The sequence below is a fragment of the Dermacentor andersoni genome, chromosome 11 (assembly GCF_023375885.2).
Source record: "Dermacentor andersoni chromosome 11, qqDerAnde1_hic_scaffold, whole genome shotgun sequence".
In the NCBI taxonomy this organism is placed as follows: domain Eukaryota; kingdom Metazoa; phylum Arthropoda; class Arachnida; order Ixodida; family Ixodidae; genus Dermacentor; species Dermacentor andersoni.
The window spans coordinates 102,518,640-102,590,728 of NC_092824.1; the positions used below are offsets into that span (position 1 = coordinate 102,518,640).

Genomic DNA, 72,089 nt, shown 5'->3' on the forward strand with positions numbered 1-72,089 from the left:
CTCCGCGATCTCCATGGTCGTGTTGTGTATTCCTAACTTGAGCAATTTTTCAGTGCTGGTTTGAATTGGGAGCCCTAACGTGCTTTTAACATCCATTTTGATCGCTGCGTCAAGATTCTTGGGTTGAATCTGCGTCCAGTTGTACATTGCAGCGGCGTATGAAATATGACCGAGTACAACAGAGTTGATTAACCTGATGAGGTTATCTTCTTTCATGCCCCTGTGTCTTCCTGCCAGGCGTCTGATCATCCTGTATGCGTTATCCGTGTTAAGGGTGATTTTCTTGAGCTCCATATGGTTTACCCCGTTTGCATCAGTGAAAATGCCTAGTACCCTGATCACCTGGACTCTGTGTATATTGACAGCATTTTCTGTAAGTAGGTGTATATCGCTTTCCATAGAGGTTTCAAGCCCTTAGGCCGGCCCCCTTTTTCACGTCTGTAAAGTAGCAACTCCGGTTTATGTGGGGAGCACCTGAGTCCAGTAGGTCTCAGGTATTCCTCCACCATCCTGATCACTTCAGTCAGCGCGTCCTGTATGTGCCCTTCACTGCCACCAGCACACCATACAGTGAGATCATCAGCATATATGGTTCACCAGCATATATCTGATTTAACAGAGCCGGTATTTTGAAACATTATATACCTATTACATTGCTTTTCGCCTTTCGTGCGTGGACAGAGCTGCGCTTCGGCCGCGTTATCAAGGGTTTTTTGTTAGTAATGTGATCGGTCGGCCTTGAGAGACGAATAATAAGTGTGACGTAGAAATGAGAAGAAGGAATAGCTGTGAAGCCGCGAAACCTGCTGCTGGTGCTCCTTCGGTACCATTATCAAGGTGATGAGCTGTCTCTTCGGGTTTGCGACAGGCAAATCAGTTGCCTTCAATCACCTTATTTGAGGGCACTGCTTTGTGATGCGGGTAGAAGCGCAGTCACGTGTTATTTGATATTGTGGGGGGTTTCTTTACCAGCACGAAAAAAATTTGTACGCCATTAGTGCGTTGCTGAAAATGCCCCAGTTAGATGTCATTAAGAGGTGCCTACAAATGCCTCATTGACACTTTGATAACTAGGACAGTATAACTCGAATCAGATAATTAATCCCAATTAGCTGAATAAATAGCAGTAACGAAAGAATTACTGGCAGCTACTCCACTGTACTGGAAACAATATGCACTAGGTTTTTTTCGAGTAACGCAATAGCTCTTTTTTAAAGGCTTCGTGCGGTGGGACACCCTGCGTGATTCACTCAACAAGCAAAATGAGGCCAAGCCGGACTCACTTTAAATCAAAATCAATAGCAGTCAGGCGCAGCAGCGCTTGCAGTTAGACTCACAGAAAAAAAAAGAAAAATTTGGAGGACGTTTAAGTTTCGCCTTTAAGGGTGCAACACGATAGCGTTCAATGACCCTTACTGCTTTTCATGGTTCCCGGCAACTGCAGCTTATGTAACCGTAACGTTTACTGGGAAACGCTGGTTACGAATGCTATGCACGAAGGCAAGCTTTCTGGTAGGAACGTGGGCTCTTGCGTGGTCGATCTCCTATTATTGTTTCGCGCTTTTAATATTTCACTCTTAGAAGAGCTAAGAAAATGCGCTGTCGGTGTTTTTATTTTCATTACATATTTGTGGGCTGCCGTTCTCAAAATTCCGGGGAATAACTTTGTAAAGAATGAAAGACAAGATATGAGCAACATTGGTGGTAGAGAAATGCTTGGGCATGAGTGGTTCAGAATTTCAGTCCAAATTTTTTTTCCCGGGGTCACGTTCCGCGCTGGACGCAGGACGCCGGATTTTCTGTGACACGGGCTCCTTAACACTATCGCTTTAAAAAGAGAGAGAGAGGCTGTAGTTTCCCCGGAATGGCGACGCAGTATAAGTGATGGCGAAGTATACGACAATTACACGAAGTAGCATTACAATACCGAGAGACGCCAGATTCTTGGTGGTGCGAGCGGACTCGGGCTGTGAAATTGAACTACCTCCTATTATGAGGTCTTGTGAATATTCATTCATAGTCGTCACTTCAGTGAACAATTCTTCAAACAAAACTTCGAGGTAAATATATATATACATGGTTTACAAAGCTGGTCGGGCCCCAGCCGGGAAGAGAGAGAGACGAAAAGGGAAGGAAAAACAAGGAGGTTAGCCAGTGTAAATACCTGATGGCTATCCTCTGCTGGGGAAAGGTGTACAAGGAATAAAAGCAGAAAGAAGAGAGAAAGAAAACGAGAAAAATTCACACAGTGACGCGATGCTACGCGCAACAGTCGTGAATGCCACGCCGAGCCATAGGCGGCACAGAAGTGTTGCTTCCGCTCGTGGTAACCCTGGTGGAAGACGTAGTTGCAGACGTGGATCCAATCTGTGAAGACGTGCGTTCGTGAATTCACTGGTGTTCCACAGAGTTTGCGTAAGCTCGCGTACGAGGGAGCGAAGACTTGTAGCTGCATCTGTTCTTGACAGTGGTATGGGTATAATATGAGTATCATCGTGGGCCGACTGGACAGCGTCATCCGCACTTTCACTTCCCTAAATTCCGCAGTGACCCGGTATCCACTGGTAGATGATGTTGTGCCCTTGTCGATTGCGTGATGGTGGAGTAGTCGGATGCGTGCGACTAATCGCACATTAGGTCCGTGGTTGAAAGGCAACAGCAGACACTGGAGAGCTGCCTTTGAATCCCATACCATGGACCATGAATGGGGTGATTTGGGACCAATAAACTCCAGAGCAGCACGGATAGCTGCGAGTTCTGCAGCCATCGATGATGTAACATGAGACGTCTTGAATTTGATGGTGACAGATTGAGAGGGAATCACCACTGCTCCAGCTGAACCTTTAGAGGACACAGAACCGTCCGTGTAAACGTGGGTGCGTTCGTTGTGCTTTTCGTGTAGGAACGAAAGCACAGTTTGTTTGAAGGCTAAAGATGACATCGTTTTCTTTTTGATGCCGAAGATGACAAGGGCCTGGAGTAAATGCAGGCATCACCGCGGTAGTGATGGTCGTGCTGCAGGTGTGAAGATTGAGGGTAAGGTTCCATGGTTGGCGGCAATAGTTCTGCTAAACGCTGAACGAGGTCGAGCGGCAGAAAGGGAGGCGAGATGATGCGATGGAAGTCGGGCGAAGTGCCTGATGTGCATCCTTAAAGAGTCGACTTGAAGATACGTATTGATGGGGTGGTCATGAGCGATGGCTATTGTTACTGCCGTGGATGCACACCTGGGAAGGCCAGACTGGGAAAATGAAAACTTTACGTCTATGCCTCGAGTGTCTGGGAGCCCCAAAGTAACATTTCATGATAGGGAAAGGTGTGATCCAGCTGAAAATAGCACAAAGCTTGAAAAAACACCTATGGTGGTTTCTTAGAAAGAAAGCGTCGCCGTTAAAGAAAAAGCCACCTTGGTCAGCGGATAGAAGCCGGAATAAATGCCTTACAGAAGAAGTCACTTTACAATCTGAGGTAACATCGGACACCGCCAGTTTATATTTAAAGGATATAGGATCCATGTTACGGGCCGCCATACGTACACAGGGGTTTAAAGTGTGTGTTTTAATTACAAGCCATTAAAATTTTAAATTTTTTGCTTGATATCTTTGATGAAAAGTGGTATAGCGTTCTGCAAAGTCGAAAAAGCGAACCGCGCTTTCTTATGTTCGCGCTTTGTGGGCATTCTTTCAAACGCGCAAGAAATTAACTACATATAGATAGAAAATTCAAAACGTTCGCATAGGTCGTTTTGTAGGACACCACTACAACTTACGAACAGGAGCTCCCTCCTACAAATGTAAACATTTTTGATGATCAGTCAATTATTCGTTGCTTCTATTATCCTAAGTGACAAAATTGTGGATCCACGTAAGCCAGTGTCTTAGTTACACCAACAAATTTTCGGGCCGAATTTACAAACACTTATGCTGACACATGCCAAAGCTTACACTGGCGATTTACAAATGGAAAGCAGGCGTCTTTCTCCTGCCAAATAAGAAATGCCGCGTAGAAATATGACCTTTTATTAAAATGTGCACTCGTGCACACCACTTGCAGATAGCGCTCTGCAACAACATCCTGGTGCATTTGTTAATACTAGAGTGGTAGGCACTAGGCAGTGATTGGCCATATTTTCTTCTTCAACGTGCTTCCATTGCAGTTATCCTGAAGCGCAGACAACTACACCGCAGCAGTCGGGATAAGGAACTTTGGAGTTAGCATAAATCGACGTGCACAGTGGGTCACCGTGATGTCGACAGCTGAAGAGATTTGAAAAAGAAAATAGAGTACGACAACTAAGTATCACACCTGCGACATTGGGCCTGTTCGACTATCCGTTCCTGGCAGTGCTGGGCTATTCGAGGCACCACTTTGAGCCAATGAACGTTGTGTATGCAGAAACTCGAAGAGTCCAGGTCAGTCAGGGCCGGCTAATCGAAGAGGCCAAACGTGTACAAGCAAGAAGAACAACGAGATATGCAACTGCTTCAACGGTTCACATGAGCACGTTGTTCGCCTGGGTGGTGGCAAGCTCACCAACATAAAGCTGTTCTTAGAGAGCAACGCTTAGCTTTCAATACCACCTACTTTTAAAGATTACAAGTAAAGATACATCCGTAGTATTGAGAATTCTAGAAAATGCTGGACTAAATGGTACCAGTGATATTTCATTTATAATTTCTAGCACTGTATAAATTCCTAAAACTAATTCCAGCAAAATTCAGAGAATTAATAGTGCTTTATTCTTCTATCAGCCCGAGGTGAAATTTAGATGTTTCTTATGGTTCGGCACACAAGTTGTATTCCATTTTTAACACGCATTGAGCTTGAAGGCTCGCGGTTTTTCTCGCGCGTACTCAAGGCGGCAACTGCAGTAACTCATCCTGTCTGTGGTCCTAACCACAGGCTTTCACAGCTCCATACATCTTCACCCGGGGACTTCGAGAATAGAGCAAAACGTCTTCTCAGAATAGAATAAAGGAGCACACTAGAGCAGACGGTACGCTCACAGTGGCTGCCAGGAATAACTAATTCCTAGTCACTATATATAAATAAGCGACATACACTGGCATTTTTAAGGAGGAGTTATATTAACGCACAAGAACGTTTTCCTACAGCCGCAACAAATTTATAGGCTAATTTTGTACATTGGTGCCTACGTACAAACGAACCAATTATCTAGCAACCTCAATGTCTCAGTGGTTAGACACTTTTATCTTTTTTTTGTCATTGACCCCCATACCCCTGCCTAGGATAGCAATACAAACATGCGCCTGTTGTCGTTCATTTACGTGACTTTCTATTTTTAACAAAACTTAACAGGTTCGGTTAACCATAGCCTCTTTCCGATGAAACAAGTTCGCGAAAACACTCGTGTACCACCCTTAGAGTGTTCATTAAAGAACCCAATTTTATGTAAATTAATTCAGACTCAGTCACCTCCACATCCCGCGCTGCCAAGTAGTGACTATGAGGCCACAATTTTGTTCCATCTGGTCACAATTGTAGCCAGATTGTGAACAGGTGGGAGACCAGTGTGCAGAAGTGCACACTAGTCTCCCTTAAATGGAAGAAATTCTACTCTTAATGCGAACTACTGTTTGCTTCATTACTGGCACGATATGGTAGGTAGATGGATTCCTGCCTCGCCTCGCTTTATATGAAGAAAATAATGTGTGAACGAGGGTGTAATCGAACTACTAATTTTTGTTTAGTGACTGTTTCTCACATGCCATAAACACAAGATCAAACAATATTTAGACCATTGTCGTCGACCGCGTTTACAAAAGAACTCGCAGTTTTTTCCGAAAGACGAAGCGTCGGTTGCGCTATCAAACTAGTGGACCGCTATATGAAGTAAGGATAGTACTTTTATCGGCCGTATACACTTGCAAACATAGGCATACTGACTAAATTGACAAGCGCGGTGTCACGCGCACACAAGCAAACATGAACACATATAACTCGAGGACCGCGGAAGCTCGCTGTCAGAACGCCGGAGGGAGGTAGCACGGCAGCAGAAGCGAGCGAATCGACCTTCGTGCTGCCTATCGCATCACCACTAAGTAACCCACCAAAACACTGCGAGCAGCGGCCTCAGTCTATGTCGAAGATGGCTTCCAAGTTACAGCGGTCCAGAGGGCCGCACCCACCTGCCCTGGCCGCCCGGAGTAGAACCAGACCATCTTCCTTCCCTCTCCCCGGAATTTAGCGCTGGACTGAAGATGGCGCGCTTCCTCCTCTGCTTTCTTCCCTTGCGTGCGTGAGATTGAGCCGTGATCGCCGACTCACCCTCGCATCATTTCACACGTACAGCATACGACGCGCGGCGACGGTTTTATCACCCTGGGATTTTAACGAAATCTCACGGTGACCGCTACGGCAGAAATGCATCTGGGATGTCCATATAATTGCTGTAGCAATAAAAAAAAAATTGGTCTCCACTCGACGCTCTGAAGTTCGTTGGATAACGAAGTTGTAAACGACACCTATAACGATGACTCGTTGTGACGTAGCTTAAAATTATTCACATGACGACTTGGCTTGCGCTGCTATTTGGTGTACCTACAAAAGTGGACCACACTTTCGCCGCGCCTTGTAAACACGCTGCTCTTCAGGAGTCCTCACTATACGTGGTCATTTAGTAGCACTGTCACAACACAAATCAGTTGGTAGGCGGGTTTTTCTTGTGCATACGAAAGTGTAGTTGCGTCAGTCCCTGCTTCGAATGCTACAGTTGCCGCTTCCCGACAAATGCAGCTTATGCAGCCGTAATCTTTACCGAGAAACGCTGGCGGCGAACGCTAAGCCTGAAGGCGAGCATTGTGGTTTTTCTTTCTTTTAATATCCCCCGCACAGCCGGCGCCGCGCTGCCGAGGATGGATGGATAGATGGATGGATGGTATGGGTGTCCCCTTTGGAACGGGAGGGTGGGTTGCGCCACCAAGCTCTTGCTATTATACTGCCTAATCTCCTACTTACGTTAAACCATAAAAAAAGAAAAAAAAACACTATACACTCCCACAACCACATTTTCTGATCCCCTATTGCGAACTGTGCTTTTGTACGTCTCCATTTTTTGTCGTTTCCCTACTTCCACCAATCCTTCAATCGCCTCTTACTAATCCCTATTGCGGACGTATTTACTTTTCCACTGCTCTCGCTGAACCAAAGGACTTCAAGGAGGCCAGTGGTGGCTAAATCGACCACTAGGCAGACGTCTTCACATTCTAATAAAACATGCTCTAGCGTTTCCCTAGCTTTTCCGCCGCAAGCATATGCTTCTTCCTCCTTCCTATATCTCGCTTTATAGGTGCGTGTTCTAAGGCATCCTGATCTCGCGTCGAAAAGCAATGAGATTCCCTTTGAGTTATAAATTCTTTCTTTCCTGATTTCGTTTTTTCCTCTTAAGTAGTTACACATGACAGGTTTATTTTCCATTGCCACCACCCATGAGATCATATCAGCCTCTCTGACTTTCCGCTTGGCGTTCTTTGTTGCTATGTTGCCCACCCTACAGGCCGCATACTTGCTGGTAAGCTTCCTAGTTCTTTACCTCCACTGTGAATCAATCTTTTTCCTGTACAGATACATAAACACTCTCCCAGCCCGTTTACTTTCTTCCATATTCCTCAGTCATCCTTCATAATCAATTTTACTGCATGCGAGCTTCTCTCACTTCCCTCACAAAACTAGTCCAACCTATATCACCCTGCACAGTTTCATTTGTAGTCTTCCCCTGAGCGCCCAATGCTAGGCGTCCCACTGACCTTTGATTCCCAACGAATCCTGATTGTACCCCTGATTTAAAGCAAACAACCGCATTTCCAAATGTAAGTCCTGGAACCATTAAACCTTTCCACATACCTCGGAGCACCTCGTACCTATTGTATCCCCATAGCGCTCTGCGCTTCATTATGGCTGCATTTCTTTTCCCCTTCACTCTTATTGCGTTTTCCTGCGTTTTCAATAGCTATTGCCTTCGTTTATCCATATACCAAGATATTTATATTCTGTTACACGAGGTATTTCCTGGCCTTGTATCTCCACTGTCTGTTCACTGTTTTCATTGAATACCATAACACCTGATTTTCTAACACTAAATTTCAAACCTAAATTGTTGCCTTCCTGTCCACAGATATTAGCCAGACGTTGCAAATCACTTTACTTTGCTTGATAACTTGCAACACAATGTCGTCCGCATAAAATAAACCCGGATGCTGCTGTTCTACTGCTCTACCCGCCTGTTTGTATGAAAGATTAAACCCGGTATTGCTTCCTTCTAGCGCCCTCTTCATCCTCACCATGTGCATCAAAAACAGCAGTAGGGATAAAAGGCACCCCTGCCTCAGTCACTTGTTGATATCAACTTTCTCCTCACTCTTCATCTCTTCCCATTCAATGCAAACGGTATTTTCTAGGTAAATCTCTCTCAAAAGCTGCAGACAATCGTCACCTAGGCCTTCCTCTTCCAAAATACCCTACAAAATGTTGCGGTCTACGTTCTTATACGCTCCTGTAATGTCTAAAAAGGTCCAATATAACGGTCTGCTTTCTACTCTTGATATTTCAATACACTGCGTAAGAAAAAATAAATTATCATCCATACGCCTACCTATTCTGAAACCATTCTGAAGTTCTCCCAAAATGCCATTATTCTCTGCCCATGGTTGAAGCTTTAATTTGATTGGCTGCATTTCTAGCCTGTAGATTACCGATGTAATGGTCAGCGGTCTATACGAGTGAATTCTATCTTTCTCCCCTTACGTCTATAAACTGAATTCATTCTTTTTTGTCGCCAACTGTCTGGTATTCGTCTATCTTTTAAAGTTTTTTCCACTGTTTTCACCAGAGCGTCCTTACTTTTTGGTCCTCGTACATTAATCAGCCTAACGGGAACCTCGTCTAGCCCTGTGGCTATGCGCTTAGGAATTCTGTCTTCGGCTTTCTTCCAGTTGAAATTTGTTAGCACCAGCTCCTTTTCCATTTGGTTCTCTTTCGTGCTCTTTTTTTCTTCGAATACAACCTCATCATTGCCTTGCAAAGATTCGGCTGTTATTTTTCGGATGTAATTTAAAGCCGCTTCCCCTTCCACTTTGTTTCCATCTTCCTCTACGATATGTTGTTGTATTGTTGTTGATGTCCTGCCTAACGATTTTATGTGGTTCCAAAATATTCTAGGTGCAGTTTTCTTTTTCTCGCGTATTTCTGACAGCCAACGTTCACTTTCACCTTTTATGTTGGCTTGCACCAGTATTAGAACCAGAGACTTTCTCTCCCGGTATATTTCCCCTTTACTGGTTACTTCATCCTGCGGAAACTGCGCCTTCTTTGCCTGCCTGTGCTCTCGGGATTCTCTTTGTCGTTCGGCGATCACTCCTCGTATCTCCCTGTTCCTCAAGCCTTTCGGGTTCTTTTTTCCTTTCCAACGAACATGTTGTTTCTCTTTCCGTATATCTGCCGTTATTACACTTTGAATCTCACTGTATTCCCACTCTATACTTGGCCATTTGCCAAGGTCTTCCTCGACTCTAATGACTATATTTGTTATTTGTTTAGCGTTCAAATTTGCACTCCTTGCTCTCTTTCTCAAGTACATATCCCATTTTCAAAATGATGCGTTTATGGTCATTCTCTATGCTGCTATACCCTTCCTCATCAATGACCATTTCTCTCAACTTATCAGGAATTCATTCTGTCATCAGATAGTAACCAATGGTTGATTGCCGGTTTCCCACTTCTCACGTGATATGCCCTTCACACTTAGGCCTTGTATTCACGATAATGAAGTTATGTTGCTTACAAAGGTCTAGCATTGACTTCCCGTTGTTGTCGGTATAGCCATCTAAATCCTGTATGTGGGCATTCATGTCACCTAATAGGATAATTTCAGCACCATTCCCGAAATCCTCAATATCCGCACTTATGCATTCCACTAACTCTTTATTCTTCTCTGTGCAATTATTTCCGGTCCACAAATAGGTAACGCCCAGCCAAGTTCTTTCCCACTCATTGTACCTGATAACCAAAGGCGCTCTTGACATTTTGAATTTATTCTTTTCCATTTGGCTCCCTGATGGAGGAGCATTCCGACTGCTCCTCCCTTTCTTCCCGACTTCGTTCTGTTGCACCCTTCCCAAACATAATTCTCAATCACTGGCGGCTCTTCCGAGTCTGAAAGGTGCGTTTCTGTAACCGCATACACCCCTATTTGTTCTCTACTCAACTTCGCCGGCGACCGCGCGGCCTGGCCCTATCTCAAAAGCAATGTGCGCCAACTGCTGATAGCTTCGTGTGCGCTAGGTTCTCGCCGCTTAGTTCGCGTTGAAGCGAGAGGCAGCACGAAGGTCAATTAGCTCACTGCTTCTGCCGCACTTTCTCACACTGTATAGCGTTTTGACGAGTGTGCGCGTTCATCGAGTGCGGTGTGCACGTTTTCTTATGCGCGCGTGACATCATGCTTGCTAATTTAGTTTATATGGCCGATAAAATTACTATCTTTACTTCGTATAGCTGTCCACTAATTTGCTATAGCAATCGATGATTCGCCTCTCGGATGAAGCTGCCACTTTTTTGTTTTCATATTCGCGTTCTCTCCTTTGCCCTTTCCGGGGTACGCTTACAGGAAGGAGAAGGCCAACCCCGGCATTTGAAATATCAGACATGTGCCCAGGATAAGGTCATTAAAGGTGTACACCTTCGAGAAAAATTTTGCACCACTCATGCCGGAATCTGAACTCATTTGTAGTTTTTGCAATCGAAGTGGAATGAGTAATGTGGCGTCACCTTCGCTGCGAGAACATTAGGTGCTTTCACAAATTGAGTTAGTATGCACAGGTTGAAAAAGTAAGCGTGCACGAACTCTCCGCAAAACACGGATGTGTCTGGAGGGGTCGGGGTTGTAATGGCTCTCGCAGTAAATTATTTCTAAACTGTAGTAATCACTGATGTCTGCTCATTCCGCCCTATTATTTCTGCCAAATAGAGTTTATTGCGTTATATTGAAACGAAAGAAAAGAAACAGGGGACGATGGCTCATAACTACACTAAGAAACCTGGAAAGGCACTGAATTAGCTAGCGCTTCCCAAAAGCCTGCAACACAGCATTCCAGCATTACTTTAATTTGCATGTGTGCTTCCGTTTTTGTGCTGGTTATACGCATATTGAATTTGTTCGAGTTTTTATTTTTTCGTTAAGATGAATCACTCCTAAATAGTACCACTCACTCTTTGGAGAGCAAATTAATTGTACGAGTAACATGCCACTTCGGGTAATTTGTGTTCCGCTTACTGTTCTGTTAGGAGCTCTGTGCCATTGCAAGAGTATCCAACACATGGATTCGAACAATTCTTATTCTGTGGTTTCTTGGTACAGTCCGGGGGTCCACAGTGACTTCTCCCACCTAAAGCTGAACAGAAAAAGGAGTCATTAACGTAGTAATGTTGTATTTACCAGCGCGTAGCCTCGGTTTTACAGCGAAGCTGTATATAGCTAGGGTTCCGTGCATTTTTGTTCTCTTTGAACAAAAACTATCATCATCAGTGGTTCATAGCCCGTAAGGATTCACGCTCCTGTAAGCAAGAAAAAAATGCAATGGCTCATAGCCCCGTAAGGCAGACGCTTCAAGCACTCAGAAAATTGAAGCGAACCGTGATTAAACTCCTTCTAATCACGCATAAACATACAGGACAGCATGGGCGCTATAACGTAAAACTATTCCAAACTTTTCTATTCCGATTCTGCAATAAGCCCTTCGCGATTGGTCAAAAACCTTTTTGGGCCACCCCACTTCACCTGCTTGTCACGCTACGTCACGAAAACGGCGATAGCTCCCCATCTTATATGACGTGTCAACACTGATAATGCATAATTTGACCGAACAAAAGAAAAATTGTTATTTCTGATTCGACGCCTTTTCCCCATTAGCCCTCGGCTGTTGGTTAAAAGTTTTCGGGCTGCACCCACTGCACCTGCCTCTCACGCGACGTCACAAAACCCCAAAATGCTACCCCGTCAAAGTGATGCATACGCGTTAAAGATGCATTAATATGCCGAACAAAACTGAATTTTCTTCTGAATAGCCGCAGGCCGCCCCGTTCCTAAAGGAATAAAAGATGGCTGCCGCCGATCGCTCCGGCACTGGCTACTCGCCCCTGCCGGAGAGCATGGGTTTATTTGCGTGTAATAAAACTTTCTGCGTGGCTATGTAACGTTTTCGAGAACTTTCGGCACGTTTACGACCTCGTTCTGCCAACTCTTCTTTGCTGAGGATCCGTTTTAGAGTCATTCTTAAGCTTCCGTTATATGCCGCCGCGATTGTCGACGAGCCGCCGCAAGCTAAGTAAGAGAAAGCGGACCAATCGCAGACGCCGGCACCACCCCCTTCATCCGGTTATCGATATTCAGTGCAGTGGCTCGGCCCCATCGAATCCCTCTCCACTTGAGCATGCTCCTCACCTCTTGTGAGCCAATTAGATAAGACAAGCCGCTCAGTGTAGGCAATGTTATTCGTTCTTCCAGCAATCAAAAGTGACCTACTATAAACGAGGGGAGCATTTCATTGGTTCGTTCAGACAACCCTGCGGGTGACCACCCGATGCTTGCGTCGGGGTTTACGCAAATTTGACGTCAGGAGATTGGAATAAAAATATACTGAAATAGTTTTACGTTATACGGCCCCATCTCTAAAACTGTCACCCTCAATGGCTCCCACCCCCGTAAGCAAGCAAAAAGTGGAATGACTCATAGTCCCGTAAGGTTCATGGCTAATCACTTTGCGTGAATTGTTTGCAATGACACTACCCCTGTTCTTGTCGGTGATTTCAATGTGGATGTGACAGTAGCAAAAAGGGAGACATTTGCGCGTTCCGCGTTGCAGACATCTTGGCTCCGTAACTTGTTTTCACTCCGTCAGCAGTTCACGGTAATTAACAATTTCCAATCCTCCCTTTCTCACGTAACTTCGGGCGTACCACAGGGGTGCGTCCTCGGACCCCTATTGGTTTTAATCTACATAAACGACTTGCCAGACAACATTTCTTCCTGCATGCGAATCTTCACAGACGATTCCATCATATATCGGCCAATAACCTCTGCCGACGACCACTTAACGCTGCAAAACGACCTTTGCCGCATTAACAACTGGTGCGCAAAATTTCTCATGGCGCTAAATACAGAAAAATGCAATATAATCTCCTTTACCCGCAAGCAAAACATTTCCAACTACTTCTACACAATTAACAATTACCAGCTGTCGCAGGCATCATCTTATAAGTACCTTGGATTCATTTCACACCCAGCCTCTCCTAGTCTCACCATATTACCACCATATGCGCAAAAGCTTCAAAATCTTTAGGATATTTATGTCGAAATTTACATAACTATCCCACTCACGTTCGTCAACTAGCTTATCAGACCTTCGTTCGCCCACAGCTTGAATTCGCCGCATCTATTTAGTCCCCCTACCACAAATATTTAGTTAACATGCTTGAAGCGGTTCACAATAGGGCTGCCTCTTTCATTTCACGCAATTATGACAACCATAACAGCATAACGCAAATTAAGCTCAATCTTTCACTTGAACCCCTTAGTGCTCGTCGCGACATTGCCCTTTTATGCCTTTTTCACAAATACGCATACAGCAACAGACCATTCCCACTTCACCTTGATGCTCCTTCCATTACATCACGTCGGTTGCTTAATCACTTAAGTTTCACGCGATTATATGGGTCAACTCACGCCTTCAACTCACCTGTTCTTTCTCGCGCCACACGTTTGTGGAATGGTCTTGCAGACAACATCGCATCCGTACCAGACCACAATACTTTACGTCAACTTCCACACTCTTTCTTTTCGCAATAAAAACTTACCACTAGTTTTTCCAATTTCGTTTTACTTCTTGTGCCATGTCCTGTATCCCACCCATGTATTTATTTATTTGTTATGTTACCGCTTTAAGACCAAAGAAATCCGTCATTTCCTGTACCGCTGCACGTGCTTTTCTGTTTGTTTGTTTTTACCAGTATCCCACTTTGTGCCCGACTGCATTTTTTATATTGAAGAATGTTTTTACTGTGCACGCGATTAGTCCCTGCGTTTTCTATCATGTCCTGCCGTTGCGCGTCTTTGAAACACTGCCTACTGTTTCTGCGCCTAGAATCCGCATATTTGGCTGTCTATCCTTGGTTATAGTTTCTTTTCTTTTTACTGTTGTCATTGTGATTGTTACACTATATAGTTCTTGTGTGCAGTTTTGCCATATGTATCAAAGCCAATACCTTTTTATGTTTTTATTTGTTTTTTCGCGCTACCCTCTTTCCTGTCCAACCTTATATTGCCGTCATACCACTTTATTATTGATTCCTCCATTTCTTTGTGTTACATTGCTAATTTGAGCCGTATGTACTCTGTCGAGTTACTTTGCACTTTAATTAACCACCTTACTCATTGCCCGGTCAAGGAGAATGTAGGGTATTGTCAATAAATAAATATTCCCTGCAATGCCAAACCGATCGGGCCCAACGGACCACCCAGCGGCGTACATGCATCGATTCAACGTTATCGAAGAATATGATTGCAGTGGCGAGGGAAATAATGACCACCGATCAAGACAATAAATGAGTTCGTACCTTTGTTAAAGATTATGTGTCACCTCCGTGTTGTGTGCTAAACAGCTTCACTGGTCAACCTTCTTCACAGAGTGGAATGTCTCGTGACTTTTTCTGCATGCTCATTAGAGCCCGATTTGTTTTAGGACACGGCCCAATACGAGGCTCCCGAATCCCGAATCCCGACGCATTTGGCAATGCATTGTCAAGAACATGTTTGCTCACCTTGTCTTATGAGCACCGACATATTGTTTAGGCATGGAAATCAAACCGCGAGAGAAATTGTGGAAGCTCACTGCATTGCAAAACTAAAGGAAACATGCATCACTCATCCTTTTGTAACATTGTTAGATAAAGAGAATTCGCTAGTGTCATCATATCTTTAACGCATTTTCCTCTTAAGTGCTGAGACAGTCCATGGCGTCCGTTCTAGCGCACCTTGACAATAGTCCGTTGTCAGTTGCAACCATTTTCACATATCGCCGACAGAAGACATCGCAGCTGAAGTGGACGAAGGGACTACTTCGGTTTATGAAGGAGACGGGCTTGGACAAGCGGCTGTGACAGTGATGTCACGTACCGCGCAAGAGTGACAGACTGTAACCAACGATGTGTGTGCCGTGTTGTGGGCTCTCTATCTCTTCTCCTCATCTTTCATCCCCCCATCCCACTCCCATGTGTAGGGTAGCAAACCGGTTAGGCTAAACTGGTTAACCTCCCTGCCTTCCTTCTCCACTTTTTCCTTCCTTCCTCCCTCTTAAGTGCTCGTTTTATGCGCTCTGCTATTTCTATGATGACCTGGTAGCGCTGATCCGCGGCATTTTATCACAAGTGTTCTTATATGCGCTATTGGCATGTTCGGTGGACTGGATCGCGCATATCTGTGGGTATTTAAGCAGGTGGTTCTTCGCAAATAAAACCAGTGTTTAGAAAGCGCTCGTCCTTCCGTTGCTCTTTTATTTCTCCCTGTTTGTTTTGCACACAAGAAGTTTCTTTAAAAACGAATCTCTTCCAACTAGGCCGACTCGCAGTTACTCTTCTTTACTTTGTTCTTTGCACTTTTTTCAGCAATGCAACAATGTACAAGAACTAGTGCACATGGGCATGTTTCGCAGATGTAATTGTTTATTTGTTTTATTTGACAACCCTTGTTCACATATATTATCATATGCATTGGAAACATTTCTGTGTGAATTCTGGGGAGAAGGGGGGGGGGGGGGGGGGGTCATATTGGCCCTTTTGTCTTTGTTGTCTTGTTTTACTGGTTCTCAACATACGCTCTAGCAACCAATATAATAGAATACTAGGTAGATGACTTAGTCACCCTTTGAGTGTAACGTAGTTGTGTAAACAGCCTCTTCGCGTCACAGCCACCATTCGCAATAAAAAGCAACGTCAGCGCTGCAGTAATTTGCCTCCCAGCGAATTAACATCATTTGCATGTATGCGATGTGCTGGAAATGCGATGCAATGGGTCATTGTCGTAATTTAGGTAATAGCGCTGGATTCACGTGGACAAGAAAGACGACAGGACGTCTGAATCCAGAGCTATGACCTCAATTACTACCACGAACCAACTAGCCCGAAAATCTGCACTCCTGAGTCATACAAGTATGCGATGCACCATTGTCAAGAGGAGACGCGACCATCGACCCTCATACAAAAAGGAAGCCGATGTCATTTTTATCGGGATTCTCCTCAATATTGTGACGTAGATAAAGCATAGACAAAATTATTATTTACAAGATATATACAAAGAAGTCACAGCCAATATGGCAGGATAGATAACAACAGCCACGAACGAGCTCTTTCGATCGCTCTATTCGTCGTCCTGTTGAGCACCTTCTTCGGGATGCGGGAATGGCCTGTAACAGTATTATCTTGCACCCTCCGCCGCGTTTATTGTTCAGGTTAGTAGTATTTGAAGCAAAAGTGTGCTACTCGGCGCCAACACCCATTTACATTAACTCTTTTTCAACACCGCAACAATATACCTTCAAATGCTCCTCCGGTCCTCTAACCGTTGTTGAGGAGAACGATCGCGATGCTGATATATAGTCAAGCGAACGGTATAGAAAAGATTTCAAGGTATCCTATATCTATATGCTTGTGATGTATATATTAATTTGTTAAGTGAACTCTATTTCTTGGCGAATATATAGGGCGTCCATGCTAATGTTACTCATGCTAAGAGAAAAAGAATTGAAAACATCTTGCAAGATACTATTCAAAGAACTACGGTGTTCGGTTTAACTTGCATATTTTCTCATTCTAAAACATGCTCTGGTTTCACGCGCCAAAAACACAGTAACGTTATGAAACACGCCAAACTCGCAACGCGTGCACGGTAGACGGGTGTTTTTGTATTTTGCCTCGATTGAAATGTGGCCGCTGCCACTGGGATTTCATCCCGCGCACTCGGGCTTCTTTCTCATTCAGATGTATTTTTGTTTATCATATCGTTTGCATATCATGGCCTGGCTATCGCATTGCACGAGGTCGCGGGTTCAATCCCGATCGTGGCAGCCGCATTTTGATGGGAGAGAAATAGAAGAACGCTAGTGCACGTACCTATAGGTGCTCGTTAAAGAACATCAGGGCGTCAACATTAATCCAGAGTGCGCCACTGTGACGAACCTCATAATCCGATCGTGGTTTTGGCACTTGCAGTCCAACAATTCCATTAAATTTTTGCACTTCTGGCACGATCCGTAGTGTTATGTGAGGATATGAAGATGCCCAACTCTCTCAGAGATTGTGAACAATGGTGCACAGCAACTCCACAAGGAAACATGTCTCGCTGTGTGTTCTGTGTACTAGGCGGGCAAAGAGCAGTGGCGAACGCAAGGCAACATTCGACATCAATTCACTACTCACGTATTGGACTAAACGCTGAAGAATTTACACATTTACGGCCAACACCACCGCTAATTATTATCAATCAAAGCAAACAGCCAGGAAGCTTCGGTTAAATAGATTCCCACAGTACGTGGGATCCGCACATCTTTTTACCCCCCTCCCCCGCCTCCCTCCCTTATGACAGTGTTTTTCTCTTTGTCACATGCTTCACAAGCCCCAAAAGTGATGCATGCATTGCTGCAGTTGTAGCAGTCGAGAGACCTCACTAAACAGCTGTAGTTTTGATGTACACCTCCGGACTAGGAGACACCTCTGATGTTTTCCATTATTTTCATATTTTCATCTTTTAATTACCTTTCCCGTGTGTAGGGTACCAAACCGGGTTTGCTTCTGGTTGACCTTCCTGACTTTCCTTACATTTTCTCTCTCTCTCTCTTGACATCCATTCCTTTAGTGTAATAGAAAAACTCGTCGCTTGAACGTCATGCCGTAAAGTGTTTTCCAATCCTTTAACTATAAGCACCGGAAGCTGTAGTAGGGAGGAAAGAGAAAACAGAAGGGCAGGGAGGTTAACCAGAATAACGTCCTGTTGACTACCCTACACCGGGGGAATGGGAAAGGGGACAACAAAGATGACAGGGAGGAAGAGAGAGTAGGGAAGGAAGAAGAAGCTGTAACACAGCGGAGAAGCGAAGTGGGACAAAGCCCCCGCCAAAACTTGAGTGTCGCGGCCCCGTGAGGCGTGGTCGCGGCACACCGTGGTGGTCGCGGTACACTACGCTACTACACAGCGCGCCGCTGCCATCTCTGAGGCCACGCACACCAGACGCAGCTACGCGCAGTGCAAAGGTGAAATTATGTTTCCGTCTTTTTTACATAGCCTAAATAGTCATGTTTCATTTAATTAACCCAGAATGAGCAGTTGTGTATTGCTGGGAACGTTCTCTCGGTCACGAAATCATCCAACAGCGCTGGTGGGTCCAAGTGATTTCGATGATGCTTCAGCATAACATTGCGGAATCGGGAGCAAGCGATTTTTTGCAGTATCTGACAGGAAATTGTAACTTCCCTGCTGCATGCAGTGCAAGAACATTTTGCCCACGTGTTGACAGCAGCGTCTACGACAGACCGGCAACACTTTCTTGCCGTGCTCAAAAAGTGTTTCAGGGTCCTTTAACGTGCACTCGGCCTTCCACGTTCAAAATATTAAAATCGGGCAATGAGTGCCAAATACAATGCCCAAATTTTCTGCAGCAGTCAGTTATTTCTTGATGTAAACAAACACACGTAGCGACGAGTACACACTAAACCGAGGGTGTGAACATAGACACACTGTCACTGGCTGAAAAGGACAATAAGAAGTATATTAATATAAGTGAACATATTTAAAAGGTTCATATCTAAATGTTTGAATCTTTTTGTCATAAGTTGCGCCTGCACAAGTGAAGAACCTATGTGCAGCAGCTATTAAATTTAGTTTTGGTGCCCAAACATGATAAAAATTCCAGAACGTATGTCAGAGTAGTAGTGAGGCTTTTCGTCCGAGGGGTTAGCCCCTAGCATATTCGAAACGCCAAAAGCGGTAGCAGTACTATTTTCGTTTATGAATTGAAGAAATCCCCATACATACGCCTCGATTATTTTGTTTCAAAAAATTTCAAAACTTGTCTTACCGATACTGGGGAGCATCAAGCCAAACGCCATTCCAAGGGTAACAATAACCATGTACATTGTGGTATGCACCTTGTTGCTTTCTCGTACCTGGAATCGAAAGTGTTACACCGATGAATCAAAATCGTGTTCGAAGGATGGTATTAGTTCCATGAAATGCAATAGCCTTCAGCTTTACTATTTTTACAATTACAATGCAGGGACTCCTCTCCGTTTAAGGAAGAAATTCCAGTCACTGCCACCAGTATTGTCAGTGAGCGATATCATGTTACTCATACGTCAGAAAATCAGGTGTAGCAGCATGTAACGTAATTTGCTTTTACACAGGCTTTGCAACCTTGCATTATGTTCTGAAGCCTGCCTCGTACAGTAAATGCTATCATACTAAGCTGTATTCCTTCAGCCATAGTTAAGCGACCTTTCCGAAGTATGCCCATGACAGCCGTAAAATTTGAAAACTGAGATTTCGTGGTATTTGTCTACCATTTATTTTACCTTTATTTTTATTGCTTGCTATCTACACTGATATAGCCTGCCACCTAATTTAGCGCCCACAGTTGCGAAGGCTCTTCAAAACATGGTTCCTATAATTCAACGAATCGCAGCTTGCATCCAAAGACAACACGCGATGGCTCATCATGGAGCTTGCGGCAAATTTGGACGGGACAGAAGATTACCAGCTTAGTTTGTCTACTTCTAAAGATCACCTGTAGTTTCTCAAACAGCCGGAAACAGGCGAAGATCCAAATTTCTGAATGACAGCACCAGTTCCCGATCTCTCGGTTTTAACCACCACAGTAGTTTGCGGCTACTATCTTCTGCTAGTAAGACTAGACACCGGACGGCGTCGGTCGATTGAAGTGCGATACAGTAACACGGGTCTCAGGGGGTCAAGAAGTCTCAGGTGGTCAAACTTAGCCTAAAGACATCGCACCCTGCCCCCTCCATACACCCCCCCCCCCCCCTAAACACACACACACTACGCGGGTGCCTCGGACGAAGCGTAAAACCGTTTTTATTATTAATATTATTGTTACTCCAGATTTCTTGCGCAGATTTTCCGAGGTATTTGTTGCCCGCTCCTGGAACACGTGGCAAACTTCCATGACCGGGTGCTTTCTGCACCTGCCGGCAGGCGGCGACACAAGTTTATCCTAGCGCCGTCGCTGCAGGGGCTCGCATCCCCAGAAGTGATGGCACTTTTTTTCTTAAAAACCAGGCACTTAACTGTGGTGTTTTACTAAACAACGTAGACTCCAAAATGCGATCGTTGAGCAAGATTTGAGCAAGAACAGCACCGCGGTGAGTGCAAAACCTTTCTTTTTTTTCGAACAGGCACAGTAAAACATGCAGGACCCTGTATATAAAAAAGTATACTAACCCTATAGGGACGTGAGATAACGTGCTGCGAAAGACGTAAAAGGCGGCCCCAAATCTACACACCCGCAGCGTATGTCCACAAACAGGGCACTGGGTGCCCTGTTTGTGGACACTTCTGAGCGTAATCCTGCACGCGCTGTGAAGACGTCTCATAAATGCGAATTTCGGCTTTAAGTGCGTTGGAACTTTGTTAAGTGATTCACAAAGGACAGTGCCATAAATCTTACCCATTTTATTTTATATACAAGGAATATTAATTGCGAAAATCGGAAAAGCTTACACATTGGTCGCCACGCGCTGCGCGAGTTGGTCGTCGCTAATTTGTTTCATATCAGCCGCTGAAGGCGACTTGTGCTGCCCTCTTTTAGAGCATGAGTAAAGCACACTCTGTGCGACGAAAGGCGCGAGTTTGAATGACACTGAATGGTTTCCAGATCTATTGATACTGAAAGGTGACTCGTGCCAGTACGGACTTGCCATCTTACATCAGCACAGTCTCCGGATAGCCCCCGGAAAGTGTGTGAAGTAGCCTAAGAATGCTAACTGAATTTGATTTTTTGGCAGCAGTGACAGCGGTGTACGGACGTTTTTACAAATATCCATTACATTTTCCAGAGCGTAGCACGGAGGGATATCGAGAACTGCCGAGCACCGCTGAACAACCGCGGAAACCACTATCTTATCGACGCATGCGAAAGAACACGACGACTGACCACAAGCGACGACTGGCGGACGAGGCCTCAACTGGCCACGGCGTCTGGTCCTCATATATCCGGCACCGCCCCACGGATCGACATTTTGGCAGCAGTGACAGCGGTGTACGCAGGTTTTTACAAGCATCCATTGCATTTTCCAGGTTGATGCACATGTTTTTGCATTTTATCTGGCATACCTAATATAATACTTAGCCGCTGTCGCTGCTGCCCTGTGCCCTTTCTTTCCTGCGTGTGCTTGTTGCACATATCATGTCGAAAGAGTTCGCAAAGCTGTTGCAAGATTTTAGAGAAGAAATGAGAGACGAGTGGAAAAGCGCTATGGATGCTGTCAAACGAAGCATGCGCACAGAGGAGCGAAAAATTCGTGCAGAATTTGAAGAAATAAAATTTTGCTTGGATCATGTTAGCACAAGTCTCGATGATGCGAGCCGTCGACTTGAATTTGTTCTGAACGGCAACAAAAACGGCAATAACATGGAAGTTGCCGACGCACTTTCAAGGCTTCCACTTCTGGTCAAGCATAAAGACGACACTGGAGAATGTCTTGCAGTGTTTGAAGCCACGCCTCTCACTACGAGCCAAGTTGCTGCTGCGACTATAAGGGACCGCTTTCTTTCCAAAGTCGTGCAGTTCACCTTATATGGCTGGCCCGCGTACCACGATGATAAATTTCAGCCCTTTTACGTTAGTCGAAACGAACTGTCGTACGAGCAAGGCTGTGTCACGTGGGGCCAGCGAGTGATCATTCCGGACGAACTTAAAGAAGTAGTATTAACATTGCTGCATGAAGAGCACCCTGGAATGCAAAGAATGAAAATGCTTGCTAGGTCGTTTGTTTGGTGGCGATGGATTGACAAGAACATTGAAGACACTGTCCGTCGATGTACAGTGTGCCAAACGACCATGCCTGCGAAGGCACCAGGACCATTGCATCCATGGACTTATCCAACTCGTGTTTGGCAGAGAGTCCATGGATGGCTCCAACTTGTTCCTTCTAGTAGACTCTTACTCAAAGTGCATAGAAGCAAAATGCCTCCGCACTACAACGACGTCAAAAACAATCGATTGGCTCAAGGAGATATTTGAAGCGTATGGCTACCCGGAGGAACTGATCAGCAACAACGGACCTCAGTTTACAGCGCAGGAGTTCGCCAATTTCACCTCTTCTCACGGGATTCGACACACGCCTACGCCATCGTACCATGCTTCATCGAACGGGGCAGCAGCAAGGCTAGTTCAAACGACAAAAGCCACTCTGCTCAAGCAAGTGCTTCACGATAACCTAACAGGCCAAAACATAACTCTGCATCAACGGCTTAACGACTTCTTGCTTGCTTACACGAACACCCCGAATTCCGTAACAGTAAAAACGCCGGCTGAGCTGTTCCTGAAGCGCCAAGCTCGAGTGAAGCTTTTACTCCTGAAGCCAACTTTTGTGCCGGATATGCGCAGCCGTCAAGACAGAGACACCACCCATCGCAACGAGGGCCGACGAAGGGACCTGTAGATGGAAGGCGGTGACACAGTTCTCGTCAAGACTACGAGAGGGCAAACCCTGTTATGGGAGGAAGCTGTCGTAATACAACGCGTAAGCGACTCTACGTTCGTAGTCAAGTCGGTCACCATTTTCGTTTTGTGCATATCGACCACTGGGAGCTGGATTTCGGGACCAAAGACTTCAGTCCATTTGGACATCGCAAAAGAAGCGCATCCTGAGTCCCCTCCAAGGGCCTGTATTCAGCGAGATTTTCTATCAACACCCTCGGAATAAGATCCCCTTGCTGACTCCATGATTAGTGGTCCTACTGCGGACCAGCTTGAGGATGTTCGCTTAGATGACTCCACTTCAACTAAGGAACCGGAATCGCAGCCTGAGGCAAGACACTCAGCAGCGCAGCCTGCAAGTATCACCGCTTCGACCCTGGCATCACCTGAAGAGGCCCATTTGCGAAGAAGTAATCGCTCAAGGCGTCCTCCTGATCGCTATCAAGCCTCCAATTATGAGCGCGGAAAGAAACGCGTGTCGCTTTAATTAAGGAGGAAGGAATGTTCTGTATCGACCAGTCGGTCTGATAAGATTGTACCATGAATGACGTGTGGCTGGCCGGCATGCAGCGTTATCTATAAGAGTACGCTGCTGCCTCAAATAAAGGGCTTTTTGCGTTGCTGCCACAAAAGCGTCTGTCTGCTACTTAGAATAGAACAGCAACTTTGAAAATAAATGCAAAATATGTTGAAACATAAATGGGAACTTAGATTGTACCGCTGTTACGCTTGTAGTCACGGAATAGATATACAGCGAAACTTCACTTGAACGAACTTCAAGGGACCCCGGGAAAAGTTTGTTAAAGTGAAAGTTCACTAAACTGAAATAAGCAAGCGTGCGACAGCTTGTTTCCGTTATGTAAAAACAAAAGAACTGGTGGTCAAATTGTTTATCAACGCATTTATTTGTCACTCTGCTCAAGTTTCGCTAATTAGCACTTTGCAAAGAACACTGTGATCTTCTGCTGCACTTTAGCACTTAGCACTGCAGCAGTTGTGAACTGAGTCACTGTGTCTAAGCACTCGAGAACCTTCTTTGGCACAGCGGGGTGCTGGGCAGCAAAGGCTTTAACTTTTTCCAGGGCGATTAGTGCCTCTTTGGCAGATATGTTTGGCGCTTCGTCATCACTGGTAGAATCTTCCTTGTCTTCGCCTTCTTCAGGTAATGCATTTGCTACAATATCTTCCGTAGTGAATGCTGCGCATGTCTCCAACATGGTGTCACAGGCGGCATACTCCTCAAAAGACAAAGGGCTATCTGCACCTAGCCTTTCTGACAATTCCGGCCAGCGACCTGGCTCACTGTTCTCTTTATCATTGCCATGGTCCTCTGCTTCGAGATTGCTGTCCACAGCAGTCCAGTTTGCTGCATGCAGACCTGCTTTTTGCCAGCAATTCACTATCGTTGCTGGTTTCACACTGCACCAAGCTCCTGTGAGCATTTCCGCTGCCTGCCGCACATTAACCGCGTCAAGCTTCTGCATTCTTAACTTTACCAGAATGCGCTGCACAAGCCGCTTCCTGTAGTGTACTTTTACATTCTTTATGATGCCTAGATCAAGAGGCTGCAGGACTGACGTGCAGTTGGGCGGCAGAAACTCGACTCTGATGCTACTGAGACGTGTATCCACTAAGTGTGCTGAGCAATTGTCCAAAATTAACAAAATCTTGCGATTCTTTCTCACCACCTCGTCGTTCACGCCCACGACCCACTTTGCGAACGCATCACGCGACATCCAAGCCTTTGAGTTGCGGGTGTAATCGCATGGGAGCGATGCAAGCCCTTTAAAGCACCTTGGGCGGGCGTAGCCACCGATGATTAAAGGTTTCATCTTATGCGTACGCGATGCGTTGCAGCAAAACAATGCTGTGATCCTGACCTTCGACTTTATTTATTTATTTTATTTATTACTTTACCTCAATGTTTGACAATATTGATTAAAAAAATCTAGTTACGGCACATTAGGCAAGAAGCCCAATATTCCAAACACAAAAAGGTAAATTGTGAATTTTAATGTCCTGCAATTGCTCAGTGGGCTATGAGCGACATCATGGCAGCTTCGGATTATTTCTGACCACCTTGGGTTCTTTTACGTGAGCGAAAGGGCTTTAGGCTTTGGCCAAGGGCTTTAGGCCAAGGGCTTTTACGTGAGCCCAAGTACACGAGGGCTTTATTTCCACCACCATCGGAATACGACTACGGCGGCTGAGAACCAAATCTGTTAATCCGTGCAACGCCATTGGCAATGACCAATAAGCAACTGCTGCAGGTTGGAATATTAGCAATCTGTAAATACTAGAAACTCCAGATCAGTTGCTGGGAAAATGTCAAATTGGCCGTCTGATTGCGTATGCTTGTGAGCAAGGTGCAAGAACACTTATCCCAATTTTCTTTAATCACGCCACACACCACAGAAGTCCAATTATACACTAAGGACTATGCGACAGCAGTATCCTTCCAGTAATTCTACACGCCATGATGTCGAGGCGTCGAGTAAGGCAAGGAATTTGCACTACATTCAATGCTAAGCCCAGCGATATGACCACAAGAAAACAGTATCTTCATTCGCTTCACACGAATAAATATGCAAGTTTTTAATATTCATGTGATGAAGACACCGCAGAAAATGCAATGCTGAGAACAATTCAAAAATGAAACTGTGCTCATGCAAAAACGAAACAAATGCAGCCTACATATAATTATAATAAGTTCGAGCTATATTGTCGTGTTCTATTTTAAACTTGATATGCAATGTTTGTACTCACTATACAGAAGAATCCTTCGTTGTCCGGCACGACGGATTTGAACACTACGAAACCAGTTTCTGCTCTGAGCTCTTTTATACTCAACGTTTATTGCTGTGGGGCATCATACGCGTTTTATAACGGCACATTCCGATGGTGTCGATGGACTTGCTTTTTGACACTCTAAAAATATGTCAGGAGTTTCGTCATCAAAATGAATTCCGCCGATGCCGCTTCCAACTGCTAAAATGCACCTCCTGTGTGTTCTGTCGACTTGGCGACCTTTTCACTTTATCTGGATCCTAGTGCAACTTCCATTTTCTTGCTATGACTTTTGTAGACGTTAGTATGGTGGCTGGGTAACCTTTCGAGACTTCGGTAGCTTATGCACTGTGTTCGGGGAAACGAAGCATCCATAGCAAAGTCGAAAGAAGTCGCGAAAAATCCAGTTTGTCGCCTTAACGATACCGCAGAGTGGTGGATTGGTTCTCCAACCGCATTCCGCGAATCTTCGCACAACGTTCCGAATACAATCGGTAAAATAACTACAGAGTTCCTTATCATACAAGCGTACCTTCTAGTCATCACATGTGGGAGCTAGGAGCTTGCACAAACAAGAGCGAGCAGTACGTGTCATAGCCAATTTAGATGGCACTCAGTGCAAGCGTGCAGAATGCCCGCTACTCTAATTAAAGAGGCGTTTAGAGGCAGATGTATAGGTGCTACATACGCTGTACGATAATGCATTGGAGTAGAATGTACGTGAAGCGCACAAGAATCGGCCATCAAGGCGACGAAATCAAGATAAATAGGGCGCACGTCCCCACTCCACACACACAAACACACACACACACACACACACACACACACACACACACACACACACACACACACACACACACACACACACACACACACACACACACACACACGCACGCACACACACACACACACACACACACACGCGCGCGCGCGCGCACGCACGTACACACACAGCTTTGACGCAGTGCTTAATATACGAATAAAAAAAAGCAAGTTGAAAATTTTTGGCGGTTCCGCGGCGGACACATCTCTGGCTGCCGCGCTGCGATCCGGGATTCGGTTCTTCGTTCAATCTTCGTCTGTTTTTCAATTTGTTTTTCTTTTCTATATTTTATTGCCAGCGCCTCTCTGACAGGGCCTCGTGACGAAAACATATTCGACACTAAGATCCGTAATGGCACATGACAGCAAGCAACGTGTCCTCACGGCTCCTTGACAGCCAGACCTAATGCACCATCGGGTCGTACCATAGAGGTTCATAGAATAATTACTAGAGTCCACTCCGGCGCTAGTGTCTACGGGAGCTGCAATGGGAGTGGTTGTATCAGCATGGGAATTATAGGAAGCACGTGGACTTCGTCAATCGGCTTCGAAGCTTTGGGAACTATTCATTCAAGCATACAATATTTATGAACGTCTATTAAATGGACATTTTGAAGGTTGTCCGACGGCAGAATTCGAACACATAACCTCTAGCACAGAAACCCGACATTAAGGCCATTACGCCACGGACCCATGCTTTTACAAGCGACATGAAACACCCTTATGAATTTATCGAGGGGTGCGTTTCGATTGGTTTACCTCGACAACCTGAACCGCTGTAATTAGCAGCGATTGTGCGTGTTCACAGCGTTCTTCTGCACCTCGAAATGCATAGATTGCTCTGAAATTTACGACAATGAGGGCATGTATACCGTAATAAATAAAGCCACAAGAACGTCTCAATACACAAAGCACAAAGATCAGGCAAATCCATGTACTTCCCATCATTCCCAATTTGGCTAAACGATTGCAGCGCCACAGTACCCTCTAGTAATTATCGTGGGAAACTCTATGGGTGATACTATGAGTGCATTGTTTCCTTGCTTTTACCAACTATGGTTTTTACACGTAAGAATGGCGCACAAAACTTACCTAAATGCGTGCCTCGACTGTCCGATGCCTCTGGCAGAACTGCGGCAGTGCTGATGCACTGCTTTGTGGCGTCTTGTCTTCTCAGATGTCAGTGGCAAAAAAGCATTCGCCCTGCCAGGCAAACAGCCGTAGATGAAAAAGAAAATTAAAGAACACAACATTTACTGATTTGGCTTCCAGCTTCGTACTCAGTGTGACAATCACAGATTTTTACTTCAACGCTGAGAAAACGGCCTACGAGTTGCGATAGCTTCTATGCTTGCAATATTAACCACTTACTGCAAACTGTTCAAATTTTTCCCGCTCAATTTTTGTCAATTTCGGGGCTTCTAAACATTATTTCCCCTATGCTTTAGCTACGTTCTACTATGACCTTTTATTTAAAACCTACCGAACACTACCAACAGCAAGTTCATGATTCGGTAGAAAAGCGAGCCTTCATACGCAATGGAACTGGTTACTATCGACGTGAGCTACTCTGCATGAATTCACGATCATTTTCCCGCAGAACCGTATCTATACAGATTTCGCTACTTTACATAGGCGAAGCAGCATCAAAGAGACGCTACTGACACGCCCGAAAATGATTTTATACCTATGCAGAAGCACGATGTCTCATACAATGCCATTGCTCGTGCTACCAAAAACAGTACAACACAGGTCACCTGCGCCTATTGGCGAACCAAAACTGAGGGCGACTTGAAGGCAAGCAGCTGAGCTAATGGTACGGAGGAGAGTTCTCCTTCTCCGCTTTCGTTAGTTAATGATTATGTTGACCTTTAATATTAGTTTCGGCTTCGATGTCTTCGTAACTGCGAAATTCTGCAACACGAAGGGGTTTCCCCCAATCACTTAGTGGACCGGTGGCAAAGTGCACTTGCAGCATTGCTCCATTGGCGATAAGCACGCGATATGATTGTATCGCGTCGAAGGGCATCTAATGGAATACCTTTTCCTTACTGTGAATGCGTGCATCAACGTAATACAAGCAGATGCGGCAGTTGGTACAGCAGTGATGAGCACGCCGATGTGCATGGGCAGCACCGAAAGGCTGCGCTGCACCACAACACACGAAAAATAAGCGCTGACGTGAGCACCAATGGCCACGTCTGTCCCCTTCGGCATCACTCTCTCGAGCGACGCCCAATAGAAGAAACGACTGACGATTCTTGAGTAATGGTTCTTGCCATCACTCGATGAGAACTGCCGCCGCGCCAAGAGAAAGCTTATTCACCCATAGACAAACGTACACTGTAGTACCTATCAATGCAGGTGCATACATTGACTACAATATAACAACGCACCGTACATGCAATACATCGTACTCGATATAAACAAAAGTAGGAAACGAAATGAGAGCAATGGGACTCACGTGGCCGTATGTGTTAACAATAGTTTTCCCCGCTTTGTCCTTTTTCGCGCGTTCCGATATTGCGCGGAATGATGAACCGGGCACTCATCAAAGGTTTCAAACGGCTCCTTGCGCTGTCTTTATTCTGAGTATTTCGGGCAAGTCGGACAACCATATGCAGCCTCCGCCTGTCTCTGGAGGGGGATATTTTCTCTAAGCCACTAGCATGGCTTTGTGATCCGTGAAATGGTAGCTAACGTACTTTACGCATTCTATGGCATACATGTTGTGAAAGGCTAGGTCGATGCCCTTATTTCATCCGTAGATAATTTTTGCTTTTTAAAATAGAGAGAAACAATGGAGTTTTTAAGGGACACAGAACGGAGGACGAATCTATAGCATTATTTAAGAAGGAAATAATAAAATAAAATACAGCACACAGGCACGGCGTGAAAGAAAATGGTAGAAAGAGAATTTACTTTCACGCTGTCTTTTTTTTTTTCTCTCTTAAATCATGTCGTCACTGTAAGTGTAGGTAATGGTACAGTATAGTGAGAGAGGTTTTACGCACCAAATTTGAGATCGAAATCAGATAGGCAAAATGATAGATAGCGATATATATAGCAAAACCTGAATAAATCAAGCAGGCCAACGGACTATTTGTCGCCGCCCCATCTCAAAGGGGACGCAAATAAACATCACCATCATAATCATCATCCGGAGCAGATGATGTAGGACGCACGCCTCTTCCTATTCCCTGCACACGCGCTGCATCAGCTGTACTTGTGCTCCCCTCCTCGTGGCACGCTTCCTCTCCCGTGACACCATGTACCTTCTCCCCTTCCAACTGCATCGGCCTCCTAGCTACTCCTTTCGCCTCATTTGCCATGCACAAGCCGACAGACGGGCTTTCGTTCGTGTTGACCTTTCGAATGCTCGCGCGTTAAAGCAGTAGATGGCCTTTGCTTGACACTTCCCCTTCAAGCACACTAAAGGCCAGAATACATGGAGCGAACTTTCACGACGAAGCTCGGGCGGCAGAATATCTGCCGAGGCGCGACGCCGTATGTTCGTCGGGCTGCGCTACATGGAGTCAAGACACGGCGTCCGCCGCCGGCGAGTCGCTGCGTTGTTATCAGTGTGGCTAGACGAGGCAAATGCGCTGTAGTGAAACACATGACACAAAAAAACTTTAACGACAACTATTGTAGCTTTTGAATTGCGGAACACTCTAAAAACGCGTAAAATTTTGTTTAGAAATGATTTCTAGTGTTTTTTACGTGTTTGAGACATTCATGTGCCGATGTAGTTTAAAGAAAGCGGCGATGCTATGGGTTGTGGCAACACTGGGCGGATAAACAACTTTCGGCTCCTCCAACTCCGCGGCTTTGTTCTGTGGCTCAACGCGCGCGCGCGGCACGCTTCTGAACAGCCGAAATTAACTTGTTAAATTCTAGCCGCGCCGCTTTGGATGCCATGAATACGAAAAGCGGGAGACCGGCGTGAACGATAGAGCGGGATCGGGATACACGGACAAGCGGGGAAGCCTAGTCGGAAGTCGGGGCGGATAGTGAGACCTGATTGGCTCGCTTTCGGGCGCCGCTCGCTTGCCGCTTCCGGTATCGTTGATGCCCGACGAACTTTTCTGCGCCAGCTAGATCGGCGGCGAACGACGTTTTCTCCGCCGCCGCGCGTCGCGCGTACGCCGCCGGGCGTCGAACGCCGACTATTCCTCGCATATTCGCTCCATGTATTCTGGCCTTAACTACACTGTACGCGCGAAAACGTTGGTTCTGAGCATCGAATTCATGGACGATACCCGGCGCACACACTAGTACAAAGATACTACTCGAGCAAACAAAAGTTCTGGCATTATTCTGGCTGTAGGAAAACTTTGCATAAAGAGACATTTAGGTATCGCGTAGACCCGCGGCACTAGGTGAAACAGCTGTTTTTCTAGGTGAGACCATATACTATGACCCGCAGTTAGCGCAGCCTGAGGTATGACTGTTTTTCATTGCCGAGATTATTCTGCAATGTTGTGGAAGTCTCACAAGTTATAGCTAGCACTGTAGTAGAGGAGAACAACAAACCGGTCGCGTCGCTGTGGTGGGCTCACTACGAATACTCCAAACATTCTAGCTACCAGCTTTCAGAAGGTGACTGCTAGAACACACTTTTTCACTAGATGCGTGCTGATCTCTTTTTGCGCGCAGCCTCTGCATTTGTCATTCGGTACCATTTCCCAGCGTGCAAGCCTGTGTGGGTTGACTCTGGTATGGCTGGGCTCGGTCGCCCGGCTCACCGATTTGTGGGAGGCGGCGCGAAGACGTAGGTGGCCGCCATGGGCACGGTTTATTTAGGCCCACAGGCCATGGTGCAATGGGATCTCGGGGGCGGCAGACTTCCAGGCGGCTCAAGTAGAGCGTGCAAGCGTGTTTTATTCTCGCGCTACCTGCACGTGACTCCATCTTCTTCTTCACCGCTTTGACAGGCGATAGTCGCCCCGCTACCCCCGTCTCTTGTAGGTAGAATGCTCCGTTGATATTGCCAATGGTAATCCTTTATGGAGACGGCACAATTACGCGCCATGAATTTTGTTGCTCGTGGATGACCGCCGAGTCTAAGCGCAAGACACGCGGAAGCACGATTATTTCTACCATAATTTCTAGCAGGATGCCGGAAAATTTTGAACAGAATCGCTCAATGACCACACAAATGTTACCTAAACATCGTCATCACCTAAGTAAACGCCGTTAAGATCTAGCCGAATGCTTTCCTTGAAGCGAACCTTTCTAACATCTATATGCCTACTTTTCTCATAGTTACACGCAAAAAGACAAAATGTGATCATAACTAAAGAATTTTTGAAACACTATCATCTTTACTACCCTTGAGGTTGTCCAAGCTTCCTCCCCACTATCGTCCGTTGCGTGCGCGAGATTGAGCCATGATCGCCTGCTCACCCTTGGATGCTTTCACTCGCACATATAGCATACGGCACGCGGTGGCAATTTTATCACTCTTCGGGTTTATATGGCAACTCACTGTGACACCCACTCTGACGGCCGTAATGCGGCTGGAGTCTCCAAATAATGGCTATCGCAATAAAAGCGTAGTGGCACACAAGACGGGCTGTGCGGTAACAATGGCTACGATATGGCGGGAGAGTAGCGCGCGTCGTCTCTATGGAAACAAAGGGCTAGATGAGCGGAGGTCTGTCTGCGGCAGCTGCTGTGAACCACACCCGTATGCTCCCTCTTGCCATCTCCCGATTAGCAGGGCAGAAGCGCCACACATCGCTCCGTTTAGAACATGCCGCAAGAGACGGATTGTCCGTGCCAGCCAATATCTCGCGAAATGAAAACACTTATGGGGCTGCCCTCAAATTTCAAGACGTAAGCATAATATATTTTAGTAGTTACACTGCAACCTTCTGCTTGCTTGATGATGGGTCGAACGCTCAACGGCTGCTAGCAGCCTCGGTAATCCTCAATGACAGCTCTTCAAAAGGATGAGCTTATACCGTGAAGTGGATAGCCACGGAAATATGTGATAGCTTCCACTAACTAAGCCTTAATTTACAAGAGAGGGAATTGAAGTTTACTTTTATTTATTTTATTTATTCAAGTACCCTAAAGGCCCGGGCAGGCATTACATAGGGGGGGAACAACAGTAAGCACAAAGCAATGCAGCACTATGATATGTACAGAAGTCGTTGGCCGTTAACAGCATGTTGAAAATTAAAACTCAAAATCTAAAGGCAGATAGCAACAAGCATCAACAAACATTTACAGAGAGTAGCGTTATATTTACGCACATATATAAAATGGGGAGGGGAAGGATGAATGTTACAGCTCAAAGTGACGTTTCAGGATAATTACAAACGCTTCGTAATCAATGACAGATGAAATGGTGCCAGGCAGAAGATTCCATTGATGGATGGCTAGGACGAGAAGCGAATGAAGGAAGAGATTAATGCGAGCAAAGATGGGTTAGACTTTGAGTTGGTGGTTAATGCGTGGGAATATGCGATGCGCTGGCCTGAAACGGGACATGGCAAAGGAAGAGTGGCTGGGATATAACTTGTGGAAAAAGTACAGTATGGAAAGCCTTCTACGTCTTTCAAGAAGAGGTTACTTGAGAGCTTTCTTTATTTCTGTCAAACTTGCCGTACACGAGTAGTTCTTCGATATAAATCAAGCGGCTTTATTTTGAAGAGACTCCAATTTTGTTATTAAGTATGCTTGGTACGGGTTCCAAATCAAAGAGGCATAATCCAACTGCAAGTACTCTAATTTGGTGTATGCTAAAATCTTAGTGTCTGCATTAGCTAAACTCAGATTGTGTCTGAGAAATCCGAGTGTTTTAGAAGCCTTCTTAGTAACCTTATCTACGTGAATGTTCCACGAATGGTCGGATGCTAAATGGATTCCTTAATATTTTATGACAGGTATCGATTCTACGGCCATGCTGTTTAGAGTGTAATGGTAAGGTTCGAGGTGACATATTGTGGTAAATATCATTACTTTTGTTTTTGATGTATTAATTTCCATTTGCCATTGTGTGCACCAATTGTTAATCTTGTCGAAGTCCGATTGTAACTGAAGTGAATCAGAAGGCTCATTAATTTCACTGCATATCACGCAATCATCTGCAAACAATCTGACCGTAGAACTAAGGTTATTGCTTATGTCATTAATATAAACTAAGAATAGGATAGGTCCGACTACAGACCCTTGTGGTACTCCATATTTAGCGTGGAAGAGGGTTCATGAATGATCATTAGCGAAGATTGATTGGTAGCGATCGGCCAAAGCATTTTTAATCCAGAAAATGAACTTCGGATTAATGTTCAGATTCTCAAGTTTTCTTTTTTTTTTTTTTGTATACCAACCAGCCCTTTCATGAAACCTCTAAAAGGCCGATGGAACGTGCCATGGCGCTAATCATTCTAAAGTGATTTTTTTTTCTCCAGCACAAATGCTGAGACGACTTTCAGAATTGATACCAACTCTATCTAGGCAGCTGGATTAATGCCCCTGGATATGACTCAACATGAAATATACCATGTATAGAGAGCATAAAGCAGCACAAAAAATCATACAAAAGGCAGGAGCTCAATCAGATGCGAAAAGAAGCATATGCTCTAAAAAATGTTATATCATGATTCAAACTTTTTTCATTGAGAGGAGTTAAAGAAACAAAGACAACGTTTAGGATGGAACACTATTTCACGTTTGAAGCATAAAATGTAAATGCTGGAATCATTATAAGCCCCATTCGCTCTTCAGCACCTTGTTCATCCGCGTCGAACCCCTATCAACCTTAATGAGACCCATATAACCCTTACTCACTCATCATCATCCTTATCAACTCATTTACTGCTTATTTCTCAGTGTTCTCAGTCTCAGCGATCTCAGAGTGCATGAGCCCTCAGAGATCGGTGGCATTTGGGTCAGTGAAGGAACGCCCCAAAGGAAGGCGCATCCTGCGACCACCGAAACGCATCGGTGATGCGAAGTCCTTGGCAGTAGCTTTTCTCGAAGTCGGAATATTCCTGATGTATACAATCTTCCGAGACGGTTCTACATTTGGTCCTAGACATGGTTTTTACTCCACAATGACGAAATATTTCAACAAAGCATTCAAAGGAAGTGCTCTCCTTTGACATTTGTTTTCTACCACCGGTACAACATATTCATATGGTTAACATACATATATATTCAGTTTCAGCAATCTTGGAAGTTTAGTCCAGTGGGTAGGACCCGGCTTGTGATCGTTGGGTCACCGTTTCGCTTTTAAATATATCCCGAAGTCCATTTTGTCACTTGGGAAATTGCGGTGGCCTGGGCGCATTTCTCTTATCAGAAGGCAGAAGAATTTGCTACGAAAGGAAACTGTTGTGTTGTGGTAGTTCTTGTGCAAATAATTTTGTCGTGCCTGTCTGCGATTTCTACGCATGCTACTATTCGTTGTTACTTGTGGATTCCACAGATATTGGAAACATATAAACGAATACTATATATAAGACATGTTCAGAGATTTGCAGGGAGGTATGTAATCTTTAATGGTCAAAAAGCGGTTAATGCTATGTTTACTAATCTAAACAATAATTTCCTGTACCTGAATGATCGAACGCGATGCTTTGTGCCCGTTTTACATCATTTTCTTGGACGCACTGTGAAATATACGGGAATAAATTTTGACATACAGATTGTGCATTTGCGAGTATCCATATGAGTAAAATTTAGATACTGATCTATTGAGCCTACCAACATTCAGCTAAAAGTAGGACTTCGTAAATTTGCCGTATAAACCTCTAATATCACAATTTGAACCGTTCTGACCGGCAAACTAAAGGAGAAACGGAAGCATGATTTAGCCTAGAAAATTTCTAGGAACTGCAGATGTGAATGAACAACTCTGACTTGACGGGTTAACTTGTATGGCATTATTTGCAATAACTTGCTCACAACAACACACTTACATATCTTAGGCCATGCCGATCGGGGTTGATTCCAGGTGAATTTTCATAGCCGTGTCATTTTCAGGGTTCCTAGCACAAATGCAGTTCTTCACTGTGCTGTCAGTGAACAAGCTGTTGTTAGGTTGTCACCATCATTTGTAGCACGGCTTTCATGGCATTAACCTTCACAAAGACAGCTCTTCGCTGTGTCAGATATCAACAGACGAATTGTTGCCGTCGCTTCAGTTGCACCGCCGTCATCGTCATCGTAATTGCGACGTCCTCTTCGTGATGTTGCTGTCCCCATGGCGCAATCCTTCTTGTGCGATAAATGGCTAAGGATTACATGCTCACCTTTTGATTAATTTCCTCAGATGCTAAGCTGCAAGGTCTGCATGTCAATTTGCCTTGACCGCTCTCATATATCCTGCAACTGGCTTTTTTGTCCTTCAAGCCCTCGTGTGGCGTCAGTAGGCAGATTTTTGTATTTGAGATTGATAGTCACTAAGTATAGTGTAGACCGACTTTGACGTACAAACGCAAAGTCATGTTCTTGAAGTTCAAAAAATGACTCTGGCGTGAGGCATTATCATAACCGCATCCCTTGTCTGCGACTTAAGTAAGGTCACGAACATCTTGTCAGCAAAAGTGTTATATAGACGCTCCAGTGCTCACGAGTGACAGCTTTCCACATCTGACACTAAGAAGCTAGCATGCGAGAAAACGCACTGTTGAGCCGCATTTGTTAAAAGAAGATATTTGTAATAACAATACAATCCTGCCTAGCATTCGTGTATACAATCACAAAACAATATTCAACAAGTCTGAGCATACGGTACTCTTTATCTTCTTCTACGTACATCACACGCAAAAGCGAAACACACGAAAGCGATTGTACACTGCGACCAATCCTGCTTTTGCGCATCGTCTTTCTGTGCGCTACGCGCAGAGAATGCATCACCGACTCGCCCGACCCATCAACCTAACAAGCCTTAATTTACCCGTGTGTCTGATTACTTCCCCTTAACCTCAATTAGGCACACCAAGTTTCATTGTCTTGGAGGCTTGTAGCTAAAGCAGCCTTCACATCTTTCATAACCTGGACACGGAGACTGACAAAAGACGACCAAGAAACGTTCCCGAGTGTCCAGATACAGCAGCTAGAGGATATACGTGACATTTGCTTCGGCTGTGCACATGGAATGCTTCGTATGGTCGATATACTAAGAAAGGCCACGATGAAGTCGATGTATTGAAGAACTACAATCGGCAGAGAACAACGCTCTATTCGTGAATTTCTGGCAAGATAGCTTGCTATGAGAATTTTTTTTCTCCCTCTCCTTCCACTTTGCAGCAAATCCTATTACTTAATTGTCGAACAGCCGTTGCTGTATTTTGTGCTCTGCCATACCATGCAAATTTATTTGCCTCGTCAATTGAGCAATAAACGTCAGAAATTCAGATATTGAAGCGTTCGCCTTGTGATTTTTGTCCCTTTTTAATTATAACTGCATTTTTATCTCGAGGTAGTGTAGAAACCTACTGTTATTGGGACTGGTGTAGAGTCAATTCTGAACAGAAACACATTTCTAAGAGGGGCATAATGTTAAGCAATCACCTAGTGCCTCAATCACCCAGCAAGCCAGCTAGTGCAACAATATGCAACTGCAATACAAAATGTCCAAGTATCGACGCTACGTGACATGCATCTCACATCGCTAAACAAGTGGCACGACAAGATTATGACGATGATGGTGGTGATAACTTTTTGGCATCTCCATAGAAAAGCGGAGGCGACCGTCACCTAGAGTGCTTGATTTAATCAGGTAAGCGATACATGTTTTTCAATGTAGTAATTCTTTTACATATCCATAGTGTTATTCTTCCTCAAGACTTCCCTATCTACCTTGTAACACTACCTATTGAACTGCTACATGGCGACTCGCATGGTCTAATGATATGCAAAGACAATTCAATGTAAGCACGTATAGACGCTACTCGACTCGCACCTCACATCGCAAGACAATTATTACGGTGCAACATAACGATGAAGTCGATTTATTGGCATCCCCTTTGAAACGGGGAGGTGATATAGTCACCTAGCCAGCTTGATTTATTCAGGTATACATGTTTTTTTTTTTACTGTAGATTTTTTATGCACCTCCTTTATTTCTTTTTCGCCCTCGTACCTTTTTCTTCCTGAAAAGGGTGTTTCAACGAAGACTCAGTTTTCAGAAATGATTTTTAGGGCAGACATACTCAACTGCAATACCAACTAATTAAACCATCGAAACACTAAGCCGCACCTATATATAATTTCTGTAGATTACCTTAGGCAGCGGCCACGGCTGTGTTGAAGGTTGTCATTATTAAGTTGATTCGTGTCATCGCCATAGGTCATTATTAAAAAAAGCCACCATTGCTCATCGGGTACATTGCTATCTTACTTAGAGAACCCACACTACGTAGGATATAGACATGGATTCGTATGTGGGGTCACAGCCGCGAGAATCTCGGCTTGTAGATGACCTCATATGCACGACCTGTGCGCCCTTAGCAGGGAAACAAATTAATAATGATAACTAGCTCCGTTTAGCATTTCAAAGCTTGTTTGCAAATCCTAGACGATGTCATGGGGCTCAGTAGTGCTCAGCAAACGTCAGTTGTTTGCGCAAATAGAAATGGATAATGCCGTCACTCTAGAACTCGTACATAAATTTATTTATGCTAACGTCAGTGTTATTTGTGGCAACGGAGTTAATTGACTGGAAATGACATCCGAATGCACTCCCCGATGAGAAGCAGGTATCATCACAGTAGCGAAATACGTCAAGTAAAATTAAATTAGGTAAAACAAATTAATTATTATGAAAATCTTAGGAATATTTAGGAATCAAGTTAGTCGATCTCGCATGCTCCCAGTCTCATTCGGCCATGGATGGCGTGGAGCACGCGAGCGAAATGCAACAATGAAGTGAAAACTGAATGTTTTAACTTTGTCATATACAATATGGCCATGCAGCTAAGTGTAGCGATGAATCAATGTGCAATTTAATTTGCCGCCTGTCTGCTTTAAAGTCGCAGCTCCACCGTCACCATATGGTGAAAACCATATGGCGAAGTAGCACCATACGGTGCTACTGTGGATCAAACTCCAGCCATGTGGTTCATGTGCGCGCTTACCACAGCGTCATCGCGTTGCTTTAGCGATAAACGATTGCTATGAGGCTTCATGAACAACAAAGACACCGAGATGGGCGACATCAGTGCAAGCATTTCGGAGGCCACAATGGTCAATACCGATGCGGACGCGGAGTAGGCTGGATGCAGATGAGCACAATACTCGAGATGCAACGTGGTGGCGTCACTTGCGAGGGGCCAGCTGCTGTCGATATAAATGAGTTCCAGTAAAATCGCTGGTCCGCTGGTTATTCTGTTTTCTTGCACTGGAACAACGATTAGCTGGTGCCAACCTCTTTGATGTAATATTCCAACAATGTGGTAACACTCCCTACCCCTCCCCCCCTCCTCCTCATCTTCTCATACGTGCAGGATTTGTACAAATATATCCAGCCACCAGTAGTTTGTTCACCCAGAAATAACCACATTACGAATAGAGGCCGAAAAAAGGGTAAAAGCGCCTACTTCACCAAATGGCTTAGCGAAGCTATCACGACGTGCTTACGTTAAAGGAAAATGAAAGAGAAAACTAAATCACTTTAGCCTGATCAAGCATTCTTTCAAAAATACACTTCTGTAAAGTGCACTAAAGCCAAATTTCTGTTTTACAGGCGCGCGCTGATAACCCGGCGCCGGCAGGAAGGTGTGACGTCACGGCCATCTACGCATTTTCTGATATTTGGGCCGTTGTGGCTCACTAAAGGCTCTCGAAATCTCCTAAGTTTAACCTTTCACTCTCTTAGAATATAGTGCAGTACGTCTTTACTCATAAACATTAACTGGACTAGAGCTGATGACGTCAAAATCCATGACGTCACGATAAGCTAGCGCAGGAAGCTCAAGGTGTCGTTGACACGTTTCTTTCGCACTTGCGCCTTTCCTGGTTCACCGAATCTCCTCAGAAAGTGGATTTTCTTTATGGATTTTGTCCAAGGATAATGCACTGCACCACAACTTTTTTTCCTCTTTAATGCCTCTTTAGAAAAGTGTATCATGACGTCATTCAGTGCCTTATCACTGTTTTAATGTCCTTCACTTTGCTCGCATACTTAGTTCTCTGCCCTTTCTAAGACAAACAACGAAAGAATTTTGCTGGAATGATCATTTCCCCGAGGTAAAGAACATTGGTAAAGTTGTGTTTCGCTCATCTTGACTTAGAAAAGACAAACCCCAAGAAATATGTTATCTCCATGTCTAATCTTGGTCCTTTTGTTAGATGTTCCGGTCCTTATAGATAGACACTAGGTAAAATACACTACGGTTCAAACGACAAAATAAGCTAAGGTGACTCCCTGCAAACAATTTAAGTGTCTCCATCGAGCCTAAAACAATTTATTAAAGATACCAAGGCTCATCTAATGTAAGCTACCACGAAGTGATCCAGTGTGGCTAACCGCTCAATATAGCCTTGAGGCCAAAGCGCCCTCTACAGAAGGACCCTTTCGTCATGCTTTCGATAGAAAAATTCTGAAAGCTGCATCTCTAAGAAAAATGGGTGAACGTGCATCATCTATCAGTGCTTCCGTTCGAGACCACTGACTATAGATGACATGCTCAATGTTGCCAAGGTGTTGCATCAGCCGTTAGGTTTTACTCGAAAGTTCTTAACATTATGCCTACACATCGTAGCACCCCTTAAAAGTTAAAATTATGGAGTTTCACTTGTCAAAACCACGATCTGATTGTGAGGCACGCCGTAGTACGGGTCTCCTAAAATTTCTACCACCTGACGTTTTTTTAACATGCAGCTAAATCTGAGCAAACCGGTGTTTTCGCATTTCGCCCCCATCGAAATGCGGCCGCCGTCTGGGATTCAATGCCGCAACCTCCAGCTCAATACTTTAGCCACTAAGCAACCACGGCGAGTTGTAGCAACGGTGAAGGACCAGCAACGTTGTCGAAAGGTGGAGATAAGAATATAACTAACGAATTAGCAACTCAAGAACGTCTCCAAGCAAATAGGGAAGATATTTAAACCGGACATTTTGGAACCAACTCTGCTGCCTTCTAAAACGTTAACGACGGATCATGGCCGGTGTAGCCTTTTCTTTAAACCGCGATAATATGAAAAGGGCAGTAGAGGAAGAGTTTTATTGGGCACGGTACTTGGTGTCGTTGACCGATGAGGAAGCCGAACGTGAACAAGACAGGAGTGCGGACCATGTGGCGGCGGTGGTACCGGAAACGGGCGGCTATTTTTTCTGCCACGGCGTCTTTGCAAACCATTAGCTCTTCTTTACTGGTTTCTCAGTTTCGCTGGATTGGTGCCTTCCGCAGCGAAAGAATTCAGAGCGGCCTGAGAAGGTGCTTCCAGAGGTGAGGTGTGTCTGGCTACACGACGGTTTCCTGTAACACCAGGAAGCCTGGGTGGGTGCTGGTTTCCTGCGCGTAGGGTTTCCAGGAAACCCCACGTGCATTACCCACCGATTGCGCCCGCAGTACAGTGGAAAAATTCCTTAAAGCTTCCCGTAGTCGTCGTCATTCAATTCAGCTCATGTCCCTATTCTCAATCCATCGTCGTCATAGCGCCATTGTCATGCATTGTCATGAATCGAGTCCGGTAAGATTGATAACCCAGAAGGGTTATCAGCATCGTATCTAGTCCGATAAAGTTTACAACGACCGATAAGGGTTCAGATGGGCTTATACTGGTTGGATCATGTTTCATAAATTGACAATGCCACCGTGCTGCGTGGAGATGGGCAACTGGCACAATGCTTACGCATAGCTAGACAACTCCCCGAGATGTTTCTGCGTGCATTTTTTTCTACTGCAGCAAAAACCTCAGAAAATTCGTTGTAGCTTTGGTATCACTCCTAGAAAAGGAGCAAAATTTTTTCGCCTTGCTTACTAGCCTTTTTGGTCAATGTCGCGGAGAAAGCAATGGTGTATGGCTTTAAGGGCTGCAATCTTGAGCCGATGCGCCTATAGATTGTATCCATTTCTGAGGAATGTTCAGCTAAGAAGTGTTTGTGAAATCGTTCGACTTGCATATTGCGCATGGAATGTGTGCCACCCGCCGTGTTTGCTTAGTGGCTATGGTGTTCGGCCACTAAGCACAAAGTCGCAGGATCGAAACCCGGCCACGGCGGCCGCATTTCGATGGGGGCGAAATGCGCAAACACCCGTGTACTTAGATTTAGATGTACGTTAAAGAACCCCAGTTGGTCCAAATTTCCGGAGTCCCCCACTACGGCGTGCCTCATAATCAAAAGGTGGTTTTGGCAGGTAAAACCTCATGTTTTTTTTTAATATTTGTCCAGCGCAGCAAATATGAGCGCCGTACCCGACTGGCTAAAGCGTTTGTTCCGCCCGTACGTGCTCGGTTACCGCAGCCCAGGTTCAAATAAAGAAATAGCGAAAGAGTTGGAGACAATGGCTCCTAGACGCGTTAGCGAAGTGTATCGGTGAACAGGCACGTCCTGCGTGTCGCGTTCGACGTGCTTTTTCCACATTCACATCGTCGGGATTGCTTCCATCCTCGCGTCACATATAGCTGTTACATTTGGTCCTGCGCTTATGGCCTTCTGAGCAACGGTAACTTTGCTTACCCTTCGTCCGCGGCGAACTGTAAAACTCGGCCTGGAGGCGCGGCGCCCGCGTTCAAGCAGTTTGCACAGCGCGCACATTGCAGGCTTTCTGCGCTGTCGCTCATGTTTTCACATCTTGCTGCTGAAATCGGGCATGGCGCCGAATGCTATATCCGTCCAAAAAACTGCAGCCAAACACGTGGCGGAGGCGGCACACGAGCACATCGCACGTATTAAACTGTTAAAACGGAATGAATGCCTCTCGCGGGCGCCGCAACTGAAGCAAGCTGAGCGTAGAAAGAAAGGTATCAGAAAGGCGACTGATCTTTCTCGCACGCCAAGCAGCGGCGCGCAAAGTCGGCTACGTCACGTCGGAGACGCCAGAGTGCCGAAGTTTTCGCGCCGTGCGTAGGAAGTGTGTACATACACTCTCAAACAAATTTACACCCTTTGGGGTGTATATTTGCCACACAACGATAATCGTCATCTACATTGCTTCCGTTTCCTTTCTTGAAAACGCTGCGATCGCTACTTTCCTGCCGATAATGCTCTATCATGATGATAACGCGCATGCCCAAGCCCCCTCCGAAATCGTCGCGATGCCCAAGTCTAGCCCCCCCCACCCCCTAGCCCATCATACAACACACACACCTAAAGTCTCATTACCAGAGTTTTGTCAACCACATCATTTGAGGCTTCTTTTGTCTTTTCTCTAGCTCTCCACCTAAAATTTTATAGGGGTTCATAGGTTACTGCATCATTGTTGGCGCGGACGTGCACGGCTTTTAATCCATAATTTCGCTTTATATCTTCAAATCCTGATAATATGATGGCAAGCGCGTTAGAAGTATCAGCGCCGGCTGCCTAATCCGAGTTTTTCCCTTCAGCAATGTTTTAAATTTCCACTTTAAACACCCTGCTCCTGTACAACATATTTTAATATTTACACAGGACAAAGTTTATTATATTTCTGAAAAAGGAGGAGGTAGCCAATTAACAATCATTTCTAAAGTTATGAAGCCTATGCCTAGAGAATTAATATGTTGCTGTATGTTGGCTTTGCTTCATTTTATTTCATTTCATTTCTTTTATTTCACTTTAAAGACCTGAAGGCATTATATAAGGGGGGCGTACGAGGTATAATATACAATTCAACAAAAACTCAAGGAGAAGAGGAAAAAAAAATCAGTACAGAAGGTCGACAATCAAAGAGCAATGACAATATCAGAAAGCGAGACATGAAAGAGCATTCTAAAACAGCATAGGACGAATATGTTTAGTTATACTGCAACATGCAATTGTTTAGCATATTGCGGAAAATTTGTCGGTTACTGCACGTGACTATATTATCGGGCAGGCTGTTCCACAATGTTATACCATTGGGAAAGAACGGGTTATTCATGGCAGAACTTCGGCCGTTGATTGGTGCTATAGGGTGGCTGTGGTTTATGCTGGATGAAGTTCGATGTGCTGGTTGCAGGAGGACGTGTCGTGTTTGAGGGTGATGTTTGAAGGCACAGTCGGGAAATGATACGACGAGATTCAAGTGACGGTAGATTCAGCGATTCTTTCAGTGCAGTGATGCTGGTATCATTTGACTACTGTAAGCATATAAAACGGGTGGCGTGGTTTTGGACCTTTCTCAATCGTTAATAAGATAAGTTTGTGAGGGGTGCCAAATTGAACAAGCATATTCGAGTTTCGGTCACACGAACGTTTAATAAGCTAGCTTTTCTATGTCCTGTGATGCTAATTTCAAGTAGCGACGAGTGTATCCGAGTGTGCGCGAGGCTTCTGCGCAGATGGATTGAATGTGGGTTGACCATGATAGCGACGGTGACATATGCACTCTGAGATATTTTTATGACGATGTACGGCTAACCGGAAATGACTTCATCCTCTAGGTGTAATGTCCTGTGCTGATTTTGCGGCTGAAAGACATCATTTTACACTTAGTAAGGTTTAATTGCATAAGTGATTTGTCACACCAAGATGCAGTTAATTCTATGTCATGTAGAATTGTAGTGCTGTCGTCTGGATTACGGATGGGAGAGTATAAAACGCAATCATCGGCAAAGAGCCTTAACTTGGTTATATGTTAGTGGGCAAGTCATTTATGTATATTAGGAAGAGAAGCGGGGAGAGACAGGCACCCTGGGGTACGCCTGACGTTACGTCAGAGAGAGGCGAGTCGTAGTTATTTGCGCTTGTGAACTGCTTCCGGTTTTTAAAAACAATGTTCTAGCCAGGAAATTATGTTGGGAGTGATTCCAAGGTTACACAGTTTAGAGAGTAATTGGTTATGAGGGACACGGTCAAATGCCTTAGAAAAATCTAAAAATATGGCGTCAATTTGAAAGCTTTTGTCCATGTAATGTAGCATATCGTGTGTGAATTCTGCCAGTTGAGTTTCACACGACAACTGTTTCCGGAAACCGTGTTGGTGATGAAAGAAAAAATTGATGGATTCCAGATAGATCATTATGTTTGAAGCTATGATGGAGCATTTTCTATGGGATGCTGGTTAAGGATATAGGACGGTAGTTTGCTGGGATCGCGCGATTACCGGTTTTAAAAATTAGGATAACTTGGGCTTTCTTCCAATCGCCAGGGATGTTTCCTGTTTGTAATGACAGCGTGAAGATCAAGTGTAGTTTGGGGCTTAAGACTGATATGGTACCTTTTAGTAATTTGCTGTTAACATTGTCACAGCCGGCCTCGGATGAATATTTGAGATTGTTAATAAGTTTAATTATTCCTTCTGCGCAGATTTCAATTCCTGGCATTGCTGTAGAGGCAAAATTGGGCAAAGTTCCTGTATCAGTCGTATTATTAGCAGCGGAAAACACGGATTAAAAATGGTCGTTTAAAGCAGAAGCGCAATGCGCGGCATCGACAGGGTCTCCGTTAGCGTTTGTGAGGTCCATTTGATTAGGTTGTGACGTAGGGTAAAGCATGCGCCAAAATTCGTTAAGGCTTCTTTGAAGTATTGATAGTAAGTCGTCGGAAAAGAATTTGCTTTTTGCAGCTTTAAGTTCGTTTAAGTATCGTTTAACGCATGAGCGGTACCGCTCCCATGCAGTTGCACTTTGGCTTTGGTGAGCCGTTCTGTAGAGGCGTTTCTTGCAGTTGCATTGTGTTTTAAGCTTTCTGTTAAACCATTGGCAGTTAGAATCGGATTTAATAAGTATAGTAGGGATGTATTGCTTCTTAAGGTTGAGCATTGTAGTCTTAAAAAGTTCCTAATTAGCACTGACACTACCGGTTAGGTATGTGCTCCTGACGTTAATTAAGAAATTGGTGAGTTCGAAATTAATGGCATCAAAATTTCCTCTCTTGTAATCTGCGATTACTTTCTGAGTAGGCGGTTCCTTTTTCAGAGGAGCGGCAATGCAAATATGAATTAGATTGTGGTTACTGAGACCAGGGAGCATATTAATGGTTTTTATGTCGTCAGTGCACGTAGTTAGTAGGAGGTCGAGGATATGATTACCCCTGGTAGGGCAGGTTATGGTCTGGTGAAGATTGAAATCATGTACAGTGTTTAAAAATTGTTCTTTATACGGAGACCCATTCGACACTGAAAGCAACGGCCAGTTGATTGCTGGATAATTGAAGTATTCGAATAGAAATATTGGTGCCTTAGGATATTTATTTGTTACTGTCGTTAAGGATTCATGAAGTAGGTCGCAGAAGTCGGCGGTCTATAGCAGGCACCAAAAACAAATTTCAAGGCTCCGTTTGGTACGAGTACCCACAGTATTTCTATGTTTTCTTCATTGAAGAGACGTGAATAAGGTAGGGTATTTTTAATGGCAATGAGCACGCAACCTCCTTTCTTGCCTTTTCTATCGCGCCGAAAAATCGTGAAATTCAAATCTGAAGGAAACGCTTCGGTATCTATGATGTCTTCGTGCCACCATGTTTCATTTAGTACCACTATGTCAACACTGATATCATTGATGAAACTGTGAAGTTCGTCGCGTTCAGGGATTATGCTTCGTATGTTAGTAAATGCGGTGTTTAAGTTCAGAAATGCCATAGGGCGAATACACGTGTTACACGAGGCTGAATGCTTCGAAACATGTCATGTGCTGCCGTCGGACGTGGCATCTGATGATGAGTTGTTCTGCAATGTAATGATGGGTGAGTTGCAGAATTCTGTGATACTGTCAGTTTTCGTGTCGTAGAAGCAGGCCTTATTCTCAACAATAAGTTTTTCCACCCTCAAGTTAAATGCACAGTTTTGTGGCCGAATGAATTGGAGCAGCTTAGCATGTGCAGCGCGAGTGGCTGCCGCAGAGTCCTCTCTCACGGCGAAGGCTGTATCTTTTAGCTTATTTCCACAGTTCCGAATGTTTCCTTTTGTTTTAAAATGAGCCAGCTTTATCACGATTGGCCGTTTTTTTCTCGTGCGCAAATTTTCCTATTCGATGAGCTCGCTCAATGGCATTTGGTTCAAGGGTGATACCGAGTTGATTATTGCAAAATATTATTGTTAAGCTCCGATTCTTCCCACGTTTCTTTTGCAGAGTCGGCGATTCCTAAGAAGAGAAGATTGTTACGGCGCAGGCGATTACTAGCGTCGGTATTAGCAGCTTTTGGTGTTTCTATTTCACGTTTCATTTTGACCGCATCTTCAGGTACGGCGTTCGGTGAGGGCTCGATTTGGACAGATTCCAGCGATGTAATTCGGTTTGTTAGTGTTGCGAGAACTGTTTCATGGTTAGTTTGCACTGCTTTGAGCTGGTTAATTTCTGAGCGAATTGTTAAAACAGTTTCCTCGAGCTACTTGATAGCGTAAAAGATAGCTTCTATCTGAGCTTTAGTTGCGCCGGGGTTTAGGTCCACATCGCCGGATTATAATAAAATTACATGGGACAGCAAATTGTTTTGCCTGCCTTTTTGACCCTTAAAAAGACCTGCAGACTTCAGTTACGCCTTCGGCAGAGTCTTTCATCAACGGCGTGGGAAATGCACGTGAACGATGTGTGTTTCAGTATTGCTTCTCTTTCCAGCAAGCAGTGCTAACGACTCATGAACAAAAAAAGAGAAACTCTTTTAATAAGTTAGATTTATTAGGGATAGAAACATCGCAGCTTGCATGCAGAGGCCATAAATATGTACAGGGTGCCCCAATTGACTATCATGCACCAACATTTATAGAAATAGCAATGGCGCTCCTCAAATAAAACTTAGTGCACATATTTTTTCCAGTACAGTGGAGTAGCCGCTAGTAATTCTTTCGTTACTGGCAGTTATTTTGGCGATTGTACTTACCTATCTGCCTATCTACTATCCTAATTATCAAATTGTCAATGAGGCATTTGTAGGCAGAGTCAAGGTACATCTAACTGCGATATTTTCAGCGACGTACTGATCTTTTCCGACTGATGAATAAACCCCACAAAATATGAAAAATACCACGCGACTGCGTTCCCACATGCATCTAAAAACAGCGCCCTCGAAAAGACTCCTTCTGAGTTAACCAGAACGAAATAAAGGAAGTAAAAAAAAAACATCGTGATCGAGACTTATTTTCGGCGCCTCGGTCGAAGTAACACGTCGCGTTTGATGTTAGTTGAAAAGAAAAAGCTGTAATAGCTGTTCTCTTAGCGTACATAAAGTGCACGGATGGTTAGCCTTTTTTTTCTATGTTACGATACCTAACACCACAAAAGCGCATTGACAACATCAACATTAATGCAAATGTTTCAAGATGCGTTTTGTTTCGTCCCAGTTGTCATATCTTTCCCTAATGAGCAGAAGGGAAACATTCTCGTTACCTTGGGAGCTGCAAATGGCAACGGGAAGGCCGCAAATATGTACAAGTCATGAAAGTGTGGCGGTAGACCTAAAGCATCGACTATAATTAAAAATGATGAAAACCTGAGACAAACCACCCCTTTCAGAAACAGCGGCGCAGGACTGCATCTTTTAGCCCTAGCCTTCGTACTGATGCTCTAGCATTTATGGCTTCAAACCCTCGTGCTAGCGTGCGGGAAGTGGCCGCCCAGGTGCCAGTTTTCAAGTCATCAGTTTGGAGGATTTTAAATGACTCGGCCTTTCACTCGTACCACCTTAACCAGCACCTATGCTTGCAAGATAGGAACCTGCAGAATCGTCTAGATTTTTTTGAATTTGTTCCTATCAAAAGCCGATGAGTCACCAGATTTTGTGAGCAACATCATGCGCACACATGAAGCCAATGTTTGCAGAAACGTCCAGGTCACTTTGCATAATGCACACTATTGGAGGGATTCCAATCTACACTGGGTAAAGCGCAATCGGCACCAGTACAGGTGGTCGCTTAATGTACAGCTCGAAATTTACGGCGGTGCTATAATCGGTTCCATCTTCGATGACACACAGACTGCACAGCTTCACGTGGACGAAATCCTTGAAGGAGTGGTCGATGAGTTTCTCAGCGAAGTCCCACAGTAACGTCTTCTACTTCTGAGGTATCAATAATGTGGGGCACCAGCACAAAGCAGCAGTCGACCACGAAACTGGCTGGAAGCGACTTTTCATGCGCAACAGATTGGAAGGCACGGGCCTGTAAATTGGCCGACTAGGTCGCCTGACCTGTCTCCACTCGATTTCTTTGTTTTTGATTATGTGGAATATCGTGTTTACATGATTGAGAGAGGCGTCACACGAGCTTAAGGCAAGGATAACGGATGTCTGTCGTAGAAAACGAGCGTCGGACATCAATAAAGCCACTGAAGATGTGACAAAACGGACACAGTACTGCGTAGCTGCAGAATGACACCTTTTCAAACACGTCCTCTAAGCAGCAACTGGTGTCCAACGGCGCTTACGAATTCATGGATAATAAGGGCACACTGAAATCTGATGGCTTTATTTCTGTTGTTTTTTTGTTCAGACGTCCCGATGGCCAATTCGACTCATTTAGAAGTGCTACATTTACTTTCTTGAAAGCATTGGTTTGGCCTTTTCTCTACACGTGCGTCGCTACAAGGTCTGTTTAGTCCCTCTTATTTTTTTGCCGCGAGCTTGTTTTTGCAATAGGTATGCATTCTCATAAAAAATAAAACCGTCACTTTAATTTGGCTTTAGTCCGAAGCAAGTTTCTGGTGCGAAATGTAGCTGCGCTCGCTCTCTTTCGATGCGGTTCGAGCAAAGTCGGTATTTTAAAACATTCTGCATGTGCATATTACATTGCTGTTTCACGTTTCGTGCGTGGTCAGAGCGGAGCTTCTGCTCCGTCATCAAGGGGCTTTTGTTGTCAATGTCGTGAGTCGGCCTTGAGAGCCGAATAAATAGTGCGACGTAGAAATTAGAGGAAGGAATAGCTGCGAAGCCACAAAACCTGCTGTTGGTGCTCCTTCGGTGCCATTATCAAGGTGGCGAGCTGTGTAATCGAATTTGTGACAGGCAAATCAGTTGCTTTCAGTCAGCTTATTTGAGGGCGCTGCTTTAAGATGCGAGTGGAAGCGCAGTCATGGGATATTTTATATCTTCTAGGGTTTCTTTACCAGGCGGAAAATTTTAGTACGCGATTAGTGCGTTGCTGAAAACATCCCCGTTAAATGTCTTTGGCGGTGCCTACAAATGCGTCATTGACACTTTGATAACTTTTCGCATTAGATAATTAATTCCATTTAGCTGAGTATATCTCAGTAACGAAATAATCACTGGCGGCTACTCCACTGTACTAGAAACAATATGCATTAGGTTTTCTTCGAGTAACGCAATGGCTCTTCTTTAAAGACTTCCTGCATGATAGTTGAGACACCCTGAGTAATTCACTCAATTACCAAAATGAGGGCAAACCGGATTCACTGGAAATCCGTATCAACAGCAGTCATGTGCAGCCGCGCTTATACTCGGACTCACAGTAAAAAAGAATAAGAGAGAAAGGGGGGGGGGCTGCAGTTTCTTCGGAAAGGCGAAGCAGCATAAGTGATAGCCAAGTATACGACAATTTAAGGAAGGAGCATTACACCACCGAGAGACGCGAGAGTCTTGGTGATGCGAGCGGACTCGGACTGTGCAACTGAATTGTCTCCTAGTATGAGGTCTTTCAAATACTCATATAAGGACATCACTGCAGCAGTGAACGATTCTTGAAACAATTATTCGAGGTCTATACGTATATTATATATATATATATATATATATATATATATATATATATATATATATATATATATATATATAGCGTTTGGATAGCTGGTCGGGCCCCAGCCCCCCCAGCAAGATGAAAACTTTACGTCTATGCCTCGAATGTCTGGGACCCCAAAGTAACATTTCATGAAAAGGAAAATTGTGATCTTCCCGAAAATAGAACAAAGCTACAAAAAACATCTATGCTCGTTCCTTAGAAAGCAAGCGGAAAGCGTCGAAGTTCAAGGAAAATTCACCTTGGTCAGGGGATCGAACTTGTAATAAATGCCTTACAGAACAAGTCACTTTACAATCTGAGCTAACGTGGGACATCACGAGTTTAGATTTAAAGGAAATAGGATCCATGTTACGGGCCATATGTATACAAAGGTTTAAAGTGTGTGTTTGAATTACAGGCCATTAAAATGTTTAATATAATTGCTTGATATATTTTGCGGAAATTGGGTTGTCTTTCTGCAAAGTCGCAAAAGCGTGCCGCACTTTCTTTTGTTCGCACTTTCTGAGCGTTCTTTCAAACACGCAATAAATGAATTACTTATAGATAGAAAATTCAGAACGTTTGCATAGGTCGTCTTGTAGAACACCACTACAGCTTGCAATCCTGAGGTCCCGCCTTCAAATTTATACAATTGATGATCGGTCAATTAAAGGTTACTTTTTATATACTAAGTGACAAAATTGTCGAGCCACGTAGGCCAATGTCTCAGTTACACCAACAAATTTTTAGCCGTATTTACAAACAGTTAGGCTGGCATGTGCCAAAGCTTAAAATGGCGATTTACAAATGCAAAGCAAGCATCTTTCACCTGCCGAATAAAAGAATGCTGCGTAAAAATATGACATTTTATTAATATGTTCACTCGAGCACACCTCTTGCGCACAGCGCTCTGGAGCAACATCCGGATGTATTTGTTAATATTAGAGTGGTAGGCATTATTCAGTGATTGGTCATATTTTCACCTTCGACGTGCTTCCATTGCCGTTATCCTTAAGTGCACATAACCACGCCGCAGCAGTCGGGATAAGGAGCTGAGTAGTTAGCAAAAGACGCCATGCATCTTGAGTCATTGTGACCTTGACAGCTGAAGAGATTTGAAATAGAAAATAAAGTGCGACAACTAAGTATCACACCTGCGACAATGGGCCTCTTCGACTATCCGTTCCTGGTGGTGCTGGACTACCCGAGCCGCCACTTTCAGCCAATGAGTGTTGCGTATGCAGTGTCTCGGACAGTCCAGGTCTGTCAGGGCCGGATAATCGAAGAGGCCAAACGTGTACAAGCAAGAAGAACAACGACACATGCAACTGCTTCTACGGTTCGTATGAGCTTGTTGTTCGCCTGTATAGTCGCAAACTCACCGACATGAAGCTGTTCTTAGAGGGCAACCGTTAGCTTTCAATACCACATGCTTTTAAAGATTACAAGTAAAGATACATCCGCAGTATTTAAACATTCTAGAAAATGTTGAACTAAATGATACAGTGAGATTTCATTTATAATTTCTAGCACTTTATAAATTCCTACACCTAATTCCGGCAAAATTCAGAGGTTTAGTACTGCTTTATTCTTCTACCAGCCCAAGATGCAATTGAGATCTTTCTTATGCTTCGGCACACAAGTTGTATTGCATTTTTAACACGCCTTGAACTTGAAGGCTCGCGGTTTTTCTCGCGCGTACTCAAGGCGGCAACTACAGTAACTCATATTATCTGTGGTCTTAACGACAGGCTTTTACAGCTCGAGAAATCTTCAGCCTGGGGAACCTCGACAATGGAGCAAAAGATCTTCTCAGGTTACAATAAAGGAGCACAGTGGAGCAGACGGCACGCCCACAGTGGCTGCCAGGAATAGCTAACTCCTAGTCACTATATATAAATAAGCGACCTACGGTGGCATTTTTAAGGAGGAGTTATATTAACGCACAAGAACTTTTTCCTACTGCCGCAACAAATTTATACGTTAATTCTGTGCATTGGTGCCCACGTACAAACGAAACAATTGTCTAGCAACCGCAATGTCTCAGCGGTAAGACACTGTTTATCCTTCTTTTTCAGTCATTCACCCCCATACCCCTGCCTGGACAGCAATACAAACATGCGCCTGTTGTCGTTCCTTTACGTGACTTTCAATTTGTAACAAAAGTTCACAGGTTCGATTAACCACAGCCCCTTTCCGATGAAACAAGCTTGCGAAAACACTCGTGTACCACCCTTAGAGTGTTCGTTAAAGAAGCCAATTTGATGCAAATTAATTGAGACTCAGTCACCTCCACATCCCGCACAACCAAATAGTGGCTGTAAGGCCACAATCTGGTTTCATCTGGCCACAATTCTGCCAGATTGCGAACAGGTAGGAGATCAGTGTGCACAAGTGCACACTAGTCTCCCTTAAATTGAAAAAATTCTACTCTTAATGTGAACTACTGTTTGCTTCATTATTGGCACGATATGGTCGGTAGATGGATTCCTGTCTCGCTCGCCTCGCTTTAAATAAAGAAAATAATGTGGGACCGATGGTGTTCTCTAGGTTCTTTTTTCTTTATTTAGTGCCTGTTTCTGATGTGCCACAAACACAAGATCAAACATTATTCAGAACACTGTCATTACCCGCGTTAAAAAAAAAAAAGTTGTTTTTCCGAAAGAAGAAGCATCGGTTGAGCTAGCAAACTAGTGGTGAGATATAAGTAAGGATAGTACTATTATTGGCCATAAACACTTGCAAACATAGGCATACTAACGAAATTGACAAGCGCTGTGTCATGAGCGCACAAGCAAACGTGAACACATATAGCTCGATGACCGCGGCAGTTCGCTGTCAAAACGCTGGAGGGAGAAAGCGCGGCAGCAGAAGCGAGCGAATCGACCTTCGTGTTGCGTATCGCATCACCAATAAGTAAGCCACTAAAACACTGCGCGCAGTGGCCTCAGTTCATGTCGCAGATGGCTTCCAAGTTACAGCGGTCCGGGGGCCCACGCCCACCTGCCCTGGCTACCCGGAATAGAACCAGACCATCTTCATTCCCTCTCCCCGGAATTTACCGCGCAACTGAAGATGGCGCGCTTCGTCCCCCGCTTTCTTCTCTTACCTGCGTGATAATCGCTGAGCCATGCTCCCGAAAGGGTTGCAGAAGATAGTGCCAGCCTTTCCTCCTTTCCCTACAAGAACCACTTCTCTCTCTCTCTCTAGTGAGAATGAGCCGCGATCGCCGGCTCAGCCTCGCACCATTTCACACGCACATACAGCATACGACACGCGGCGACGGTTTTATTGCCCTGGGACTTTATACGGAATCTCACGGTGACGGCGACGGCAGCAATGCGCCTGGGATGTTCATACAATTGCTGTCGCAATAAAAAAAATTTGGTCTCCAATCCACGCTGTGGAGTTCGTTGGTTAACGAAGCTGAGAACGACACCTACAACGATGACTTGTTGCGAGTTAGCTTTAAATTATTCACATGGCGACATTCATGCGCACTTTATCCAATTATTAGCTTAAGACGTCTCCACGGCCTGCGAGTTCGCTTGTGCCCCTCTTTTGTGTACCTACAAAGAGGGGACCACACTTTCGCCGCGCCTTGTTAACACGCTGCCCTATCAGAAGTCCTCACTATACATGGTCTTCTCATAGTACTGTGACAACATGAATCAATTCGTAGGCGGGTTCTTCTTGTGCATACGAAAGTGTAGTTATGTCAGTCCCTGCTTCGTATGCTACAGTTGCCACTTCCCCGCAAATGCAGCTTATGCAGCCGTAATCTTTACCGGGAAACGCTTGCGGCTAAGCATGAAGGCGAGCTTTCTGAATCTTATTTATTTTACTATCCCCCGCACAGCCAGCGCCGCGCTGCCGAGGATATGTGTAGGGGACCGCCATCTGGGAATGCTGCTGCAACTATCTCGAATTCTTTCCTTGTAACGCTTCACGCTTTGGGGCACCGTGTTAGACTACTCCGCCTACTATTCCACTCCGCCGGCAGCCGCGCGGCCTGGCCCTATCTTGAAAGCAATGTGCGATGAGGACAGAGTGCGCCGACTGCTGATAGCTTCGTGTGCGCTAGGTTCTCGCCGCTTAGTTCGCATTGAAGCGAGAGGCAGCACGAAGGTCAATTCGCTCGCTGCTTCAGACATGCTTTCTCACACTCTACAGCGTTTTGACAACGAGTGTGCGCGTTCATCGAGTAAGGTGTGCGCGTTTGCCTATGCGCGCGTGACATCATGCTTGTTAATTTAGTTTATATGGCAGATAAAATTATTATCCTTACTTCGTAAAGCTGTCCAATAATTTGCTATAGCAATCGATGATTCGCCTCTTGGGTGAAGCTGCGACTTTCTTGTTTTCATATTATCTTTCTCTCCTTTGCCCTTTCCCAAGTGCATTCACAGGATCACAGGAAGGAGAAGGCCAACCTCGGCTTTTGAAATATCAGGCATGTGCCCAGGATAAGGTCATTACAGGTGTACACCTTCCAGAAAAATTTTGCACCACGCCTGCCGGAAGCTGAATTCATTTGTAGTTTTTGCAATCGGTGTGGAATTTGTTATGTGGCGTCAGCTTCACTGCGAGAACATTAGATGCTTTCACTAATTGAGTTAGTATACACAGGATTAAAAAGTACACGTGCACGGGCTCTCCGCAAAACACGGACGTGTCTGAAGGTGTCGGGCTTGTAATGGCTCTCGCAGTAAATTACTTCTGAACTGTTGTAATCACTCATGTGTGCTCTTTCCGTCCTATTATTTCTGCCAAACAGAAATTATGATGTCATATTCAGACAAAAGAAAAGTAAGAGTGGACGACGGCTAATAAGTACACTATGAAACCTGGAAAAACACTGAATTAGCTAGCGCTTCACAAAAGTCTGCAACAGAGCATTCAAGCATAACTTTAGTTTACCTGTGTGCTTTAGTTTTTGTGCTGTTTATACGCATATAGAATTTGTTTGTGTTTTTATTATTTTACTTCAGATGAAACATTTCTAAATAGTGCCACTCACTCTTTGGAGAGCAAATTACTTGTACCAGTAACATGCCACTTCGAGCAATTTGTGCTGCACTTACTGTTCTTTTAAGAGCTGTGTGCCATTGCAAGAGTATCCAACGCATGGCTCCGTACAACTCGTATTGTGTGGGTTTTTGGAACAGTCCGGTGGTGTACAGTTACTTGTCGCACCTAAATCTGAACAGAAAAAGGACTCGTTAACGTAGTACTATTGTGCATACCTGCGCCCAGCCAGGATTTTACAGCCAAGTTGTATATGGGGCTAGGGTTCCGTGCATTTTTGTTCTCTGTGAACAAAGACTGTCATCATCAATGGCTTATACCCCGTAAGCATTCATGCTCCCATAAGCAAGCAAAAAATGCAATGGCTCACAGCCCCATAAGGCATAGGCTACGAGCACTCAGCAAAGTGAAGCGAACAGTGCTTAAATTCCTTCTAATCACGCATACAGCATACAGAACAACATGTCGCAAACTGTCATGGTCAATGGCGCATGCCCCCGTAAGCAAGCAAGAAATGCAATGACTCATAGTCCCCTAAGGTTGACGGCTGCTCACTTTCCGTGAATTGCTTGCGATGACACTACCCGTGTTGTCGTTGTCGGTGATTTCAACGTTGATGTGTCACTAGCGAAAAGGGAGCGATTTACATGTTCCGTGTTGCAGACATATCCCTTGCGATGCCACACCGATCCGGCCCAACCGACCACCCAGCGGCGTACGTACATCGATTTGACATTGTCGAAGAATGTGATTGCCGTTGCGAGTGAAATAATGACCCCCGATAGAGACAATAAATGAGTGTTCGTACGTTTCCTCACAATGGCCACCTATCATGTCAATAAATGAGTTCGTACCTTTGTTCAAAATTATCTATCGCCCCGTGTCTTGTGCTAAACAGCTTCACTGGTCAGCCTCCTTCACAGAGTGGAATGACTCATCACTTTTTCTGCATGCTCATTAGCGCACAATTTGTTTTAGGATACGACGCAATAAGAGGCATGAGATACAGCTATGAGCATTGCTATGGCTAAACGCCCGTTTGCGAAATACCTTATTTCTTCTACATAATGCCGCAGCTTGCTGAAAGAATCAATTTATTTGGCGAGCAAATTCTTATTCGCTCCATAAACATGCAATAAAATATTACCACTCCAGCGTTCTACCTAGGCAGGCAACCGGATGTTGAAATGATTTGTGATGTTTGCACGGTCCCTTCAGTTCTAATGCACTCCTGCCATAAGAACACTGTCGTTTTTTCTGTCTTCCTTCTCGTAGGCTTCCATGTTCACTAAACTATTGTGAAAGCTTCAAGTTCAGTAACTGCAACTTCATGCTGAATAGAGGGCTTACAATTTTGAAGTCGCAAATTCTACTCATTCGTTGGCAGCAGTTCTAGTCACTCTTCATCTTTCAGTACATTATTGCAATACAAAACAAACAGAGCCTAGATCGTATATATATACAAGGTGGACACGCTTAGTTAAGTTTAAAGTTACAAGTAAAATTCGATTAGATGAATTTTTTTATCAGGGTACATAGAACGTACAAGAGGGCTTCGGGATTAAACTCTGTTCAAAGAGCATGTTGCTTGATATCGTTACGAATGACGTTGATCCACATCGAGCGCATGGAGTAAACTTATACAACATGCTTCTCATTTATTCGAACAGCTTCTGACAGTGTTGTTTTCCAATTTTCCGGTGCACTGAGGCGAAAACTACCTGCATGAAAAGTCGGAATGTCCAGGTGTCAAACTGAAAGAATTTACAAATTAGCTTTTTAAATATCATATTGCGTCACATGTAATTTGGAAATCAAATCTGAAAAGCAGTGAAGTAACGTTTACATCAGTGAAATCGTAAGAGTAGCATGACATTCGAAATATCCGGTATCATTTAGTGTGCTAAGAAATATAGTCAAGTGTTCGGCGAAAACTCGTCTGGCGAGGAAACATATTGGCGCCAAGAAAACGTGCACTCGCCAAGAATAGAAGAAAAATAAAGAAGAGACGTTTCGCGCCCCGTGCAGCTCCCTTGATCACAATGAAGATATAAGCATGGGCGCGCGGCTATTAATGGGTGAAGTGGAGCAGCGTGCGTGTGTCTATCTCGGGAAGATTACCCCGCCTCCTGTTTATCGTGCGTCTAGTTGATTGAATGTAAAATGATTCTAAAAGCAAACAGGCAGAGATAAGTGTTTCTCTTTTGCGATTATGGCTGCCGAATCACAGTCAATGATATATCCGGTTAGTTCGCGATGTTGCACCAGGGCGTTGGCGGCTGTGTGGCCCTTGGCGACGTCCTTCATGTGTTGTTTCACGCACGGTTTGATATTTCCGCTCTCGCCAATGTACGGCGTGTCACACTCCTTGCATGGTATCTTGTAGATCACTCCCGTGTAGTCCGTGTGTTTCAAAGGGTCTTTTGCGTGAACCAGCTGTTGACCAAGTTTTCGGGAAGGCACGTGGGCAATTTGTACACCGTAGCCTTAAAGCTTCACGAAAGGGCTTGGCTTGTTGCAAGGGCTTGGCTTGGCTGCGCGCTTCGCTGTTCTTTTCGCCGTTGCACGCGAGTTTTCACTAATTTGCGCTTTGGCGTTCTGAGCCGTTGTAGAGGGTAACCATTGTTTAACAGGTCCCTTTTAACAACCTGCAGCTCTTGCTTACGTTTCGTGGGGCTGGAGCAGCCGCGGAATGCCCAGGAAAACAGTGCTGATGCGACGGATCGTTCTTGCCCAATTGGGTGCGCCGAGTCGAAGCTCAGGTACTATCGTGAGCAATATGAACAGGAACGCGCGAACGCGTGGAAAATAGCCTCGAAACCGACTTAGAGCGATACGCCTATGGCGCTGTCGAAAACGGTGGGGAAAGGTGGACGCTCTTCCGCTCACTGATGGCACTCCCACCGCGCTGCGTTTGTGCACAATACCCTTTGGAGCTCCCTGGATGTAGGCACGTTAGCCTCTTGACAGCTGTAATTATCCGTGACCCCTCTCAAGATCACTGCAGAAACTGCAGCGCTTACCTTCCTACTAACGTGCAAGTCCCGTGGCGACCTACATAGAACTATAGAGGGGAGGGAGGAGGGAAGGCAAAGAATGGGCAGAGCGGACGCAGTCGCGAAAATAACAGCCTTGCCGCTCTCCCAGTTACCGTACAGGCGGAGAGGGTGGGAGAGGGAAAGATGGCGTGGCAGGCAAGGAAACAGCGGTTGCGCGAAATCTGAAGGCATAGTTTGATACGCTCCTGCTACTCCTGAAAAATAAATACCATTTAAATTTGTCAAGTGGACAACACACGCAGGGCGTGCAGGCGCAAGCCACATTAGAACACCGTCATATGGTCTAGGCGAAACTACAGAAGCGGTCGCACGTTAAATAACCACTTCTGCGCCCGCCACGGTAGCTTGACCACTATGAAATTGCTCGAGATCGCGGGTTCAATCCCCATCGTGGCAGCCGCATTTCAACGGTAGTGAAATAAAAGAACGCCAGTGCACGTACATATAGGTGCACGTTAAAGAACACCAAGGTGTCAAAATTAATCCGGAATCCACCACTGTGGCGTGGCTCATAATCCGATCGTGGTTTTGGCACTTGCAGTCCGATCATTCAATTAAATTTTTAACACTTCTGCCACGATGCGTAGTGTTATGTGAGGATATGATAATGGTCAACCCTACCACAGATTATCGACAATGGTGCACAACAACGCCTCAGGGAAACATGTCCCCCTGTGTGTTCTGTGTACTACGCAGGCAAAGAGCAGTGGTGAACGCAAGGTAAAGTTTAACATCGACTCACGACTCTCGTATTGGACTAAACGCTGAAGAACTTAGATATTTGCGGTCAACATCACCGTGAATTATTATCAATCAAAGAAAACAGCCAGGAAGCTTCGGTTACATATATTCTCGGTGTTCTGACAGTGTCACAGTGTTTGACACTTTCGCACTGACAGAGTCAGTGACAGTGTTCTTCTCTTGGTCACATGCCTCGCAAGCCCCAACACTGACTTATACTACACAGAGAAAGTGCAGTGGTGGACACAAGGTAACGTTTAACACGAACTCATCACTCTCGTGTTGGACTAAACACTGAAGAAATTACACTTTCGCGGTCAACATCACCACCCAGCGCTGTTGATTAGTGGCTATGTTGTTGCGCTGCTAAGCAAGAGGTCGTTGGATATATCCCGGCTGCGGCGGCCGCATTTCGATAGGGGCGAAATGCAAAAACAGCCGTTTCCTGTGCAGTGGGGGCACGTTAACGATCTCCTGGTGGTCAGAATTAATCCAGAGTCCCCCACTATGGTAAGCTTCATAATCAAACTGCGATTTTGCCACGTAAAACCCCACAATTCGATTCAGTTCAACATCACCGGTAATTCTCGTCAATCAAATCAAACAGCATAGAAAGCTTCACTTACACCGATTCCCACAGTGCGTAGGATGCGCATATTTTTTCATCCCTAATTTCCCACCCTTATGACAGTGTTTTTCTCATGATCGCTAGCCCAAAAAGTGATGCGTACACTGCTGCCGTTGCCGAAGTGGACAGACCTCACTAAACAGGTGTAGTTTTGAACTGCACCTCCAGACGAGGAGACACCTCTGTTATGTATTTTTTATTTTCATCTGTTAATTACCTTCCCGGTGCGTAGGGTAGGAAACCGGGCTTGCTTCTGGTTGACCTTCCTACCTTTCCTTACATTTTCTCTCTCTCTCACTCTCTCTCTCTCTCCCTCTTGACATCCATTCTTTTATTGTAATAGAAAAACTCGTCTCTTGATCGCCATGCCGTAAATTTGTTTCCAATCCTTTAACTATAAGTGGAGTTATCCCACCGACACCCGGCTTTATTTCTCTGTTTTCGTCTCCGCTAGCGCACTGGACGCTGTAACACAGCGGAGAAGCCAAGTGGGACAAAGCCCAGCCAAAAGTTGTGTGTCGCGGCGCCGTGACGCGTGGTCACGGCACACCGTGGTGGTCGCGGTAGACTACGCTACGCATCACGCCGCTGCCATCTCTGAGGCCACGGGCAGTAGACGCAGCTGCGCGCAAAGGTGAAATTATTTTTCCCTCTTTTTGAGATAGCCTCAATATACATTTTTCACTTAGTTAACCCAAAATGTACTGTTGTGTATTGCTGAGAACACTCTCTAGATCACGAAACCATCCAACAGCGCTGGTGGGTCCAAATGCATTCGATGATGCTGCATCACGATATTGTGGAAGCGGAAGCAAGAGATTTTTCGCTGTGTTTGACAGTAAATTATATATTCGATGCTGCAAGCGGTGCAACAACATTTTGGCCATATGTTCACAGCAGCGTCTATGACAGACCGGCAACGCTTTCTTACTATGCTCAAAAAGTGTTTCAGGGCCCCTTTAAGGCGCGCTCGGCATTCCACGTTCAAAATTTTAAATTCGGGTAATGAGTGCCAAATATGGTACACAATTTTTCTGAAGCAGTCAGTTATTTCTTGATGTAAACAAGCAGAAGTAGCGATGAATAAACACTTACCCGAGCGCTTGGGCCTATGCATACTGCCACTGGCTGAAAAATACATTAACACGTATTTTAATATGACTGCACATTTTTCAAAGGTTCATCATCATCATAGGTCTACTTTATGTCCACTTCAGGACGAAGGCCTCTCCCTGCGATCTCCAATTACCCCTGTCCTGCGCCAACTGATTCCAACTAACACCCGCCAATTTACTAATTTCATCGCACCACCTAGTATTCTGCCTTCTTCTACTGCGCTTCCCTTCTCTTGGTACCCGTTCTGTAACCCTAATGGCCCAATGGTTATTTAACCTGCGCATTACATTACCTGCCCAACGCCATTTTTTTCTCCTAATGTCAATTAGAATATCGGCTATACTCGTTTGCTCTCTCATCCAAACCACTCTCTTGCTGTCTCTCATGGTTATGTCTAGCATTCTTCATTCCATCGCTCTTTGTACGCTCCTTAGCTTGTTCTCAAGCTTCTATGTCAGTCTCCAAGTCCCTGCCCCATATGTCAGTACCGGTAAAATGCACTAATACACCTTCCTTTTCAATGATAATGGTAAGCTTCAAGTCAGGTGCTGACAATGTCTGCCGTATGCGATCCAACACATTTTCATTCTTCTATGAACGTTCTTCATACGTCCAGGTTTCCCTGTGATTAATTAACCTAGGTAAACGTACTCCTTCACAGACTCTAGAGGCTGACTGGGGATCCTGAACTCTTGTTGCCTTGGATGGTGATTCATCATTATCTTTGTATTCTGTATATTAATCTTCAACCCCACTCTTACACTCTCTCTGTTAAGGTCCTCAGTCATTTGCTGTAACTCGTCTGCAGTGCTGCTGAATAGAACAATGTCAACGGCAAACCGAAGGTTGCTGAGGCATTCGCCGTCGATCCTTCCTCCTAAGCCATCCCAGTTTAATAGCTTGAATATTTCTTCCAGGCATACAGTGAATTGCATTGGAGAGATTTTGTCTCCTTGTCTGGCCCCTTTCTTTATAGGTGTCTTCCTACTTTTCTTGAGGAGAATTAAGGTGGGTGTGGAATCTCTGTAGATATTTTCCAGGATATTTACACAAGCGGTCTGTACGCCATGATTAGGTAATGCCTCTGTGACTGCTGGTATCTCTACTGAATCAAATGCCTTTTCGTAATCTATGAAAGCCACATAGAGAGGCTTATTCTACCCTGCAGATTTCTCGATAACCTGATTAATGACAAGGATGTGATCTATTGTAGAGTATCTCTTCCTGAGGCAAGTCTGTGCCCTTGGTTGCCTAAAGCCCAGTGTTGCCCTTATTATATTGGATATTATCTTGGTGAATATATTATATAATAGTGGGAGTAAGCTAATGCGCCTACAATTTTTCATTTCTTTAACGTCTACCTTATTGTGGATTACTATAATCTTTGAATTTTTGCAGTTTTCCGGGACCCTTGCAGTCGATAGGCACTTCGTATAAAGAGTCGCCAGTTTTCTAAGCAGTATGTTTCCTCCATCTTTGATTTCCTCCATTTCTGTTACTCCTTTTTACCATGCCGCTCTTCCACGCTTCATGTCTTGCAAAGCCCTTCTGAGCTCATCACTAGTTATAGTAACAGCTTCTGTATCCTGTTCATTACTGTTTCGAATCAAGCTATCCTGAGTCCTCTGGGTGCTCTACAGGTCACTATAGAATTCTTGCGCTGCTTTTACTATACCTTCGAGATTGCTGATGACATTACCCTGCTTATCTTTCAGTGCATACATCTTGGTTTGTCCTATGCCAAGTTTCCTTCTCACTGATCTCAGACTGCCTCCATTTCTTACAGCTTCTTCAGTCTTTCTCACGTTATAATTTCGAATATCACTTATTTTCGCCTTGTTCATTAGTTTTGACAGCTCTCCGAATTCTATCTTATCTCTTGAGTAGGACACTTTCATCCTTTGTCATTTCTTTATTAGGTCCATTGTTATTTGGGAGAGCTTGCCTACTGGTTGCCTTGGTGTCTTGCCTCCCACTTCAATTGCTGCCCCTGAAGCCAGTCTAGTTATAATTTCATTCATTACTTCTATGTCATCTTCATCTCTCTGTTCTAAGGCTGCATATCTTTTTGCAAGCACCAGCCTGAACTTGTATGCTTTTACCCTTACTGCCTCTAGGTTGACCTGTTCTTTCTTGAACAATTTTACTCTTTCTCTCTTCAAATTGAAGTGAATCCTAGCTCTCACTAACCTATGATCACTGCACTTATCCCCAACCTATCACTTCTACATCCTACACTATGCTGAGATCGGTAGAAAGTATGAAATCAATTTCATTTCTTGTTTCACCATTAGGACGTTTCCAGGTCCACTTTCTGTTGCTACACTTCTTGAAAAAGGTGTTCATTATTCTTAACTTATTCCTTTCTGAGAATCCTACCAGCATATCTGCTCTAGCATTCCTAGGATCGACGCCGTAGTTTCTAATTGCTTGTTCACCAGCCTGCTTTTTGCCCACTTTTGCATTCAAGTCGCCCATTACTACAGCATACTGAGTTTGCACTTTTCTCATCGCTAATTCAACATCTTCATAAAACTGATGTACTTCCTCCTCATCGTGACTGGATGTAGGAGCGTAGGCTTGTACTACCTTTAATCTATACCTCTTATTAGGTTGTTTACGACTGTTGCTACCCTCTCATTAATGCTATAGAACTCGTCAATGTTGCCTGCTATATCCCTATGGATCAGGAATCCCACCCCCATTGCGTCTTATTTGGGAGACCTCTATAACAGCGAACATGGCTGTTGTTCAGCAATGTAAAAGCCTCACCAGATTTTCTGATCTCACTAAGGCAGATGATATCCCAAACAATGTCTAATAGTTCCTCAAAGAGCTCAGCTCACTCGACAGAGTTCGGCTGTTAAAGGTTGACAGGGTCAGTTTCCATTGGCGGCCTGTCCGGACCCAGAGATTCTTAGCACCCTCTGCTGCGTTACAGGTCTGACCACCCCCTTGGTCAGGTGTTCCGCAGCTGCTGGGGACTGAGGGCCCTGGGTTAATTGTGGGAATAATCATGGAGGTAGTGGTCGAATACTGCACCAGGGAGGCCAATTCCTGTTCTGGTGAGGGAGTGTCTTCGTACAAGCTTAGTAGGCCTTCCTAATTTGGTTGTACCTAGATTAGTATAGCCACACTCGCTCTCGGCATCTTTTGCCGTTGTCAGGCGTAACTCTAAGCCTGCAGATGTAGTGCACTCGCGGAGGTTGAAGTCAAGCAAACCATCGTTAGATGGTTTTAAAAAAAGGAAGAGGATTCGAACTTTCGACTATCGCAACTGAGTATTCGACATAGCTCAGTCAGATAATCTCGCAGGTGGCGAGGCTACCTTACAGACGATAAGTACAGCCCAGATGACCCAACATGCCTAAGAAGTCGATCGATTTATCCGCCCTCTGCGGGTATCCGCCCTCTGCGCGCAGATACGATCGTTCTGACTAGATGAAAATCTGTATGGTAATGTTAAAAGTTGTGGTGTCGCTACTTGTCTTTTTCCTTGTTCTTTGCGTGAATACTGTAAATACCTTCTCGACACATTTCCCTGTTCCTTTTGTGCGGATATTGTGCATCATCAAAGCAAGTCCGTTTTGGCGGCGCGCCTCGTAAGTTGCTGCGGATAAATTCTTGAACATTGCAGTGGTATGGAGTGTGCGGTGCTAATACCTATTCACGTATTAGGTTCCCCGAATACGTTTACAAGATCTCTATAAGCTAGCTTCTATCTATATAAGCTTATAAAGAGAGAATCACGGTACGTGCAGTTGTCAGGAATTTGTCCGCGTTATATTTTCTAGTGTTGTCAATCGAAAGTATGTGCAAGGTATGTCTGTAGCGTATTGCAAAGCCCTTTTCGTTAAGCTTTCATGCCTAAGAGATCCGTTGATTTATCCGCCCTCTGCGGGTTTTTCCGATCGTCATAGGTTGCACGATATAGTGTAAATTCCCAGTGGTCCCAACATCGTTTTCTCGTATCTCACGCAAGTACGCGGCCTTGAATGCGCCTCGGTACACGATATATGTTCAGTGAAGTTGAACAACGCTTAAAACTTGTGTGTAAAATTAAATAAATGAAAAAGTTTTCTGCGCTTACCAAGAAGACCCGAGCCGTGTATCGCCCATTCATTGTCTTGTCGGTCTGTCTCCTGCCGTCCGAAACTTGCGTTCCCGGGCAAAAATTAAGAGTGGCTAGACGAGCCACGCAGAACAATACGGCTATGAGCCCCCCCCCCCCCCCGCCCCCCCGTACAACAGACGACCTTGAGAGTTCCCAGGCGATTTCGGGCTTCATACAGCTTTGGACCGCGCTTTTACTGGAGCTAATCTAGTATAATAATGAGGTTGATATCAAAATATTTAGTGCTTCATGTCAGAGGTTATGCCTGCACTAGTGAAGAAACCTTGTCCAGCAGCTGTTAAATTTGGTTTTGCTGCCCAAACATGATAAATATTCTAGAAGGTATGTCAGACCAGTGAGGCTTTCCGTCCGAGGGGTCAGGCCCTAGTATATCCGAAAGGCCAACCGCAGAAGCAGTACTATTTTCGTGTATGAATAGAAGAAATCCACATGCATATGCTTCAACTAATTTCTGTTTCAAAGAATTGAAATCTTGTCTTACCGATAGTGTGAACCACCAAGCCGAACGCCATTCCAGCGGTAACAATAACCATGTACATTGTGGTATGCACCTTTTTGCTTTCTCGTACCTGGAACCGGAAGTGTTACACTGATGACTCAAAATCGTGTTCGAAGGTTAGTATTAGTAAATCTGACGTTTACTACATTTCATGGAACTATCTTCGCAATTGCGGTGTAGGGATTCCTCTCCGTTTGAGGAAGAAATTCCAGTAACTACCGGCAGTATTGTCAGTGAGTGATATCATCATCATCATCATCATCATCATCATCATCATCAGCCTGGTTATGCCCACTGCAGGGCAAAGGCCTCTCCCATACTTCTCCTACTACCCCAGTCATGTACTAATTGTGGCCATGTTGTCCCTGCAAACTTCTTAATCTCATCCGCCCACCTAACTTTCTGCCGCCCTCTGCTACGCTTTCCTTCCCTTGGAATCCATTCCGTAACTCTTAATGACCATCGGTTATCTTCCCTCCTCATTACGTGCCCTGCCCATGCCCATTTCTTTTGATTTCAACTAAGATATCATTAACTCGTGTTTGTTCCCTCACCCAATCTGCTCTTTTCTTATCCCTTAACGTTATACCAATCATTATTCTTTCCATAGCTCGTTGCGTCGTCCTCAATTTAAGTAGAACCCTTTTCGTAAGCCTCCAGGTTTCTGCCCCGCACGTGAGTACTGGTAAGACACAGCTGTTATAAACTTTTCTCTTGAGGGATAATGGCAACCTGCTGTTCATGATCTGAGAATGCCTGCCAAACGCACCCCAGCCCATTGTTATTCTTCTGATTATTTCAGTCTCATGATCTGGATCCGCAGTCACTACCTGTCCTAAGTAGATGTATTCCCTTACCACTTCCAGTGCCTCACTACCTATTGTAAACTGCTGTTCCCTTCTGAGACTGTTAAATATTCAGAGTGATATCATGTCACCAATATGTCAGAAAAGCAGGAGTAGCAGCATGTAATGTAATTTGCTTTTAGAGAAGCTATGCAACCTCACTTTATGTTCTGAAGCCTGCCTCGTACAGTCAATACTATCATACTATGCTATATTCATTCAGCCACAGTTAAAGTGACCTTTCCGAATTATTTTCAAGACAATCGTAAAATTTCATACCTTAGATTTCCTGGTATTTCTATACCGCTTATTTTTTTTTATTGTTTGCTATCAACATTGATATAGCCTGCCACCTCATTTGGAGCATGCAATTTCGAAGGCTCCTCAAAACATGCTTCCTTTAATTCAACGAAACGCAGCTTGCTTCAAAAGACAAGACCCCAAGGCTCATCAAGGAGCTTGGGGGAAATTTTGGATGACATAAGAGTTTAGCAGCTTAGTTTGTCTATTTCCTAAGATCACGTGTTGTTTGTCAAACAGGCAGAGGTCCTCTGCGAAGATCCAAATGTCTGAATGACAGCAGGTGTTGCCGATTCCTCGTTTTTAACAACCAGGGTCTTTTGAGGCTGCTATCGTCTTTTGCTCCTAAGACCAGACACCTGACTGCGTCCGTAGATTGGGGTGCAATGCAATAACACGAGTATCAGGGGGTCACAAAAGTCTCAGGTGGTCAAACTTAGTCTAAAGACATCGCGCCCTCCCCCGTTCCATACACCCCCCCCCCCCCACACACACACACACATACTACGCTCGCGCCTCGGACGAAGCGTAATACCTTTTTTGTTATTATGATTATTGTTGTTACTCTAGATTTCTTGCGCAGATTTTCCGAGGTACTTGTTGCCCGCTTCTGGAACACGTGGCAAACTTCCTTGACCAGCTGCTTTCTGCAGCTCCCGGCAGGTGGTGACACAGGTTTATCCTAGCGCCTTCGCTGCAGGGGCTCGCATCCCCATAAGTGATGGTATTTTTTATTAAAAACCAGGCACTTAACTGTGGTAACTGTTATACTAAACGAAGTAGACTCCAAAATGCGATCTTTCGGCAATGTTTGAGCAAGAATATTGCAGAGGTGAGTGCAAAACCTTGTTTTTTTTTCGGACAGGCGCAGCAAAATATGCAGGACCCTGTATATAACAAAAAAATCAAGCACTAACCCATCTGGGAGCTTGAAACAATATCCGTGAACACGGGAAACACGGGAAACACGGGAAAGGAGGCCCCAAATCTACACACCCGCAGCTTATGTCCACCAAACGGGGCACCGAGTTCTCTATTGTTCACAACGTCTGAGCACAATCGTGAACGCACTTTCAGCACATCTCACGAATACGAATTTCGGCTTTAAGTGCGTTGGAACTTTGTTAATTGATTCACAAAGGACAGTGCCATAAATATCACCCATTGTATTTTGTATACAAGGAACATTAATTGTGAAAATTGTAAAAGCTTACGAACTGGTCGCCACGCGCTGCAACAGTTGGTCGCCTCCAATTTGTTTTATATCAGCCGCTGTAGGTAAGTTGTGCTGCCCTCTCTTGGAGCATGAGTGAAGCACACTCTGTGCGACTAAAGGCGCGAGTTTGAATGACACTCAATGGTTTCCAGATCTATTTACACTGAAAGGTGACTCGCGCCAGTAAGGGCTTACCATGTTACCTCAGCACAGCCTCCAGATAACCCTCGGAAAGTATGTGAAGTAGCCTAAGAATGCTAACGCTTCAAAACACCGTTATTGAAGTGTGTAATAAAAACAAGAGTGTGAGTGCATCTCAGCTGGAGTGGTGCCTCTCGCGAAAAAAAAACAACAAAGGAAGAAGAAAACAACCTATAGTGTCATTGAGTGTCGTCTCCGTCGCGCCGAAAACGCCCACTAACGGCGCATTTAATGTAACGGTCGACGCTCCCGCGTTAATAATTTAGCCTGCACATTGCGCGTGAGTGTACCATCGTGCGGCACCGGTGGCCCCTGTGGTATCGATACCTGTCGTACCACCGTGCAGTTCCGCATGGTTACAGTACCGTCGTGTGGTGGTACTAGTGATAATAGCAGTCTTCTCGCATTCTTCGCTCGTAACAGCGTTGTGAGAAGCTCTCATTGAGACGTTACGCCTTCGGTCGAAGACGCAAACGCTGTCGTATGAGGCGCCCTGAGGGCCTTTAACAACAAATTGAATGTTTCATATACACTCCATATACCCCATTCTCTCCTTTACTTCTTCGGAAAAACTGAATCACATCCCATCTTTATTTATATTTGATAAGGACTACTAGCTAAAGAATGGCGAAAGAAAACTTTATTAAAGCGCTGTCAGCCAAAGCCCTTTGTTCAGGCTGGTACGGCATCCCAAACTGTCGGAATCGAGTGGCCCAACGTGACAACGAAAGCGAAAAGTTCCCAGCGTGGGTTCACATTCCATTATAAGGATGCCTCAACTGCTCGCAAATAATGAAGGAACATCTCGACGTAACCCAGAACAATCTTTTGAAGACGTCAGTACGGCCTGGATTTTTTTTTTCTTTCTGGAAGAGACTCAACGACCCATAGCTTTCTGTGAAAATGTGAGCCTCTGGTAACTAAATTCATTCGCAGTCAGGGTTCTATTCTAAATAATTACCGCGGCCATAGTTTCCTGGTACACATGGTACACATGTCCTGAGAGCGCACATCCTGGTACACATTGGTAGACATGTCCTGAGAGCGCGACATCCGTAACCTGACTCGGATTCGCTTACAAGATCTTCATCGATTGCCAGCAATAAGGCCTCGTTCAACTTTTCCCAAAAGTATTGTAAGACATCAGTCCTACTTGTCAACACAATTCACACCCGCTACACGATCATTAGACCCATTGTGGTGTCTGCACCGGCCGCAAGTACAACTGACAATTCCGAGCATCAAAAAAAGCTAAAGATAAAACAAAGCTAAGAATTAAAGATAAATCTAAGCAGCTCATTCTTCCTAAGCTCTGAGAGCAATATGTGTGTTTTCCTGTATTCAGCGAGAAGACATTATTAGAAAGAATAAAATCTTCTACGTTATGGCCTCTGCTGTCCGTATGGTCACAGCCTTAAACAGATGAACGAGCATTAACATCCCCTACTACTAAATATGGCTCTGGTAGCTGTTTAAAAAGTGCTGCTAAATCATCAAGTGTAACATTTAGATGTGGTTCGATAAACACAATACATAATGTAGTTGTTTTAAAATCAAGGGTGGTCATTGCTACGGTTTTGTATGTCGTTTGAAGCCTGATTTCTTCAGTAGCGACGCCATTTTCCACTATGACTGCGACAATTCCAAAGAGCCTGCTTGCTTACTCTCTGTCACAACGAAAGACTTGGTATTTTTTAAATATTGTTATGTTGTAGTCCTGAGTTTGTGTCTTGTAAGCATAAAGCCACAGGAGAAAATGAGTTTAAGATATCTTTTATGCCGCTGTAGTTGTTAATAAGTCCACGACAATTCCAATGTATCAGGAACGCGATGTTTAGTTATTTTGTAGGGATGTGGCGAAAATAACTTAGGTTCTTCGTTTTTGAGGGCCAGTTATTGGGGATTTTCTTTTCTTTTTTTCGAGGGAGTTGTGGCTCCACGGTAGCGGGACCGAACTGGTAGTTGTCTCGATGGCCTCTCCCGTTGCGCTGGAGCTCCGCGAAGCCAAGGGTTTCTTTGTTTCAGGCCTCTTCCGCTGGGAAGAAACCTTGTGAGCGGCGGATTGTGGGCCGGTGGGCCCTGTTTAGCAGGTGGCAGGGCAGCTTGCGCTGTCTCTGCCTGGGGCGCGGGTGGCTCCGGTAACTGTGGCCTGAGCAGGCGCCGAAGCCTGGTGTGGCGTCACGCTCCGTCGCACCACATCGCCGAAGTTGCTTCTTCCATTGAAGGAGAATGTGTTTGTAAGCGGGATACGCCTTCTTGCTTCGTTGAATGAAATGTTTTCTTTAGTTTTCAGCGGGATGATTTCTTTTTTCGTTTTTCCAGGATGGACAAGCCCTGGTGTACGCGGCATGTTCCCCTTTATAGTTTTATGCAATACGCCGCACCGTCAGTTTGAAAACATGTTCTTTCGAAGCACATTTCGCGCAAGTTTAGCGGCCCCGGCAACTCTGTAATCCATGGCCGAACCTCTAGCAATTGAAGCATCTGCGGGGGTCGAGAATGTAGGGCCTTACATCTATTTTCAAGTAGCCGCCTTCTATTCATTCGACGAGTGTGTTGCTGCTGATCGGGAGGATCAGGAGTTTTGGGTCGATTTCTTTGTTGTCCTTGGGATTTTGATCCGGTGAACGTCCATGACATCTTGGCCAGTGAGCACTTCAAGCATTTCTTTTTCTGTCAAGCTTACAAAATCGATTTTCGACATTACACCGCGGACAGTGTTCAGGGATCAGTGAGAAGTGACGGAGGCAGGAATGTCCCTAATGGACGCAATGTTTGAGAGTTTCGAGTATTGCACATTGTCTCGAAGTTCGAGCAGCAAATCGCCGCTGGACATTTTGGAAAGCTTGTTGCCAGGGGCTAGGGCTTCCGTCAAGGATTTGGATACTGTGAATGGGGACAAGATTCTTGTTGGCTTTTCTTGTACTTCTTTATGTACTACATGGTATTTTAGGAAGGTTACTTTTCTTTTCTGAAAGAAAAACAGCTGCTTCGGTCCGCCCTCTTGAGAAGGGCGATCATTTTGAGGGAAAGGAGGAGCCAATAAACGTTGTGTTGTTCGGCCACGGTGCCAGCCGCCCACCATGGAGCCCAACGAGGGGACGGGACAGGAACTTGGGATCAGGTCCTGGCCACATCAGCTGCACACCGAGACTATAACCTTATACGACATAACCAAGGTAGATTAGCCACACAAGATTAACCTTTGCCACCTACGAAAAGTAGAAGTGAATAGAAGATACAAGAAGACAGGACAGGTATGAAAGAAAAGAGTAAAGAAAAAGCGTGTGGAGCGAGAAGACATGAATAGTTGGCTGCCGATTTCCCCCAGTAGGGTCAGTCCGGAGGTGCCGTCTGCGTGAAGCAGAGGCCAAAGAGGTGTATTGCCTCCGCCGAGGGGCCATGAAGGTCTAAACACTCAGCGTCGGCTCAAACCCTAGGATCCCCTTTTTCCCGAACACGGCAAAGCCACGCATGGCTAGGTGCGGGAGGGGCCAGCCCTCGTGTGCTCGGGTACGCAGTGTCGCAACACACGAAACGCCTGCTGACGCAGATGCCCCTGGGAGGCTTGGCTCGTGAAGAGGTGGAAGAGTTATATGCATGGTTTTCTGCACTTCTGCACATATTTCTTTCAGGACAAAGAGCAGGACAATTAATGCACACACAACGACGTCATCACCTACGAGTAAAAACAATAGCAGGACATTAGAAAGAAGCACTCAAGCAACAAATCGAACATGTATGCTACATATACAAATGTTGCGCTTACAAATGAATCATTCTTTCTTCGTGTGTTCATAACGCCGAACGATGTCGCTGTCCCCAAGAAATTTTAGCAGCGTCTTTATGGCGATGCACACCACATCGTCTTCATCCGCTGCAGCATTGCCTCCGCAATACTTGTAAACATGCTACCACTCTCAAAGCCTGCGCGGCACACGAAATGCGGCGCAAATCACCAAGCACGAAACTGCGCGATAGAGCTGTGTTCTGCCTCACCCGCCTTTCAACTAGTTTGATTCCTATTGGCAATGTTTCGGGAAATCTGTTACGTTCCACAGTGTCGCTACGCGGAAGATCGCCGGCTAACAAGCACGACGCGATGGCAACGGCAGAGCAACGGAAATGAACACCACAAACCCAGTTTCTGGCTTTAAAGTGATGTCGTAGTAAACGCACAAAGCCTT

The 72,089-nt window shown here is 44.8% G+C and overlaps 2 long non-coding RNA genes across 3 annotated transcripts; both read right to left on the minus strand.

Annotated features, from left to right (window-relative positions):
• Positions 1–4,009: 4,009 nt before the first annotated feature.
• Positions 4,010–42,304, minus strand: LOC129386884 (uncharacterized). Of its 2 annotated transcripts, none has more exons than XR_008614185.1 (5): positions 42,028–42,304; positions 27,477–27,587; positions 19,137–19,224; positions 11,288–11,405; positions 4,010–4,256 (listed from the first exon to the last, which is right to left on the minus strand). It is a non-coding gene; the product is annotated as an uncharacterized lncRNA (long non-coding RNA). The 2 variants fall into 2 exon arrangements; XR_008614186.2 differs by lacking the exon at positions 42,028–42,304 and adding an exon at positions 29,530–29,685.
• An 8,682-nt stretch (positions 42,305–50,986) lies between these two features.
• Positions 50,987–65,434, minus strand: LOC126539193 (uncharacterized). Its single transcript, XR_011891022.1, has 4 exons — positions 65,323–65,434; positions 60,686–60,718; positions 55,219–55,336; positions 50,987–51,239 (listed from the first exon to the last, which is right to left on the minus strand). It is a non-coding gene; the product is annotated as an uncharacterized lncRNA (long non-coding RNA).
• Positions 65,435–72,089: the final 6,655 nt, after the last annotated feature.